This window comes from Miscanthus floridulus, chromosome 14 (genome assembly GCF_019320115.1).
Source record: "Miscanthus floridulus cultivar M001 chromosome 14, ASM1932011v1, whole genome shotgun sequence".
Lineage (NCBI taxonomy): Eukaryota > Viridiplantae > Streptophyta > Magnoliopsida > Poales > Poaceae > Miscanthus > Miscanthus floridulus.
In genome coordinates, this window is record NC_089593.1 from 40,584,250 (window position 1) to 40,656,338 (window position 72,089).

Here is a 72,089-nt window from a genome sequence, read left to right on the forward strand (position 1 = left end):
ACGCAGGGGAACAGCGCAACAAGGACAACGATGATGAAGACGTAGATCCCCGTCACAAGTAAGTCAAGCCAACCAATCGCGTCCACACCATCATTGGAGGCAAAGTGTCCATTGAGACCAAACGGGAACGCAAGTTGCTCGCCCGCGCCTGCTTGAATGTGGCCAACACCGACAACCTCATCGCCGATCCACGGCTCCCTCCTTGGTCTCACCGCGAGATCTCCTTCAGCAGAAAAGACCAATGGGCCACAATACCTAAACCGGGACATTTTCCCCTAGTCCTCGATCCTTGTATCAACAAAGTTCAATTCGATAGAGTGCTGATTGATGGTGGCAGCTCCATCGATATACTATTCAAGAATAGTCTGCCAGCCCTGAAGATAACCCAAGTGGATCTCAAGCCATACGAGGCATAGTTCTGGGGTGTTCTCCCTGGACAGAGCTCTACACCTCTTGGGCAGATCACGCTACCTGTGTAGTTTGGGACCCCGGACCACTTCCGCACTGACTACGTCAACTTTGTGGTCGCTGACTTCGACGGCACCTACCATGCTATCCTGGGTCGACCATCGCTCACCAAGTTCATGGCCATACCTCATTATAGGTATCTGGTGCTGAAGATGCCTACCGAGAAAGGAGTTCTAACCCTCAGGGGCAACGTATATGTAGCTTATACCTGCGAGGACGACAGCTTCAAAATAGCAGAGGCTCATGACCTCTCTATTCGCATGGCCGAGACCATGCTCGACGCCAAGAAGACCTCGGCCGACCACCTGGAGATCCCAGAGCTCGAGGCTCCACGCAAGAACACCAAGTCCAAGGAGCACAAGGTGATCCAGCTGGTTGACGGCGATCCTAGCAAAATGGCCCTTATCGGGCCAACCTAGATCCCAAATAGGAAGACGCGCTCGTCAGGTTCTTGAGGAGCAACGTGGATGTGTTCGCATGGAAACCTACTGACATGCTCGGTATACCTTGGAACTTGATCGAGCACTCCTTGAATGTCAACGGCAAGGCCAAACCTATCAAGCAGAAGCTACGACGGTTTGCTCACGACAAGGAGGCAATTAGGGTAGAAGTTACACGGCTTTTGGCAGCTGGATTTATCAAAGAAGTGTATCATCCGGAGTGGTTAGCCAACCCGATTCTTGTACACAAAAAGAATAATGAATGGAGAATGTGCGTTGATTACACTGATCTCAATAAACACTGCCCTAAGGACCCCTTCGACTTACCTCGCATAGACGAGGTGGTAGATTCAACCGCTGGTTGTGAGCTGCTTTCCTTTCTCGATTGCTACTCTAGTTATCACCAGATCGCTCTTAAAAAGGACGACCAGATCAAGACATCTTTTATCACGCCTTTCGGCGCCTACTGCTACACGACCATGTCGTTTGGGCTCAAGAACGCCGGGGCTACCTACCAACACGCTATATAGGCCTGCCTCAAAGACGAAATAAAAGACGACCTCGTCGAGGCTTATGTTGATGATGTAGTTGTCAAAACCAAGGAAGCACATACCCTTGTTGACAACCTAGAACACACCTTTGCAGCCCTTAACACATTCCAATGGAAATTAAACCCAAAGAAGTGCATCTTTGGTGTTCCTTCTAGCATACTACTTGGCAACATCATCAGTCATGACAGCATATGCCCTAACCTAGAGAAAGTCAAAGCTTTCTTTGACATGAAACCGCCCAAAAAGGTGAAGGATGTTCAGAAGCTTACCGGATGCATGGCCGCTCTCAGCCATTTCATATCAAGATTAGGCAAAAAAGGATTACCGTTCTTTAAACTACTCAAAGCATCCGAGAAGTTTGAGTGGTCGGAGGAAGCAGACGCTGCCTTCACACAGCTGAAACAATACCTTACGTCACCTCCGGTCCTCACTGCTCCCAGAGAAGATGAAACACTCCTGCTTTACATTACGGCGACTAATCGAGTGGTCTCCACTGCCATGGTGGTCGAGCGCGATGAGCCCGGCCACGTCCACAAGGTACAACGACCAATCTATTTCATTAGTGAGGTACTCAATGAATCCAAGACCAGGTACCCACAGATTCAAAAATTGATCTACGCCATACTGATAACATCCCGAAAGTTGAAACATTACTTCGATGGATATCGTGTGGTGGTCATGACTGAGTACCCTCTACAAGACATCATTAGCAACAAGGATGCAAATGGACGCATCGTCAAATGGGCAATGGAGCTATGCCCCTTCTCCTTGGAATTTGCAAGCCGTACTACAATCAAGTCTCAGGCACTCGTCGATTTCATCGTCGAGTGGACAGACTTAAGCACGCCTGCCTCTCAGGGGTCCAACGAGTATTGGAAGATGTACTTCGACGGCTCTCTCAACATCGACAGCATAGGAGTAGGAGTCCTTTTTGTGTCACCATCCAAGGAGCAGCTCCAATACGTCCTCAGGATTTATTTCCCAGCATCTAATAACGCCGCCGAGTATGAAGCATGCCTACATGGTTTGCGCATTGCGGTCGAGCTTGGTGTTAAACATCTCTATGTCTACAGAGACTCAGCTCTGGTCATCAACCAACTCAACAAGGATTGGGGCACGACCAGTGAAAAGATGGATGCATACTGCAAATCGATCAGAAAGCTAGAAGGCAAGTTCTATGGCATCGAGTACACACACGTGGTCTAGGACAAAAATCAAGCAGCAGATGCGCTGTCAAAGTTAGGATCATCCCAAGCCAAAGTCCCACATGGCGTATTCGTCCTAGACCTGCTCACGCCTTCCATCGAAGAGGAAGATCCCACGGTCGACAAGCCTCTAGACCAGCAATTGGTGGCTACGGTTCCAGCGTCGAGCACCACCGAGCCACCTCCGACCACTCATGAGCCCGACTGGAGAGTACCTTTCATCAAGTACCAGACAGATGGTAGCGGTTACACTAATCGGACAAAAAACGAACGCCTGATGCATCGCAGTAAGCAGTATCTGCTCGTCGATGGCAAGTTATGGCGCAAGAATGCAAAGGAGGAAATCTTGATGAAGTGTATAACCTAGGACGATGGCGCACACCTCCTGGACCAAATCTACTCTAGCTCCTGCGGCAACCATGTGGCCTCGAGAACACTGGTCGGCAAGGCTTTCCGAGCAGGGTTCTATTGGCCGTCAGCGGTAGCCGATGCAGAGAAGCTAGTCCGCCACTGTGAGGGTTATCAGTTCTTCACCAAGAGAATCCACGTACCAGCACATGAGATCCAGACAATACCAGCCTCTTGGCCCTTTGCATGCTGGGGACTGGATATGATCGGACCCTTCAAGCCAGCTCCTGGGAAATTTACATGTGTCTTTGTGCTGATTGACAAATTTTCTAAGTGGATAGAGTACATGCCTCTGGTACAGGCATCCTCAGAAAAGGTTGTCACATTCCTCGACTAGGTCATCCACCGCTTCGGCATACCCAACAGCATCATCACCGATCTGGGTACTCAGTTCACTGGGAACGCTTTTTGGGACTTCTGCGATGAAAGGAGCATAGTAGTAAAATACGTCTCGGTGGCGCACCCTAGAGCTAATGGACAGGTCGAGCGGGCAAACGGTATGATTTTGGACGCATTAAAGAAGAGGATGTACAGAGAAAATGACAAAGCTCCCGGAAGATGGCTCAAAGAGTTACCAGCCGTGGTCTGGGGCCTCAGAACTCAGCCCAGTCGTAACATCGGCGTCTCACCATACTTTATGGTTTATGGCGCTGAGGCAGTCCTCCCAGCAGATATAGCTTTCAGATCAGCACGGGTAGAGAACTTTGACGAAGGCAAGGTCAATGAAGTATGGGAGCTAGAAGTGAATAGTGCAGAAGAGAAGCGGCTTGATTCTTGCGTATGTACAGCTAAATACCTTGCTGTTTTGCGCAGGTACTACAACAAGAACGTTAAAGAGTGGTTCTTCATGGTTAGAGACCTGGTCCTGAAGTGGAAGATGAATTAGGCTGGTGTCCATAAACTCGCAACTCCATGGGAAGGGCCCTTCATGATCAAGGAAGTCACACAACCAACGTCTTACAGGTTAGCTCACCTAGATGGTACGGACGTACCCAATTCATGGCACATCGACAAGCTTAGGCATTTCTATGCTTAACTACTAAGATATGTACTCCTCTTGTATTTTTGAATTAATTCAATAAAGTTATTATGATTTCTTCGACCACTCTGATGTGTCACTCTGAATTTTACGGTTATTCTAACTTAGCCAGTCAAAGCCGACCACCATTCCTTCTCGGGTTTTCAGAGCAGGCCCTGACTCTGGTTCCTCCCAACGCGTGCATGGGATCCACTCTCTACGCTACGGGTGATCGGTAGGTCCCCCTGGTTCGACTTGTCTGCGTCTACGTGTGCACAGGTCACGCACCTCGCACTCTGACCACATGGCAAACCAGGGCCGTACAAACTTTTCAGGATGACATGTCGACTAAACAGAACGCTAACATGTTCTCACTTAGTTACAACAACACGCATTTCAAGCTTAAATACATTTTATACAAAACAAACAAGCTTATGATGATATACAGTTACGTTATTACAAGCTTGCCTGAAAAGGTACAAGTTTACAATAACACAACTACATCTTCTTCTATAGCTATAGCCTATCCTATTGGCTGGTCGGGGCAAGTGGCACCTACTGCTCGCTGCTCCTGACATCTTGCTTGAGTCTCGGAGACTCTTGTACTGGTCGAGCTGAAGAAGATGGCCCCGCCGATGCCTGGCTGGTCGAGACCACAGGCTTCGTCGGTTAGCTTAAACTAATGGCGTTTCCAGCTGACTCGTTGATGGCGCACCCTATACAGGTGATGTCCCACCTCCACACAGGTTAATATCGCCAATTATTTTTGCCGACAAGTCCAGTTGGGTCATCCAAAGCTCCTCAGCCTTGTCTGGATCTACCTCCTTCGGGTACCCAGCCTCCAAGCACTTGAGATCGATCAGGGGGTAGTGGGCACGCACCATGCTTAGCACATGTGCGCCTGTGTACTCACCCGCCTCCTTCACGAACTCTTGGAACCATCCCCATGCCTTTTGACATCTCTCGACTAGTCCGAGCCGCGGTGTCCTTGGCACTTCCTCTATAAGCGCTGGGTTGATAAGGTTGAGGACGGGCAAAATGCCAGTTGCCACTTCCTGGCACTGGTTCTTCCATGTGTCCCGATCCTCGGTGATCTCTAGGCATCGCGCCTTCCAGCCGTCACGATCTTTCATCACGGTTTCCAGATGCTTCTTGGCATTGACTTTTAAAACTGCAAACCGCACAAGACATTAAAATGTCACGCCATGACAAGATAAGGTGGGCAACAGAGTGAGCAAGGTGGTCTGGAACACTTACTTTTCAGTTCCTCCTTCATCTTGGTTGTGCGGTCTCGGAGTTGCGACTGGTCGTGCGCCAGTTTCTTGTTGTCCTCCTTTAGGCGACCACACTCTACGGCGACACGGCTATTCTCCTCTTGGAGACGGATTACTTCAGCTTCTAAGCCTGCACTACAGCTGTTATTACCAACAATGCAACAACACGTGTCATGCACTCGTTGTGATAAAGTGACAACTTACTTGTTTTTTCCTGCTCTTTGTTACTGAGCTGGACGACCAGGTTCTGGTTCTGCGCCTCTTGCTTTGTCCTCTCCTGGTGGGCGGCTTCAAGTTGGTGGCACAAGTGTTCCACCTCGGCCGCCAGTTCTTTATTGCTTGTTGTGATTCCCTCAATCTGGTCGAAGCACTTCTTTCGGTACCTAGCGGTCTTCATTAAGTCCTGCATGTAAAAAACTAAGTCAGACAGTTTGACTGGGTAGCAGGATCAGGTGGTCAAGCAAAACATAGCTGGACTTCCATCACCAGACGTTTCACCGCTCGTTCAACTTTCATGGTCTCTTCGACCTCTGGGATTTCTTCATGAACAACCCATTGGTTGTTCCACCAGCACGACACATATACATGTTGTCGTTTGTCCTAGGGATGGCCCAGGACCTCCTCTACTTCGTCCTCTTCGGCCTCTTGTTTGGGTAGCAGCGCTGGTCCGGAGTTTGCAGCCTCTGCGATCACTATGGCCTTCCCACGGGCCGTAGCATCCGTAGACGTGCTCTGTGCCACCTTCGATTGCTGCTCTTCGGTTTGGTCTGTTACCCTTGGCGCTGACGTGTCCCCCTTAGAAGGGTTAGTGCTTGGAGCACCTGTACTTGGCTCGGCTCTACCCTCGACCACTTGCTCGGGGACTGTTGTCTGGCCGCTCGCCTGCTGAGGCTCTGGCGGACTAACTACTATAGATTCCTCCATGGCCGGCTGCTGGGCAGTTTTCTCTGACATTGCTGGCGGAGCCATGCCACACCTGGCTAGTTGGTCGGGATTTTCGGTGGACGCCGACCTAATATATCCGAGATAAGTTCAGAAGATAACATTATTCAATTCAAATTGTAAGCTTACATCAAGGTTACAAATACTTACAGCTTGGAAGCGCGGAATGATGTGGCGAAGGTGTGTCTCTTCGGCCGTGCTTGCTCCACGTGCTCTGCGGGTGCCACCTAGTTTCCCTCTATGACCAACACCGGCGCCGGGGCTTGATGCTCGACCCCTTTGCCGCTTGTCCTCTACACTGCAGTGGTCGGCGATGTGGGTCCCACTAGCACAGAGGAGCCACCTTGATCCATCGGCTCCAGTTGCCTCCTCCTCTTTCAAGGGACGAGTTGGAAGATGTCTGCATCCTCTGTTTCATCGTTTGACAATGTGAAGATCGCCTAACGACGCTTGCTGGCTGCCAGCCGCTTAACAGCAGCTCTAGCCGCTGCCTCCTCCCCAACTCCGAGCATAGCCTAGTCGACGTCTTCGATGCCGGCATTGGTCTGGGCGGTTGGGCCGACAACTTGCGGCCAATCTACACTAGGGGGTGGAGACACGAACATTGTTGCTCTATCTCTTCCATTAATCTGGGAAACAGAAAGGAGATAACACAGTAAGTTTCTGTTACAACATAAGACACCGGGTACAAGGCAGAATGATTTACCTTTGGGGGAGGTCGGACGAGCTTGAAAGCGTGCTCAATGTCGCTTAATCTCACATAATTTGGATCACATAATTTGGATCAGCTAAGTTAAATAGCTCTCCAATTCTAGCTTTGACTTTGATCTTGTCAAGTGCCTCTTGCCTGGTCCTCGTTGGGTCTACGCTACCCTGGTACTCATAGCCAGGATGTACCCTCCTCTAGCAGGGCTGGATCCTTCGGCTGATGAAGTTTCCGACCATGCTCGGACCGTCCAGTTTCCTCCACGGGATCATCCCAAGTAGTTCTTGGATCTATTCCAGGTGCTCGGGCTTTTCCGACCGGCTATTCTTCTTCTCCGGAATGAATCCCACGTCGCACAGTGTGATCGTGTTCGGCTCTTCGTGGATGTAGAACCACTTCTTGTACCAGTCATCCAGCGATGTGTTCCAAGGGCAGTGCAAGTACTAGGACTTCATCCCGTCACGTAGATTGAGGTACACACCTCCGGCTATCTTCGAGCCGCCGCTCCCTTTCTTTCGTAGACAGAAAAGATGGCAAAAGAAGTCGAAATGGGGCTGGAAGCCACCATATGCTTCGCAAAGATGAATGAAGGTGGAGACAAGAAGAATCGAGTTGGGATGCAGATTGCAAATCCCAATCTCGTAATACAAACAGAGCCCCTGAAGGAAAGGGTGCACTGGAACCCCAAAACCCCGCTTGAAGAAATCTTCGAAAACCACAATCTCACCTGGTTGTGGATTGGGGTACCCTTCTCCTTCCGGCACGTGCCATCCTGCGAGAGCCTTGTTGTGGAGTACTCCCATGATGACGAGGTCTTCGATGGTCTGCTCATTGCTTCTTGACTTCCACCACTCCTTCGCCATGACTCCGGCTTTCTTCTAGGCGTCACTCTTCGCCATGAATCCGCCCTTGCTGATGGAGGTGGATATGGTGGAGGGGTGATTGGTGATGATTTTGGAGGTATTAGGGTTGGCAAGAGGAAGAAGAAGGCTGCGGTGGCGAATGGTAATGGGGATCGGTAAAAAGTAACTTACCAGTTCTATATTATAAATAACCAAGAGTTCTGCCATTTCATCTGCCCGAGATTCTTGGGAGACGCGCGCACGCGCCGCAGACGGTTGTTTTCACAACCTCGAGATCTATGCCAATATATGCACCCCTTCGTTACCAGTGTACGCGCCTCTTCGTTGCTAGTGTGAGAGGGCCCACACTGACGCACCTCCTTATAGGTGCCAAGCGACTGTTTGCTTGAAAGGACAAGAAGGCAGTATGACGTGCTATACTCATCTACTTTTTTGACCAGACATGTCAGATTGGACTTGACAGAGTAAGAAGATAAATAAATATACCAAATAATAGTACAAGCGGCATTCGTTTCTTCGCTGCATGTCTCGTGCTCAGGGATGGTCCAGACCACTACCGTGCTTGGGGACTACTCCGACCACTATCGTTCTCGGGGACTGCTCCGAGCACTACCGTGCTCGGGGACTGCCTAGACCACTATCGTGCTTGGGGACTGCTCCGACCACTACCATGCTCGGGGACTGCCCAGACCACTACCGTGCTCGGGGACTACCCCGACCACTACCATGCTCGGGGACTATTTAGAAGAATGCTCGGTGATTGCTCTCCTCGACTACATGTGATTTGTACTCACATACAGTTGAGACACATTTATTTAGACCTTGCTACAAGGCTTATACTTCGTCTTCCAGCAAGCTCGGGGACTACATCGGTACGATGCACCTGCCGGTGCATCTCGTATTGATTGTACGACGATTGGATTCTTAACTTCAGTAGAAATTCTTTTTAGACCCTAGCACCACGTGCCTGCGTCACCTACTTCCAGGCTCGAGGACTAAGTGGGCACACTTCACCTTGCGGTGAATGTGTTTATTTAATCGACCCCTACGCTTTGACTGATTGTCAGGATTTCTATCGTGCTCGGGAACTGTCCTGACCACTGCTCGGAGACCGCTCTCCTCGGCTACATGTGATTTGTACTCACATACAGTTGAGAGACATTTATTTAGACCTTGCTACAAGGCTTATACTTTGCCTTCCAGCAAGCTCGGGGACTACATCGGTATGATGCACCTGCCGGTGCATCTCGTATCGCTTGTATTATGATTGGATTTTCAACTTGAATGGGAATTCTTTTTAGACCCTGGCACCACGTGCCTGCGTCACCTACTACCAGGCTCGAGGACTAAGTGGGCACACTTCACCTTGCGGTGAATGTGTTTATTTTATCGACCCCTACGCTTTGACTATTGGCCATAACAACTACTGTACAAGGGTCACTTACATTTCTTTTCAGAAATACAAGTGGGCACACTTGATCAGGAAAGAAATCTTTTTCTTTTTTTCTTTAAGAGCACCATGCATTCTTCGGACAACCAGAATCTTCGGCCATAATCGTGGTCTACTGCTCTCTGTACTGATCAGAATGCTGGCGCATTTGATTGGTCAATGTTTCAATCAGTTGAAAATGACATGAAGACGGATTGCATTAGTCGAAGGAGATCAAACGGCGCATCGTAGCATAATACATGGTGCTCGGGGACTAGCTGTGGGGGTATTAACCCCTATACCCTTATGGCTAGGCTTGGGTCGGCCCGGAACAGAGGGTTCGGTCCACTAAAAGACAACGCATGGCCCAGCCAACCTGTTCGGAGTCCCGCGCAAGGAGTCAAGACAGATTTGGCGATCAAGCAAGATCCTGGTCGGTTAGAATAGGAATCCTTATCCAGCCACCTATGGCGATTGTAACTGGCTAGGATTAGTTTCTAGATCTGTAACCCTGTCCCCCGGACTATATAAGGCGGGCAGGGGACCCCTCTAAAAATATCTCTCATTGACATACAGCAATACAATCAGACGCAGAACATAGGTATTACGCCTTCTTGGCGGCCGAACCTAGATAAAACCTCATGTCTGTCTTGCGTCACCGTCTTGTTTGTGGCTTGCGCATCTGTCTGTCGATAATCTAATACCTTGGGCATACCCCTAGGTAGACTCCCGACCATATTTCGTCGATAGTAATATGGGTAAGTTTAAAAGTCAGATTGGTTTATTCCATTCCAGAGGAGAATTCTTGTTTGAACGCATGTGTACTCTTGATGAGTGAAAGCATTGACACAACTCTTGATCCATTTACTAAGTTTAGTTTTGCTAAGGGACTAGCAAAGGTTAAGCTTGGGGGAGTTTGTTGATGATAGTTAACAACCATTATAAACCGTCAATATAACATGCATAAGGGCATAAATATAATCACCAATGAAGGACTAGGGGTTTAAACTAACAAATTCCATGAGTTTTGGTGAATCTATATTTTCTATAGGGTTTATCTAGAAAATAGTCAAGGTGGACCTACATGTCAAATTTAATCGCATTTATCCGTAGTGAAACAGATACTAGAAGGTTCAAGAAGACTCGAGAGGACTCCACACTGAAGCGGAGGGTGAGACGTTGCCAGGTGGGGCTGGTCGGCCCCACCTATAGGCCAGTCGGTCCCTAGGGCCTACCTGTCCGCCTCCTTGTTATGTCGGTTCTCCATTGCCTCCTAGGTTGCATCTACGCCATCCTTTAAGTTGGTTTGATCCAAGGGCTCATGTTGGACGCTCCGGCCTATATTTACCATCCCCTGCCACCCTCCTGAGGCATATTGCATAAGTCATTTGAAAAGATAGAAACCCTAATCATCCATAGAGCTCCACCATATTATAGGGCATAGCTAGTTAGGCTAGGTCTAGAGGGAGATAAGTAGGCTTCGCTTGGATTCCCAATCATGTCAAGAGCGTGGTTTGGTATAATCTTTGTACCTCCTCTCTTTTGTACCTCCATTATTTTTATATGCTAGTTACAATTGTTATGACAATATTAGTATTCATCTTATTCATGTTCTTCGTTATAATGTTCAACGTCTACTTTGATTATATACTTAGTATAGCTAGTTTATCATTATGTTTATGCATAAGTTCGTATAGCGCTCACTCTTAAGTACACGGGGTGGGTGGTCGACATTGTGTAAGCATGGTGCTTATACATTGTTTACCTGCGGATACACCCTATATTCTGGGTCAGTGGTAGATCGTGGATGTGACACTCCCATTGAGTCCTTTGTAGTCCACTCCCCGAATATAGGTGCAAGTAGGGTCCGGTTATGAAGGAAGAACAAGCTCCGTTCATTATCTTCCTTCATAATATCCCTTATGTGTAGATATAAAGATAACCTTAGCCATGACTACTAGGTGTAATTGCACTAAATAATGTATGCTTTGACTTGTAATTAAGAATGACTTAGGAATTATTCCTCTAATATTCTATCTGACCATGCTAATGCCATAGAAAGGAGTACTCTAAATGATTTATCATTATTGATGATCAATACTTATTTTGTATATATATATATATATTATCCTATGACTTACCCCTATTATGAGTAGAATATTGGTTATGGTTTACTTCTCCACCAATAGTATACGTTATCAATACATGTCCATGCTAGACCTTCCCTATGGTAAAAATATAAATAACGATACCTAGAATACTCCCGGGTGAAGTGCTATAATGGTATAATTATTTGTGCGCTTACAGATTCCTTTTCATTCATATATTTATATATTCTTCCTAGTCACCTAAATTAATAAAGAACTACTTAGTATTATTCTAGTAGTAATGTTTTGTAGTACCAACAAGCATCTCTGGCATAATCACTAGGGATGACAACCTAGTAAAGTAATGTTAGGAGATATTGATTTATAAAAAGTGGCTACTAAACAAGTGACAAGTTAGTAAATACCAACATGGCCCTTTTGGTTCATCCTTCTTTTTGTCATTGGTTTGGACCATACCATCCATGCACCCTTTTCTATTGATCCCATTGAGCCTAGCAATCTCCTTTCTCATAGCCTCCATATAACATTTTCCACAACCTTGGCTAGTAGAGGGAGTAGAGGTTTCCTTTGCCTTAGAGGGATGTGAGTTGCTATCTGTTGGCGATGCTTAAACTCGTAATCCTACCGCCAACATATAAACAAAATGAACAAATGTAAACACCAAAACTTAGAATTAGGGATTTTAACTTACACTTTCGACAAGTTTTGGTATAAGCATGTTTTGTAGGTCACAAACATTAATGCATGGAAAAATTCACTGAAAGGCACTTTCCAACTCCGATTCACGCAAAGGAACAACAAAGGCTCCCATCAACTCAACTCAACCAGGGCAAAGCACCACCGGGGAGCAATCTAGGACCATCCCAAGGCCTACCATGCAAAGGCAGTGGCCAACGGTGGTGGTCACGGGGTAGCTAATCCTAGGGGGCGGGCGACCCCTTGTGGGTGCCCCTTTGCCTCTCCTTGCTCTGGCGATGGCATGCCGCCAGGCTGAGGTAGTGCAGCCCCGACTTCACGCCAATAATAGCTTAAAGCACTGTCATCCTCCCTGTATAAATAGAGGGGTAGAGCTTCCCTCTAGAGGAGGACATCAAGAGAACAAGAAAGAAAAGGAGAGCTACATTTCTACTTATCATTCAGCTAGAATAAGAGTGGAGTGAGTGAGGAAAGAGTTGGAGAAGTGTTGGGGCTATCAACAACCTCCCTTAGTGTGCAAGCTACACTAGCGGAAGAGTGTTGGAGCTAGGAACTCCTCCACTTGTACCTCTACGAGCGTCTTACTACTTGGAGTAAGAAGTTCGTGTTTAACTTTGGAATTGATTACTTAAGAAAGTTACCTTTGATCATTATAAACATATGGGATCATCGTCCATCCTTGTGATGGGTGCTCTAGTAGAAGGATGTAGGGTCTAGATGGTGGACTAGAGGGGGGTGAATAGTCCTTTCTAAAACTTAATCACACCGGCTAACCAATACAAGTGCAGAATTAAAACTATTGGTCTAGCCAAAACTACACCCCTCTATCTAAGTTATTAAGCACCTTGAAAAGATCCTAAACAAGCTACTAAGGTGCTAGGCTAGCTAGAGCTCACCTAACAAATTCTAGGAGTAAGGTCACAGAAACCTATGCCACTAGTACTTCAAGCATCGGTGAGCTCCTACACATGCTAGTAGCAAAAGCACAAAGCTCCTAAGCTCACTAGCAATGCTCAATAACAAGGCAATTAATGCCAAATTAGAGAGCACAAATTGCTTAGCTACATAAACTAAGCAATGTGACTAACAAGGTTACTCAAACCGAATTAGTCACGCAAGGAACCTCATCCACACATTGGACACCGCAAGAAGCTCACAAGCGAAGTGCCCCCCAACGGTCGAATCCAATGGCTAGTTTGAATAGCCATGGTCACCAGACTGGCAGCGATGGCACCGGACAGGGGGTGGCGGTGACCACCTAGGCCAACCTCTGAAACACCCCCTCTCTCGATAAAAGGGGTGGTGCACCGGACATGGCATGGCGGTGCCCATGGCGATGCCCCCCTTTCCTTTTCCTGCTCTTAAGAAAAACATGGTGGTGGCATCTGACAGCACCCAGTAGTGCACCATCATGCATAGGGCGGTGCACACCGCCACTGACGGTGCTAGCACCCAACACCCACTCCTCAGCCTTGTCTAGCCGGGCACCGCCACAGGGGTGGCGGTGCACCGGACAGGGGGTGGCGGTGCCACCTAGGCAGCACCCCGAGCCTAGTTTTGCCTCCTTTTCTTCACCTTTGCCAACACCTTTGCAAATGTGCCAACACCACCAAGTGTTCACCAACTCGTGCACATGTGTTAGCTTTTCACAAACATTTCCCCAAGGATTAGCATTCTTTTCACCATGCCACTTGATCCTAACACGTATGCAAAGTTAGATCGCTCAAGTGGCACTAGATGACCGATATGCAAACAAGTTTGCTCCTCTTAATAGTATGGCCATCTATCCTAAACCCGGCCATGCACTTCTCTACACAACCTTTGATCGATGAAATGAAATGCCCTACAAATATACCTTTGCCTTGCGCATTCCATTCCATCTCCTCCATCGTTGATGCAACACATGCACAAACCGATCACCAAATGATATGATCCACTTCACATCATCATGTGACCGTATTGTTTCACTGATCTGGACTTCACTTGCTTTTCTACGTTGCTTCAGTCCATCGGCGCCAAGTCATCACTCAACTTGCCCTTCACACTTGCAACTGGTCCATCGAGCCAAGTCATGTCTCGATCTTCTCCACCTTGATCACATGACTCAATGTCATGTCTCATGTGCAATGAGCTCCTTCATCACAAGTGTGAGCCTTTGCAACATCTCTGAGCCACTTCACTTCATGGCATGAGTTGCTCACACAAGTACCTATGGACTAATTACCTATGTGTCTCACTCAATCACATATTAGTCCACCTAAGATTATCACTCAATTACCAAAACCAAACAAGGACCTTTCAATCTTCCTCTTTATTTAATTGATGACAACTCTATAAAGATATGGAAATTAAGCTCATTTCAAGCTAGCACTTCACACAAGCGTAAATTGCTAACTTGATTTGAATTTTATGCTACTTATCCAACATTTAAGCTCTATGTTAAGATTTGGATAAGCATCATAAAACCTGACTTGGTAGTGATAACTCCCCCTACATGTGTGCTCAAATGGTTTAGTTTCAAGTTTGCACACATGCATAATATATGAAATTTGTGGGAGTGTTACCACTACTAAGTGATGCTAAGGTGTATAGAATAACCTTTGAAGAGTGATACCAATCATAGTTGCACTTTTAACACCATCCTTAGCATCATGAGTAGCTAGACAACAAAAACACTAGAAACCCCATGAGATCAACATTATAAGCAAGGTTATAGTACCACGTGTAAAACACAAGTCTAGCTACCATCCTATGTATGCTAGTTATCAAATCATAATTCAAGCTCTACAATTAGCATACACCACATAAGCATGCATATCAAATTTAAAAACTTATGCAATGCAAGCAAGCACATGAATATGCACATATCAAATGCAATCAAACAAGTTCATGAGCTTGCTCCCCCTACTTGTGTGCTTCTCTTGTCCAAGAATTTTGATCCTTCTCAATTTCTCAATGTTGCTCCCTCTTTGTCCATGTCCATGTCCAACCTCCACATCTTTGTCTCAATCTCTCCCAAAGCTTTTATATCTTTGTACAATCTCTCCCCCTTTGTCATCAATTTCCATAAAAGGTGTGCTTCTCATTGATGCTAGGGCTCGCATTGGGGTAGATGGTTGAGGCTTGAATCTTGCATTTTCTATGGACACTTCCAAATATTGGAATGACACCACTTGTATAGCTCTTGAGATACCACATATAGGATCTTTGACCTTAATACCAATTGGTGGGGCACCTCCCCCTATGTCATAGCATGGGTCATCCACTTGGTAAGTTTGAGCTCTTGTATGAGGGATGCATTCTTCACTTGATGATCACTTAAAGTTGAGGATCACTTATGGAACCACCATCTTGTATGAATGATACCATGTGTAGATATGTGATACCATGTGTATGATTGATTTCTCAATAAAAACCATTTCTTGAACATTTACTATCTTTATGAGTACCACTTGTAGGATATCACTTGTAAGTTGATCTAGACACCACTTGTGAATTCTTGATAAAATACTTGAGTCTAGATGCCACTTGAAACAATCCAAACTAGATATCCATTTGCATTATTGTCTTATGCTTGTACTCTTGTTACTTATCATGAGCTTCTAAGTTGACTTGAGCTAAATTGATTTGCCTAAGCTTCCAAGTCTGGTTTGAACCAATGATAAGCTTCTTCACACCTCTTATAAGGGTTATCTTGCCAATGTTGTACTTGACACTTGTTAGCAATCCAAATTAAATCAAGTACCTGTGTTCACTAGCTCATGAACAAACTCATATACTACCACTAGATCAATCAACCATTCAAGCAATACTGGTAGGCTTATGAATTTAAAATTTCATTTGTAATGCATGATCCTATAAGCATGTACTATATGCACTAACCGCATACTAGTAAGGGATGAAATGATCATGCACATTACAATGATACCTTTGCTATCTTGGATAGAGGATAGTCACATAGATTCCAATTCATTACTCCAATAGCAATGTGAAGTCCAATTTATAACTTGGTGAAGACCAATTATCATAAATAGAGTCCATTCTTCACCCATATGAAATGAACACCGCTAATATGATCAAGTGCACTTTCTTGTTATGGTTGACTTGCTTTATCCTTTGATAAACGCTTGCATGAGAGAGACTATTTGGAATACCACTTGAATTGACATGACTAGCTCTCTTTTGGGTTTTGCTTGCTTTTCTTGATTAACCCTTTTGATTGTTTCAACTAAGCATATCAAATGTCCCTCGAATCACTACTTCCATGTTAGCCTTCCAAGCACCACACTTGGTTTACCTACACATAAGTGGCAAGCCCCTACACTAGGGAGAAGTGACCTCTCTCCAAGAACCATTCTTGATACACACTTGAAATAAATTTGTTGATTGATCCAAGTGATGGACTTATCTTGATGAATAATCTTGAATTCTTCTTTAAGTCATTTTCTTTCTACCAAATGATTTCCAACAAGCACTAGAATTTTAACTTCATCTTCATCTTGAGTTTGATCTTGATCTTCAACTTGAGTACCAAATATGTGCCAAGTACACTCCACAATCAAATGGCCTTGTACTCTTTGCTTGTCATGCTTTTAGCTCATCTAAAAACCAAACTTAGGTACCTCAATCACTTATGAACATGTTTCCAACTTGAGGACCTTTCAATCAAAGTGACTCTTGATCAATCCAATAATTATAATTTTTCTGGCAGATTCTGTACCCTTCAATGAAAAATCCATATCTCCCAATGTACAGATTCAATTACCACGAAATTTGGTGGAGATGTGCTTCACTAAGTCATCTAGCAGCTGTAAAAATTTGGGATTCATTTAACTTCTAGATTGTTACGAGATTTTAATTCTTCCACCACTGCTATATGCTGAAAACTGCTTCACTATGGCTAACAAGATCCACTCCAAAACTGAAGCATCTCTTATCTAATTATCATAAAATTTCTATAGCATCTCTTACTATAAGTATAGAGCATGCATATCAAATTTCAAGCTAATCCAAATAGATTTGTCACTCAAACTGAGACTTGATCTCAGCTAGCTTAGATTTTCAATTTAGGACAGATTTCAATCACTTGAGCTATACTTAATCAAATGTGAATCAAACTTGAAACTACCTTGTTTGAATACTTTCATAAGACATATATCCATTGACTCCACTTACTAAAAGCCATCTCATGAATTTATCCAACACAAATCAATCCAAACTTGATTACTAAGCATTTATTCATTCAAACATCTTATAGCAAGCAACATTGCATATTTATCCAATTCAATCAACTCATATGCACCCAAATGAAATGATCAACAAGAGATATACCTTGGTTAGCTCATGATCATCCAATTAGCAAGCTTCAACTCATATCTTTGTAAGACATCAAATATATCAATAAATCATCCACAATATGAATGTTGCACTTGTATGTTGTAGCACTTGGACTTCACTCAATTTTCACTTGACATTGGATTTGGATGTGCACTAAGCTTCATAACTTGACTCAACATATGATGAACAATATGAGATCAATTGAATCAAGCCTCGAATTCCATGGTACCTACATACATTCATCCACTTTTTGATGGTACCCAAACAAGTTTGAGTCCTCTCAACTTAGGAGCAACATACTTAGGCATTGCCTTAGTATGAGTAGCGGGATGTTTTGCAATTGCAACCAATGAGGTACTATTGCCATCATTTCTAAGCAAATCACCATCAATTGAAATAGGCTTAGGAGTGTTACCTAGGGGGCATGAATGTGCCATGTGTCCCCTTTCCCATCATGAGTAGCACTTTCTCTTTGATTGAGCCTTTTCTTCATTGCTCATATGGTGCTTCTCATTGCCTTGCCTCTTATGGGTTGCTTGAGCCTTCTTCTCAAGGTTCGTAGGACACCCTGAGACAAAGTGTCCTATGTCTCCACACTTGAAGCACTTGATGTGAGCCAAACCTCTTTTCTTGTCTTGATTCTTGATCATCATCTTGGCATCTTGGATTTGCATAGGATGCCTTGCTCTTCCACCCCTTCTTGTTCTCTTCTTCATCATCAAGTCACCACCATCATTGTTGATCTTGACTTTGTCTTGGGGTGTCTTCTCTTGCTCAACTTGTGTCTTTGGTTGAGACTCTACTTGTTGCTTCACCAATTTCTTGGTTGGGCACATTGAGGTGAGGTGACCCCAAGTGCGGCACTTGAAGCACTTGACATGCTTGAGCCTCTCTTCTTCCTTCATCTTCTTGAGCTTCTCAATGTTAGGGCATTGATCATGAAGATGACCCACTTCATGGCATCGATAGCACATGAAATGAGAAAGCTTCTCATGTGCTTCCTTCATCTTCTTTTCTCTTTTTCTTTCACCCTTTTTCATCTTCTTCTTGAAGCCAAGGCCGCTCTTGTCACCGAAGTTTCTTTGAGTCTTCATCAAATGCTCAAAGGTGACTTTTTAGTCGTAGCACCTCTCTAGCTTGTTGCTCAAATTCTTCACTTCCTTTTTGAGCTCATTGTTCTCCTTCAAAAGGTTAGTCTCCCAAGACATAGAAGAAGAACAAGCATCTATATGTAAAGAACATAGCATATCTAATAAATCATCACAAGAGGTGGATACATACTTCTTGCCTATATCACATGGGTTAGCAACATTATGTGATTTATCATTTGACCCAAGTGATGAGCTCTCACTACTTTTAGTCTTTTCATTGGAAAGTTCCTTAGTGAGAAAAGCATGGTCTTGTACCATGTTATCATGAGAAACACTAAGTTCCTCATGAGCCAATTTTAGCTCCTCATGTGAACAAGTAGTAACATAAAGTAGATGATTTTGTTGTTCACATGTGTTCTTTAGAAATGAGTTTTCATTTTCTACTTTACTTGTTCTTGCCATCTCATTTCTTAAAGCCTTAGTGAGTTTGCATACAAGCTCAAAATTTGGATCATCACAATCAACAATCACACCACCAATAGATACCATTGCGTCACCATGTGACATGAAGCAATGTGGTGATGTTGGAGAGCTTGTAGAAGCATCACTCTCATATTCGGAGCATGAACCATCATCATCACCATCAAGTGTGCATGGAGTATCATCATTAGTTGCATCACTTGTGGCATCATCATCAACCTTATCAAGTGATCTTGTGCAATGATCATCATCATCATCACTTGACCATGAGGTGGAGCAATCTTCCACAATCACCGAATTGTGGCAATGATCAACATGCTCATGTTCCTCCTCCTTGTGATCATCATCATCATCATCGGAGACCGCCCCATATTTCTTATTGAGATAAATCCAATTCTCATGGGCGGACTTCATATCCATGATCTCACCAAATATGTTATCTTTCATAGATTGATAAAAAATGTTAGTAGCTTTACAATCGAGATGTAGGCATTTCTTTTGCGCTTGAGTTGCATCCTTTCTATCAATCGCATGAGAAAAGCCCACATCAATCATCCACCACATTTGAGGAGAAATAAACTTAAAATTACAAGTCATCCAATTTCTCCAACGTGCAAAGTGTGTGCCATCAAATATGTGTGGACACTCAACATCTAGCCCATAGTTCACCATCCTCTCGGATCAGTGAAGACCACAAATGAGAGGCCAAACTCTGATACCATGTGTAGGGTCAAGATGGCAGACTAGAGGGGAGTGAATATTCCTTTCTAAAACTTAATCACGCTGGCTAACCGATACAAGTGTAGAATTAAAACTATCGGTCTAGCCAAGACTACACCCCTCTATCTAAGTTATCAAGCACCTTGAAAAGATCCTAAACAAGCAACTAAGGTGCCAGGCTAGATAGATCTCACCTAACCAATTCTAGGACCAAGGTCACACAAACCTATGCCACTAGTACTTCAAGCACCGGGGAGTTCCTACACATGCTAGTAGCAAAAGCACAAAGCTCCTAAGCTCACTAGCAATGCTCAATAACAAGGCAACTAATGCCAAATTATAGAGCGTAAATTACTTAGCTACACAAACTAAGCAATGTGACTAACAAGGTTACTCAAACTGAATTAGTCACGTAAGGGAGCTACTTCTATGCTACACAAGCAAGAAGGTAACTAGCAAGCTACACAAGCCAACTAATTACAAGAGCAACTACACAAGCACAATGTATGTGAAAGTAAATACAAGCTTGTGTAACAGGGATGCAAACCAACAGGAAGACAAGGTTGACACGATGATTTTCTCCTAAGGTTCACTTGGTTGCCACCAAGCTATGTCCCCATTATATCGACCGCTCACTTGGTGGTTTGGTGGCTAAAAGGTGTTTCATGAACCTCATCCACACGTTGGACACCGCAAGAACCTCACAAGCATAGTGAGGGTAGCTCAATGACATGCTTGACTAGAGTTGCTCTTCGCGATCCCCATAGGGTGAGCACAATCTCCCTCACAAATCCTCCTCTAGAGCATCGCACAATCTTCTTGCGTGCTTCAATGGAGTCACAAGCCACAAAGCTATCTAGGAGGTGGCAACCTCCAAGAGTAACAAGCACCACTGGCTTGCAACTCAATTACCTAGTGCCACTCGATGCAACCTCATGATGCAATGCACTAGAATCACACTCACTCACAATCGGATCACACTCTTGCAAGCACAAGTGAGTTAGAGGGCTCCCAAGCACACCTACACAAGCCACCAAGGCTTAAGGGTGCTCAGCAACAAGCCCAAGCCCGAGCTCCACCTCTATTTATAGCCTCCAAGCCAAATAGAGGCATTGGAGAAAAGGTGCTAGTTTTTGCGAGGGTACCAGACACGGCGATGCGGTCATCGGACATGGTGGTGCGGTCATCGGACAAGGGGTGGTTTCTGCGAGGGCACCAAACACAGCAGTGCGATCATCAGATAGGCGGTTGTGGCATCGGACAGGGGGTGGTGGTAACCACCCAGGCCAACCCCCAAAACACCCCCTCTCTAGGTAAAAGGGGTGGTGCACTAGACATGGCACGGTAGTGCCCAAGGTGCTGCTCCCTTTCCTTTCCCTGCTGTTGGGAAAAACACGGCGGTGGCACCAGACAACACTCGGTGGTGCACCATTGTGCATAGGGCGGTGCACACTGCCACTGACAGTGCCAACGCCAAACACCCACTCCTCGACCATGTCTAGCTAGGCACCGCCATAGGGGTGGCGGTGCACCAGATAGGGGGTGGTGGTGCCACCTAGGCAGCACCCCGAGCCCGGTTTCGCCTCATTTTCTTCACCTTTGCAAATGTGCGAACACCACCAAGTGTTCACCAACTTGTGCACATGTGTTAGCTATCCACAAACATTTCCCAAAGGATTAGCACTCTTTTCACCATGCCACTCGATCCTAACACGTATGCAAAGTTAGATCACTCAAGTGGCACTAGATGACCGATATGCAAACAAGTTTACTCCTCTTAATAGTACGGCCATCTATCCTAAACCTGGCCATGCACTTCTCTACACAAACCTTTGACCAGTGAAATGAAATACTCTACAAATATACCTTTGCCTTGCGCATTCCATTCCATCTCTTCCATCGTTGATGCAACACATGCACTAACCAATCACCAAATGATATGATCCACTTCATATCATTAGGTGACCATATTGGTTCATTGATCTTGACTTCACTTGCCCTTCTCCATTGCTTTGGTCCATCGGCGCCAAGTCATCACTCAACTTGCCCTTCACACTTGCAACCGGTCCATCGAGCCAAGTCATGTCTCGATCTTCTCCTCCTTGATCACATGACTCAATGTCATGTCTCATGTGCAATGAGCTCCTTCATCACAACTGTGAGCCTTTGCAACATCTCCGAGCCACTTCACTTCATGGCATGAGTTGCTCACACAAGTACTTGTGGACTAATTACCAGTGTGTCTCATTCAACCATATATTAGTCCACCTAAGGTTGTCATTCAATTACCAAAACCAAACAAGGACCTTTCAAAGGGTCCTAATAGAGACGGATAACCCTTGCATGCACGCTAGAGTAATAGTTGATAGCGTAGACGTGGTGTTTAGGCTATAAGCTATCTTTGTTTGCTTCGTTCCCCATGGTTGAGGGGTAGGTGGCAGGTGGTGACAGCCTTGTCTGTCCTTTCTACTCCACCACATCTAGGTTCAACGTAGAGTGAAGGCCGGTATCACTTAGTAGACCAGGTGTAAGCCAGCGCCCGAAGCAGGTCTATAGTGTCAAAGTTATCTCTGCTTAAGATATCTATCCTTAGAAAAACCTCACTACCCAAGCTACCTTTTTCTTGTTTTCTTTAGGTGAACTAGCTAAGAGACTTGCACACTCATTCCTTTGGGAAAATACGATACCCTGAATATCTCTAGGTGAAGTGCTACAACGATGTATCCGTGCGCTTGCGAATCCCTCTGCTTATTCTAGGAAAAAACCAACAAGCATTTCTAGAGCCGTTGTTAGGGAGCGGTAGTTTTTTTAGTCTCCAAACCTAGTCACCTGTGTATCTTTTATTTTACCTTTCTTTTCTTTTTATTCTTTTCCAATGGAGCACAAAACAATTCACCAACTTTCTACTCCCAAGGCCGAGTTCTTAGAGCCACCACAATCCCCAAAGCCGATCATAGCTTCTAGCTATGAACTCTGCCCTGGCTTTATATGCTTCTGGAACAGACCTTCTCAGGGTTCGATTATGAAAACCCTTACTGTTGGAATTTCTTAATGCAAATAGAAATAATCTGCAAGCGCACAGAATTACCATTGTAGCACTTTACCTGGAAGTATTCAAGGTATCATATTTTCCACAAGGAACGGAGGTACTCTTCTAGCTAATTCGTTCAAGGACAACACAAGGGTAGAGTTGGAAAGGGTAGAGAAGGATTCGTATGGTATTGGGTCTAAAGACAGATAAACTTTACTTCTACTTGTTTATTTCGGGCACCGAATCACACTTGGTCTGCCAAGCGAGGCCACCCTATAGCCTATGTTGAACCTAAACATGGGGGATATGAGGGACGGATAGGGCTATCACCACCTGCTGCCTACCCCTCAACTGTGGGGAACAAGGTAAATGAAGATAGCTTCTAGCCTAGACACCATGTCTACGCTATCGACTACTACTCGAGCGTGCATGCAAAGGTTATTCGTCTCTATCAGGGCCCTTCTACTAGAGCATCCGCCATGGGGACGGACGATGAACCCACAAAAAAGTAAGAGTATAGCTTAACTGATCAAAGACTTTATAACCAAAAGAACCACGAACACTCACTTAGCGGGAGAACCTATTGAAGTAAAGATACTCGTCGAGGTACAGGTTGGGGAGACACCGACAAGCCCGACGCTTCCCCAAGCTCTCCCTCACATCTCTCCCTTACTACTCTACTAGCTATCTAGGGCCTAAGCCGTTGGAGTGATGCTCAAAATAGGAGAAGCTCTTTGCCTTGTAGTGTTGTTTAGAATGGGAGCTCTACCCCTCCTTTTATATCACCCATAGGATGGGTTGGAGAGCTATATTTAGACGAATCCCAGCATGCACCTCCTATGCATGCCTCCATGCCACCGCCAGATGAAGGAGATGCCAAGCGATGCTAGGTGCGGGGTGGCTGACCCTAAGGGTCGGCCAACCCTTGACTGAAGCCTCTCACCACTACCTTCATGTGGTGGACTGCTGAGTGGATGTGGGCTGCTCCTTGGGTGGTCTTTCACAAAGATGACTTGAGTTGATGGGCCTTTCCATTTATTCTTTGCGCATGTCTACTTTACGCTTCATCGAAAAGCGCCTTCTTGGTATATTTTCCATGTATTTGTGTTAGTGTTTGTTTTGTTGTATTTCTTGTCCACTTTAGGTACATTTCTTGTGCTATTCCGATATGTCCTGCAATTGGTCAAACACCAAAACTTGTGGAAATTGTTAGTTCTAAAGCCCTATGTCTAAGTTTGGTGTTTATTTGAGCATATTTTATATGAAAGTTGGTGGTTAGAAATAGGGGTTAAGGACCACCAACAGGCTTCCCCACTCTTAGTCCTTTTCTCATCTTTGAGGAATGCTTAGTGTTAAAGGTAATCATGAGGATAACATCCTAAAATATATGGCTTACATAAGAGTTATTCCAACACATTCCTTACACAAGTGGGATATGTGGTGTTAGCTAACATGTTGCCTTGGGTTGTTGGAAAGCAGAATAGTTCTTGAAACAAAATCATCTTCCCAATTTCACATCTTAGTAACCTGGAGTTTTGAAAGTTTTTCTTAAGAAAAGCATAGTTCACTTTATACTCCTTGAAAGGCACTCTCAAATCACTCAATGGTGTGTAAATCCTTACCAAGGCATAGTAATGTTTTGCCTTTTTTTGTTTTCTCCTATCTCTAAAAAGGTTTATGTGGTGTTTTAGGTAGGGATAAACAATATAGCATACTTGTATTGCATATGTTGTAAAGTCAAATCGAGGATCCAATGAGAGAAGTGTCATACTCTTAGATCAAGATGTGCATGTGTGTGGAAAAAGGTAAACAAAAACTATACTCCTTTTGTAGATATGATCTCTCTCTCTCTCTATAACTTATTATTTGGAAACATGGCTATCTTTCTTCCTTCCCCATTTTTCAATACATGAGCCTTCAAGTGCTCATCATTTTTTTCTTTTTGTACGTTGGACCTTCATGTGTGTGGAAAAAGGTAAACAAAAACTATACTCCTTTTGTAGATATGATCTCTCTCTCTCTCTCTCTCTATAACTTATTATTTGGAAACATGGCTATCTTTCTTCCTTCCCCATTTTTCAATACATGAGCCTTCAAGTGCTCATCATTTTTTTCTTTTTGTACGTTGGACCTTCATGTGTCCATATATATATATACATATATATATATATATATATATATATATATATATATATATATATATATAGCATAGCCCATGTCTCTTCTTCTAAACCACAAATAATTTAGAGAGAGATGTTTATCTTTTTAGAACATGGAGTCTTTGCCTAATAAACATTTTGTCTACTCCCAGTGTAGGAGCAGAGTTTTTAGTGGATCTAGGTGGAAGCATGTTTTTGTGTACTCCTAGTGTAGGAGCAGCGTGTGTATGTGGAGTGTACGTGATCTTGATCTTGGGAGGATGATAAATCTCTCAACAGGGGTCAACAAGACTTGACCAAACTCAACATAATAACAAGCAGCATATGTGGAAGGCTTGAAACTTTGCAAGATGTCAAATTTGGCTTTGGTAGGAATTGCTCACCAATTGAGGAGTATGTGATACTATGGTTTTATATTTTTATTAAAAAATTTCTCTAAGTACTTTGAAGAGAAATGGTAGGATTTCTAAGTCAGAACTATATCACACTTCACAACAACTTAGTCAACATGATTGTCCTATTAGAATATTTTCCCACAAGCATAAGTGTATGTATATGGAAGAAACTTTATGCAAGCTTCTATCTTAAACATGTTATGAACATGTCACTTTTCAAAAAATTTAGATGAAGTGTAGTGCATAGGGGCATTGTTCATAAGGAGATAACAGGGATGAATTGAGTTTAATTTTAGTGATTAAGATTTATGTTTGTTCAAACTCAAAGTTGGAGGGAGTTGAGGATAGTGTTGCACAAACCATCTGTTTACACCAAAATTTGGAAAGAAGAACGTGGGAACTCGAAACTTCCAAGATTAAATCATCAAGAAATTGATTGCATAAGGATCGATATCAGCTAATTCAGATGTGGCACTAGGGATCGGCTCTCTTCGGATGACACCAGCAGATAACGTCAATGAGCTACGGTTGGCGTCGGGAAAGACATGTCAGACTCAACAAAAGGAAAAGATTAGGGTCTAAGTTATCTTAAGTTAGGAATGTTTTCTCTTATACCAAAGAATGAAATGAGTCGTACATGAATAGGATTCATGCTTAGGTTCCAGGTATAAATATTGGACCCTGGCTATTGTAAAAAGGAATCCAATCAATCAATACCAATTACTTTTCTCGGCTTCACACCAACCCTTAGGAGTTGGAGTAGTGTAGATATCGGTGAGTTCTTCAACAAGCAGGGCTACATTGGTCCAGCCGACCTTCGGCTTGTCTATAAGTACTGTTATGGCTTATACTTCTGTTTGTAAGGCTGCATCGGTTAAGTTTGACCTCCACTGCAAGCTCTAGCATAAGCTAGTTATCAATCCTTATCTAGTTCAAGTACGGCTGCATCGGTTAAGTTCGAGCTCCACTGCTTGAATTAGATTAAGGTCAAGTTGTCGGCTCTACCTAAGGGTGGCATCCTTCTAGTAGATTCATTAAGTTACCGATCTTGCTGATATTCTTATTGTCATTAGTTTTCAGCAATATCAACCTACCCGATCGAGATCGATCTAGATCGGCCTCACATCCTTTTAATCCATCGTTTATTTTGTTACATTGCGACGGTTCTTGCTTTAAACGATGGATTATGTTTCATCAGCCGTTCTGCTTCGATCTTGGTCATGCATAGTATGTGGTCAAGACATGTCTGATTTTGAGAAGGTTTACTAGCTAGTTGAATCATGTCCATAGCTCGCTATTATGGATGTATCGATCGTGTCGACCCCCACTATTAGTACTTTAGATTGGAGGACGCTAGCTAGTAGATTTGCTTTCGACCTGGCATGACCCTGGCTGTTTGCTATGCCCGCAATGGCTAAATAACCGATCATCTATGCTTTAACACCTATAGTGTGTCTCCATGATTCTGTTAAATGTGAATAGATCTATTTACTGTAAAGGGCTGATTTGTAGTCTTTATCATGGCTGCCATCGATCCAGTCAAACCCCACTGTTAAAGATAACAGGTTAGGTCCGATGAGTTCATAGATCTATCCATGTTAAATAGTCGATTGTTCACATATTGTAGTCCCTTTTCTACCTGAATTAGCTATTTCAGCCAATTCGCTTGTGCTTTCACACATATAGCATGTCTTTCAGAAAACCTATCAATGTATAGACGGTTTTATGGATTCTTCGATTTTAGTTTATTATTATCATCATAGCTGCCATCGATCCGGTCGAACCTCACTGTTGATAGCAACATATTAGATTCAGAGCATTTGTAGATCCATTTATACTAGATAGTCGATTTGTTCGCATGTTATATCCTTTATTGTTAGATTCATTGGCTCAATGCTTTACACTGTTAATATCCACCTAGCTAATGGTTTTACTTACATATACGTGCATTGTACTTGTAATCATAAAATCAATCGCAACCCATGAGCTTTATAGTCCTTAATAGCTAATTTCTTCGCGTATTGGCTGTTTAGTCGATTTTTTCCGTCTGGCTACTCCCGAAGCGGCACACTTGGAACTGTCTAGGCAAGACCGGCATGTTCCACCTTAAATTACTGATAAATTTTCTCTCCTTGTTAATTGTAGGTCAAATTGACTACATGCCTTTAGGAATTCATAGGGTCGACTGGTCCTACGTTGAAGCCAAGTGGATCTCCAGCCTTGCTCCATCAAGCAGATCCTTCTGGCTTACTGTGTGCCTAGGGCATCAACATGTTTTTTGTGCCGACACACATTCTAGCACGCTCGGTGGTACCCCACAATTGTCATGGTAACTCACAACAATAGTGACATCCTTATGGTGCCTTATGAAGACCTACCTGATGAGGATAAAGATGTCATCAGCAAAGGCATAGAAGAATTTCAGAACAAGTGTTTGTTGTCCTACACTAAGACACATGACAATAAAGTTGTTCAGAAATATCCACTTCCAAGAGTTTTGTTGCATGGGTAGTCAGATACGGACGAAGCTAAAGATAGGCGTTTCTTTGTAGATGCTATAAACAAATCTGTTTATGATGCCATGTTGCACCATAATACAACTTTCTTGAACACATTCCACAATACCATGAAAGAGGTGTTTCATGGATTTCCAATTAAACAGGTTGGGCCGGCTTATTACAACATTCCACCTTCGTCGACTCAAGGGACTAATCAAGCTAGTACTATCCATCAAGAAGCAGCACTAACTAGTAATGATGATGTCCAGGTAGTTCAGAGCTCATCTGAGCAAGTTCAAGGTACCACTACCAATCAAGTACAAAATAATCTTGAATCAGCAATGCAGTATGTGCAACAGCCGACAGGGCAAGTTCAGAACCAAATGGTTAATTTTGGCACATCAGGCCAAATACCATCATCGGCTCAAAAAATAGCGCCGTCAGTTCAAAGGATTCGTAGAGATATAGATCCTAACATTTATAACCAGAGACTCCAAGCAGCAAACTAGCAAAGGACCCAATAGATAGAAATTCCACAAGGGTATCATTATGGCATGGATTACAATACTCTTCGCATGATTCCAAATCCAAGGTATCAAGGTACCTAAAATTTTAATCCACAGATGGGTCAACAATTGCAGAGAAATCTAGAGTCAAGCGCTGATGAGTTGTTGCTTAGAGTGACTGAGATGATAAAGAATCAGTTCAGTTTGAAGCCAAAACGGCAGACCTTTTGAAGAGGCCCATCGAGTTTGTTTCTTCTCCTTGTCCCTATCAAGACCAGCATTCACTTGGTTTTCATCGTTGCTAGTTAATTACATTGCTAATTGGGCTGACCTAGAGAAGAAGTTTCATACATATTTTTATACTGGGACATGAGAAAAGAAAATTACCGATTTGACAACCATAAGGCAGAGGACTAATGAATCGGGCACCAAGTTTCTTCAGAGATTCTGAGAGACCAGAAATTTGTGCTTCTCATTGAACTTGACTGATGATCAGCTAGTTGCTTTGGCCATTCAAGGAATGTTGCCAACGTGGAGAGAGAAGCTGCTCGGGCAAGAGTTTGACAATTTAGGTCAGTTGGCTCAACGAGTGGTAGCGCTCAATAGCCAATTCCAAAATATGCGTAGAGATACCTAATTCTAGAAAAGTACCGCAATTGCCAAAGCCTATAATCCATATTCAGTTGATGATAGCTATGAAGATAAAGAAGAAGAGATTGTGGCCGCCGAATGGAATTGGGGTAAGAAGACAGTAATGGTGCCAAGTCCTTGGAGAAAAGGAGTTGAAGAAAGCTATGATTTCGACGTCACAAAATTGAACAAGCTCTTTGATTTCTTGCTTGAGAAGGGACAGATCAAGTTGCCCACCAATCATGTTATGTTGCATCCTGATCAGTTGAAGAATAAGAAGTTCTGCAAGTTTCATAACGCTACTTCTCATTCTACTAATGAGTGCAGAATTTTCCGGCAACAAATACAGAATGCTATTCAGCAAGGGAAGCTCAAATTTGATACACCTTGGAAGATAAAAGTCGATGATAATCCTTTCCCAAGAAACCAGAACATGGTTGATGCTAGGTTGCTCAAAGGGAATACTAAAGTCCTAACATCAACTAGGGCAAAAGAAACTAGAACCGTTGACCCGAAGATGCAAATATCGGCTAATGAATATAGAGAGATTAGAAGGCGTTATGACCAATAGAAGAGCCGATATGAGCAGAGAGAGATGTCAAGGGATGGGGCAATAAGGCCACGTGTCATATCTCGAATTTTGTTGAATAAATGGCAACGACAAAAGGAAAAGGACTATCAACGTTGGTTAGAAAAGAAAGAATACCAGCGTCAACAGGAGAAAGAGAGGTATGAAAGAAAGCAAGTTGAATCACATTGGAATTGTCCTTTCTTTAGACACTGTTGGGATGAAGGTTTGAAATTGCCTACCAGAAATAATTGCCTAGAGTGTAGTGAGCAATATTGGGAGTTTAGGCAATCTCAAGCCAACCGCTGGTCTATCCATGCTCAAGATGAGTATCATCTTAATAATATGGATCAACGCTTAAAAAATAGAAGTGTTCATGATCGGATTGGAAAACGAGTTGCTGATCAGAACTGGGCTGATTATGAAGAAGAAGATAATGAAGTAGAATATGTTTGGCAGGAAGGGCAATGGTGTAACAACCCGGGTTTTTGGAGAAGCCAAAAATACGAACTTTTTAAAATTTTTCCTGCAATGTGTGAATCATGTAGTTGCTAGGTCCAACACGAGTCCGAACCACTAACAAGTCATTGCATGCATTTAGATTTGTTTGTAGGAGAGCACTTGTGCTCCTATGTTAGTGTGGTGTTCGAGTCTTGTCGTGTTTGGAGAAGCACAAAAACCATAGCAAGATCCCTCATTTTATCCCTTGTAATTCCCCTTCAAGTTCCCATTCTCTTTATCTTCTCCAATTGGCCCACCCATTCCTAATTCTATTTGCTATTTATTCTAAGCATGCACGTGCAGCGGCACAATGCACAGAGTTGCATTGCATGCTCCTGTGCTTATTTGCTTGTACGAGAACCACGTACTTGGCCAGTCATGCATGCTCCTAATAATCCAACTAGGTGAACAAACATGCAGGCTAGTGTGCTTGTTCCTCTAATCACGTGAACTCCTTGCTTCCTCTGTATACACGGCCATGCAAGCACTCTATATGTGTATGTAGACGTATATACGAACTAGTGCCCAATCGCAAGGCCCATCTCGTGCAGCGCCGTGACCTAGCTAGCTCGCCAGCCGCGCGGCCCAGCCTTGCCCCCAGGCGCCCCTTGCCAACCCTAGATGTGGGTAGCTCCCAGGCCGCCGCCACCTCCCGATGGCAAGCCAAACCAGGCGAAGCCGCCCTGCATGCTCCTGAACGGTCTACCATCTGCACCAGGCCCCATCGGCTAGCCACAACAGACCGCTACCCAATCCTCTCTCACGTGCATGCTCCTGTACGTCACCCCGTGGGTCCCGCTCATTAGCCAGGGAAGAAAAGAAAGGCCGAAGATGCCGCTCCCCCGTCAGCCTCGCCCTCTCCACCTGCTTCCTCCGTTAGCCAGCCAGGCGACGCCGCACGGACCCCACGCCCAACCACTCGCCCTCGGATGCCTCTGCGTGCACGCCGCCAGGAGCCGCGACTCGCCTTGCGCACACGTCGCGACACCACTGGCCCCGCACCGCATCACGCCCTGACTGCCCCCGCGTCGCGACCACACCACACCGCGACCCGCTCCTCTTCTCGAACCTTCCTGAGCCGCGCACCTACCCCATGCCGTGGATGGACACCACGCGTCCGGCTGCCACACCCCGATGATCGCAGCCGCCCGTAGCTCCCTGCTCTCCATGAAACCCTAGCTTCGGCCGCTATAAAAGTCACGAGCGCCACCGCTCCTTCTCCATTCCCCATCCTCGCTGTCTTCTTCTTCCACTGCCCTGCCTCCGAGCCCCACAGCACTGCACCGTCGGAGCCTTCGAGCAGCCACGCCGTGCCCTCGCGCCCACGCCATCATCGTCGTGCCCACGCACGGGAACGCCGTCGCGAGCTCAGCGCCGAGCCCACTTCGCCTCGGAGCAGCGCGCCTGCGCTGTGACGACGCCACCATCAAGCCGGTGTCGCGTCACCATGTCTACAGCCGTGACCAGCGCCATGAGCCCCGCCGCCACCAAGCCGTCGCGGTCATCGGAGACGAAGTGGAAGCACGCCTTCTTCTCCACTGCAGTCCGGCATGGCACTGCGTCAACTCGACATGGCACCGAATCGCCACCGCACCACCAGCCTAACCTCACCAGCACCTCTGGTGAGCTTCCCCGGCCTTCTCCCATGTCCGCAGTAGGAGAGATGCGAGGCCAAGCCCTCGGTTCCACCACGTCCCACACACGCACGCACGCACAGACACAGCCCGAGCGACGCCTTACCGAGCCCAACGTGCTCGGGAATGCCTCAGTCCTGCACATGCACTGGGTGTGTTCGCTGTGGCCGAAGTACGGCCATGGCGGAACCGTTCCACCCGCTCCTCGACGGTAGAGACACGGAGACCCTTTATGCCAGCCTCGCCTCTCCATTGGACATATCCCGTGCTCGCCCCTTTGGTCGATGAGCCTCAGAGGCCGTCGTCTGCGTCCTCCTTGCAGGACCATTGCGCCCACATGCCGCCGCTGTGGCACGGCTGTTCCTACCATCTCTGGCCACCTCGCTCGTCGGGGTTGCGCCGTCGAGCATCACCGCGAGCCCTCGAACACCGGCGCCACCGCCCTATGCCCGCCACGCTCGCCATGGCCAAACCCCGCCATGGCGCTGCTCCGTTCCGGCCCTACCACGAAGACCTAGGCATTAGGATCGGCCTCTACGTCCTCGCCCTGATGTGGGACACACCCCGCTCTAGCCCCTGGCCGAAGAGAAAGCCCAAGAACCACGACTACCCTCCACCTTGCCGGCGCTGACGTGCTCCAAGGCACCGCCGTGCCGTGCACGTTCCGCTTGTCTCCGGCCGCCTCGCTCAACATGGTCGCACCGATGGACTCTAGCTTGGCCAACCGCACTTAGCCACCTAGCTGGTTGAGTCCTTAGCCTGTCCAAACCCCTTCGTCGCCGTCGACCAGACTGCACCGGAGCTCCGCCGCGTCTCCCATGCCGTAGTGGACTCCTCCGTGGAACTTGGTCACCGGAGCCGCCACCTATAGGCCCACCTTTAAACCCCACAGCATGCTCCATGTGGCCCTGCGACGTGCACCACCCAGCCACAAGACCCCACCGGAACCAATCCTGCACGCCCTGCCGCTGACGAGATACCAGAGTAGAAACAGGGGATCCAAGCGCCCTTTCTTCCCCGTTCTACATGCACAGGGTGCACGATGCACCGCGCTCGGCTGAACCCGCGTGGATTTGGTCCACAAAGAACCCTCCCAATGTTCCACTAGGCCACACCATGTCGTCCACCATGGATAGCCCCCAAATCGGCCCATATCCGGCCCTTGACCCGGCCCTCCGGTGCCCACTTGAGCCCGGTCAGTGTTGACCGTTGACCGGTCAGCGTTGACCATTGACAGGACCCACATGTCAGTGACCAGTGCCGTAGGCCCACCTATCAGCCGCAGTTTAGCCTTGACGACGCCATGCTGATGTCATGCTGAGGATGAGACCGCGCCAGCGCCGAGGACTTCAGCGATCCCCCCGACCACCTCGGCAACCCTTCCGACCACTTCGGCAATCTCTCCGACCACCTCGGCCAGCCTTCCGACCACGACGGTGATCTTTCCGACCACTTCAGTGATCTCTCCGACCACCACTGCAACCCTTCCGACCACTTCGGCAATCTCTCCGACCACCTCGGCCAGCCTTCCTACCACGACGGTGATCTCACCGACCACCACGGTGACATCTCCGACCACTGACAAAAGCCCCTTCCCGCTCATTCTTATACTCGTTCGTCCACTTACAATACATGATCTTGATCTATCTATATCTATCTACACCATGCCCTTGTGCAGGTCTGCCTATCCCCAACTATGGAATGTGCTACTCCTCAACCGTGTCGAGTTGTTGCGTCTTCGGTCGTGTTTGGTTCTTATCGCTGATTGTTGGTGTTGTTGCCTGTGTGCCGAGCCTTCAAGCCGGCTGAGAGATCGTACCCCGTTCGGATGTTATGATCGTGGGATCCGTCTCGCCATGATCGTGATGCCGAGTGTAACCCGACCCTCGCTTTTTAGTTGACTTTGGAGTACCATGAGTGTTAGCTCCTGCCTTCGGCCCTAGAACATAGTCATGATGGATTCGATGTCGATACTAACATCGATGCGGATATCACCCGCACGCCTTGAGCCTTCCATGACCAAGTTCTGTGGGAGATAACCTAGAAGTAAACAATCATGGAACGATGGATGCCAACTCGTTGGCATAAGCTTGTGGCCACGAGTTCACCTCGCCATGACCATGGAGCTATGCCTCTCTTTCACTTTTAGTTGCTTCTTCGTGCTCAAGCCCTTGTATGCTTGTACCCCGATTGACCATCATGTTTCTCTGATTCTCGCGGTGACAACCGCACCGCTTCGAATCCGAGAGAAATCTCAGTGCCAGTGCACCCAGGTCGGGTACCCTATGAGTGGCTTACGCACTTGGTGTTCTTGAGTGTCGCTCCTTCCGATGCCCCATCTTTGTCATGGCGTGTGCATTAGAAGTAGACCTTGCTCTTGGTTGTTCCTGCTCTTATTGCCCCGATAGCCGCTCTGTTCGATCCTGTCTTGCCCGTGACGATTGGATCAAAGACCGGACTAATCCCATTCGTTAGCAAAGCTAAGGTCTAAGTCGTACCTCGGACCTGTGCATGTCGACCCGATCGACCGTCTAAAACCATCTTTTCTGAAGATGTGTCTGAGAACATGACATGGATGTGCCTAGCTAACCCCCGCATCTCTTGTCGTGATTAAGCGACTCTCCTCTTGGCTCCCGATGTTATTGTGTCGTGTGGATCGAGGGGAACCATTGATGTATAATCTCTTTGCGCTACCGCTTCCTACCATAGAGGGCGAGCCGAAGTACGTTGGAGCCAAGTCACAATAGTGTTATTTGTTCTTGTTTGCATCTCGCGTCTAATTGCGACTTGCGGGAAAAGGCTACAAGAGCCGAATCCCATCGTCCTTCTTTCTTGAGGCCCGACTTCCAATCCCCGTCAATTCAATGACACCGGATCGAAAGATCGTGAGCCGTGGTGTTTGCTCTGGATAAGCTCTGGCTTAAACCGTTTATCGTAAAGCCATACTGGCTTGGCCATGACTTAAGCTTGTGCTTAGCAAACCACCACTTGTGATTCTTTGGTCCGAGGAAATCGGACAACCGCCAAGAGGGCTAAGCCGTGTATCTCTTATTACCTCGCTGGTGTTATTGGATTTTCCTGTGTCTCGTCGTCTATTCGAGTGTTGAGTGTTCTCTTGCCTTGCGTGTCGCTTCGCGGAGTAGCTGACGATCGGACCAAGAGAACGTGGACGATGACAAGGACTGCGGAATGGAGTCAACGCAGGAGGAGGTGACCCCGCTAATAGAACACCAACGAATGGAGAATTGTACCACTACTACCTCTACATCGCAGGTGTCATGGCAGCACCCTCTATTAGAGAATCCTATTAGACATTGCATAATATCTAGAACTGCTAGCGCTTTATAATTATTCCTTTGATAATACTTTGATGCATGCTACTACCTGAGCCATTATTACCCTGATGCAACCCACTCTACCACGTCACCCTGCTTTGCGCATTCGCTCGCTTATATATGCTTACTTGCCTGCTTGCTTGCATATTATACCACTATACTTATTATTAACTCCACTTCGCATTATATCAGGGATGTGATGCTGGTGGTGAACCCCCGGGGAATGGTTTGACTATGGGTGCCAGACTTGGTGGTATGTGAGCGTGCTGCGTGTGTCTTGGGTGCATGGAGAGTGAGGGTTGTGTCGACCGAGCTGGAATAACGATGAGCCTGGGGCGAGTCTTGCCATGTGGTGCTACCTAGGCACTTGGATATGGAATACCTGTGGCGGGTAAATGGTAATTGGAGGTGGCCTTGGGTGTGAACCTCGGAGAGGTGGAGCCCAGGGTGGAGGTGCTGTGGTGGCACGTAAAATGGAAACCCTGATGAAGACATTCTGGCTTGGTCAATCCCTAAGGACTTACTAGTACTCAGACTCACCGGGAATTCTTTACATCCCACTCGCCCTATATGGTGCGGGACGGTCGGACTACTTGGTAGAACAATGCCACTACTGCTAGGCGAACATGTGCAAGGAGGTACGGGGCGCGCGGTTTCCCCCACACCCTTCCGAGACTTTAGGAGGCCTTGTGGACATGGCTCTTGACATCCGGAGGGCCCCGGCTCTGTCTACGACTCACAGTATCAGCCATCCCAGACTAGACTTGGGATGTACCAGGGCTGAGAGGTAGGGTGGCATCGTTCTAGGCTAGCAAGCGGCCGGAATCTGCCTAGACGGGGCACCGTCGAGGATGGCTATCTTGTGGGTATGTAAAACCTCTGCAGAGTGTATGGTTGATCGATCGATACACATGCCGACTTGTCGGCTATGGACCTTTCCTGGGTTTCGCTTAAACTAGATAGGAGATGAGTCCTTCTTTCCTCCCTCCAGGGTTTGGGGTATTTTCCGGCCGTGAGCCAGGGGCTGCGGGCCGTTGAGACAAGTGCCGAGAGGGAGTCGGCCTGTCGACCTGAGTGTGTGAGATGAGATGTGGTGATGGTGGTGTGGTTATGGTTGAGATGGGATGGTGGATGGATATGGATGGATGTGGATGTGTGTGGCTGGGAATGTGTTAAAAACTGGATATTATTATTACATTACTACTGTTACTTGCTTCTCATGCGCTAAGGATGCAAACCACGGCCACATATTAGGATCGCCAGATCCTCTTGTTTTATCTTTTCCACTAAAGCTCATTGGTGCTGACCATGGCCTGCACACATCTGGCGGTGTGCAGATTTTCCTGCTTCTCAGAGATGCTGACGTTAGAAGGATTAGAAGGTCTCGTGCCTACGCTCAAGTTTGGTTCGGAGATGGAATCTACGCTGCACTACGCCAACTCTGATGATGACCTGTGAAGGAGGAGCCTTCACTCGATAGTCTTCCGCTAGATTAACTCTGTAATAGGAGTGTTCCCAGAGATGTAATATCTTGTATTCTTGTAATCTTACGATGTATGACTGTGATAACGACTGATATATGATAATATAATGGAATCAACTATTGGTTTCATCATATTATAATTCATTCTGTGGATTTTCCCTTCGCGGAAAATTGAGGATGTTTCAGTGATGTAACATCCCGACCTAGGGCTTAACAGGATTAATAGGATACTCATACCAATAAGTTGCAACTTCTTTTCCGGAAGCCCATCTGCAAATAACTCCGAGGTTAAGCGTGCTTGGCTAGGAGCGATGGGTGATCGACCGGGAAGTTCTTCCTGGGTGCGCACGAGTGAGGACAAAGTGCGTAGAAAAGACCTGTGTTGGTCTGTGAGGGCAGTCTATAACCTAGAGAAGCTGCCAGATGTAAGCGGCCCCGGCCTTGGAGAGGCGAGATGTTACAGAATGGTATTAGAGCTGACTCTCACGGTTTCACGGGCGCGTGTGTCGCAGTTGCGCAGGCATGGTGCGCTTGGCTGGTGTGGATCCGGCGTGGTCACACAGCATGGCACATGCGCTGGCTCTGGACACACGGACGTGGCCAAGAGAGGACGCTCCTGGCTTGGGATTGATCTACGAGGACGTCGATCTCTTAAGGGGGTGAGGATGTAATATCCCGACCTAGGGCTTAACAGGATTAATAGGATACTCATACCAATAAGTTGCAACTTCTTTTCCGGAAGCCCATCTGCAAATAACTCCGAGGTTAAGCGTGCTTGGCCAGGAGCGATGGGTGACCGACTGGGAAGTTCTTCCCGGGTGCGCACGAGTGAGGACAAAGTGCGTAGAAAAGACCTGTGTTGGTCTGTGAGGGCAGTCTATAACCTAGAGAAGCTGCCAGATGTAAGCGGCTCCGGCCTTGGAGAGGCGGGACGTTACAAATGGTGTCCAGGAGGTTTGACGAGAAGCCAGAAAAGAAGGGTGCAATGCCTAAGAAACAGAGAGCTAGAACAAACTCAGGCATCTAGTAGACCTCAAGTGTGGCATGCTAAACAAACAACTAATAGGGGTCAACCATCGACTAATATTCAAATGACTTTTCTATTGCCATCAGAATTCAGGGCTCCAACAGATCAAGAAGTCTATTCAGATTTTGATGAATTGGAGTATGAGGAGATATTTGCCAAGTTGACAGTAGTACAACAAGCTATATTTGATAAGCCAGTCAAACATCGGCACTTAAATGCTTTATATGTAAAAGGTTTTGTTGATGGGAAGCCGATGAGCAAGATGTTGGTAGATGGAGGTGCTTCTGTTAATCTTATGCCTTATAGTACTTTTCGCAAGCTTGGCAAGGGACCAGGAGATTTGATTGAGACCGACATGATGCTTAAAGATTTTGGGGGCAATGCATCTAAGACCAGGGGGCAATGAACGTTGAATTGACAATTGGAAGTAAGACTTTGCTCACCACATTCTTCATCATTGATGGAAAAGGTTCATACAATTTACTCCTTGGTCGTGATTGGATTCATGCAAACTATTATGTACCATCGACCATGCATCAGTGCTTGATTTAGTGTCATGGAGATGATGTCGAGCTGGTTCACACTGATGATTCTATAAGTATCGCAATAGCTGATCCAGTATATTGGGAACTAGAAGACTTCGTGTGTTTTTCTGGCAAGCTATGGGAAGGAGGCTTCATTAAGATCAATGATGAAAGCCAATAGCCAATCCAAGCAATCGGCTCTGAGAGTTTGTTTTAATGGATAATCCAATAGATGGTATAGGTGATAAGCTAGGGCATGGCTTCACGTCGGCCGATGAATTAAAGGAGATAGACATTGGTCCTAGAGATAGGCCTAGGCCAATGTATGTGCGCGCTAAGTCGAATCCTGAGTACAAGCCAGAGTCAATGGATTTATTAAGGGAAATTTAAAGATTGTTTTGCTTAATGAGATGCCTAGCCTAGAACGGTCAATTATTTAATCTTTGGTCTAAAGAGTTCTGGTGCAATCTATTAAGAAGCGATCAATGGAAAATGTTTGAAGGAATATTATCCTAGCGTTTGGATCAATACTTGATAGCCAATTTGTTTAGTCATCGGCTCCAATAGCCGGTACCAGAAGGGTATCGCCTTTAGCTCAAAATTAACCCAAAAAGGGGAAAACTGATACGAGATGTATCGCCTATAGAGCAAAAATAAACACGAAAACAATCATTATGTATACAAAGACATTGCAGAAGTACGCTAAGATATGATCATGGAAAAATAGAAGATTTTCTTCATTGGTTAGTTTGCCCTAAATACAAACTAATCAAACACATTGTTTATCACATCCTAAGCGGATGTGATGCCCACAATGACCTTCGCTGCATCGACGAATTCCTCGATCAACTCCTCGTGCTCCTTAGGGCCATCACCCATCGGGAAACCAGTCTCCATGGTATGGAGCTCATACCCGGTCTGGACCTACGCCATGGCCAACGCCACCGATGCGCCACGACGGACGCCATGAAGTGCAATCTCCTAAACATGGACTAGGACATCATGGAGGCGGGCATTGATAAGGGGGCACCGTGCGTTGACGGCCGCTATAGCCACATTCGTCGCCAGTCAGAGGGACTCCAACTGCACCGTCAGGGCCAGCGATCACAAAAACAAAGAAGATATCAAGGCCAAGATAGTGGAAATCAAAATAAAGGTGTTCTTGAAGTCTATCTTACCCACCACCATTGCGTCGGACTCGGTCAGCTATGCCCGAGCAGTGCTGGCCTCTTCCTCGGTGGCGTGAAGGTGGCTTGAGACCAACATTTCCTCGAGGAGTATCTGGCGTGATAAATGATCAGAGAAAGGTAGAAATTGAATAAGAATTAAGAATTTTTTAGGAGATACCTTGGCAACATCAGGGATTGAAGTGGAAGGGTTCTCATCTTCTGCAGTCTTAGAAGCATCGGTTGGTTCAACTAAAATCAGCTCCTCTTGAGGATCGGCCGATGAAGGTTTAGTTGATGCTGAATTAAATGTCGGGGACAATAGTTCTGCACCCAGAGTAGATTGGGATGCAATGGTTCATAACTGTGAAGAAAGGGGATTAGAAGTTGAATATAATTTTGAGGAAAGGATGAATTGTTTACCTGGGCACTTGATGGTCTCGTTCTGTGAAGTCTTTTCCTAGTAATAGTTTTCTAGGTTGTCCCTTGGGCTGCCTTGCGTTTTGAGGATTGATACGTTACAATGGTAGAGACAGCTTGAGTTTTCATCAGTTTCTTTAGTGTGGGTGCAGTTGATCCCATTCTTGAGGCTGGATATGGTGGATTATACTCTATAGGACGTCCCTTCCTGTCCAAGCATGGGGGATCGAATTTAGTATCCTGAAAAGATATGTTAGAACAGTTGGTAGGGGAATTAACCAAATAATTTTTTTGAAGAAAGGAATGGTAAGTTACCTAACTGGCAGAAGCAAAATCTCCTTCTAGAGCTATGCATCTAGGATGGACTGACCCACAGAAGAGATGGGAGTGCCATTGTTGCCACCAGGAGTCAAAAAGGCTGGAAAAGAAGTTGACTCTTGTCCAGTCATGTAAGCAAAAAGAAGGAAGATCTAATTCTAGTTGAAAGACTCTAGAGGCTTCCATCACTTCACTAATACCTTCTCTTGGCTTTAGTGTATTCTTGAAGAACAGCTGAGGAGACAGTTGACCAAGACCAAACTGATAAGCTATAAATAAAGGGTTGTAGAACTCATATGTTGGGAGGTTGCCTAGAAGGAAGGAACCTATAGACATTTTGCTGTGGCCATGATGAAATTCGGCTGAGAGGACATAGGGTTTAATGAAGGAATTGAAGATTGCAGCTGTCGTTTCGTCTGAGCAGCTGATTCAAATCGAAATTTGAATGGGAAGACAAACTCATTGTTCTCATCCTCATCATAGGGTAGCCAAGTCAAAATATCTACATCAAACCCTCTATAAAACTTCTTGAAGAGATGGCCAATATCGACAGTAATTGTTATAGCCGATGCAGCTTCACCATAGTTCATGCACTGATGGGTTCTTCCTTCTTCGTCTCTGTATTCCTCATCAAAGTTGGCGGAGGGAAAGCTCAAATTCTAGAGATTTGGCCTTACAATCTTATGCATATACAAATTTAACCACATTTGTATTAGCCACCAAGGGCCGCTGATGGTGTGCACTATTTCATTCTTCAGCAACTGAGCGGCCACTTGATGCATCAAATGGTAAGCCGATCCCAACAGATACCTTCCAATAGAAATTTCAACGCCTACTGCCAGATGCTCTGCCATAGAGTTATGATTGTAAGTCAGACCATAAGATGACCCATAGAAGATGAATCTTTCTAACCACATGTTTAGAAAAGCCACATATTCTCTTTCACTAACAGTTGATCCATCTCCAATATGGTTCAGAATGTAGCTTGCCCATCCTGTGTAGTCTAATATTTTGGCTAATTTCTTGGATCTGGCACTTAAGAAGTCATAAGGTTGCATTGATCCTGTTATTCTAAGGCCGATCAACATATAAACATCAGCCAAAGTGATGGTCATTGGGCCTATGACAAAAAACAAAAGCATTTAGGGCATTAGACTAGAAATAAGAGCAGAAATCAGGAGTGATCATTCCTCTCCATTCCAGACAACGAGAGTGTCAAGCATTGATTCAAGTCATAAATCTTCCAATCTCCAGCCTTTTTCCCCTATACCCTATGAAACCAATCTCTCCATCCCCTAGGCATTTTGGGCCAGTTTCTAAAAGGAGTTTTGGTGTTCTAGGAGGACAAATCCACTATAGATTGTTTGAAGGGGATTCGGCTGGTTTCTTGATGGAATAAAGTCAGATGGATCAGGGTCACCCATAGACCCAAGAAAATATACATTGGGAAGCAACAGCCGATGGAATCAAAATTTCGTTCCTCATTTCCTAGAAACTAGATGAAATAAATTTGAGAAGAAAGGAAATGTAGGGTAATGGCTGATACTTGGAAAACTGGGAGCTTGAAATCATACCTTAGGGACATGGTCGTTGATCGCCATTGTAGCCAAAATAGATCCGAATATGAGGAAGGTTGCTTGAATAATAGCTTGATAGAGCAGAGGATTTGCTAGGGTTGAGGCCTTGGCGATGGCGGCAGTCGGCTGTTTAGATTTGCTCGAGAAAGAAGGGGAAAGCAAATAGACCGAGTGAGTTTGGAAATGATACTGTTGGGATATTATATAAAACTCGAACTGAGAAGTTAGGAGTCACTGCATATGTCTTCGAAATAAATGGTTGTGACATGGTGAATAGGTAAATAGGAATTTTGGAATAAGATCATTTTTATCCCAAAATTGGGGGGCATGTGTTTACACCAAAATTTGGGAAGGAGAATGCGGGAACTCAAAACTTCCAAGATTAAGTCATCAAGGAATCGACTGCATAAGGATCGATATCAGCTAATTTAGATGTGGCACTAGGGATCGACTCTCTTCGGATGACATCAGTAGATAACATCAATGAGCTACAGTTGGCATCGGGAAAGACATGTCGGACTCTATAAAAAGGGAAAGATTAGGGTCCAAGTTATCTTAAGTTAGGAATGTTCTCTTATACCAAAGATTGTAATGAGTCGTACTTGAGTAGGATTCATGCTTAGGTTTCGAGTATAAATATTGGACCCTGGCTATTGTAAAAAGGAATCCAATCAATCAATACCAAATACTTTTTTTGGCTTCACACCAACCCTTAGGAGTAGGAGTAGTGTAGATCTCGATGAGTTCTTCAATAAGTAGGGCTACATCGGCTAGCCAAACTTTGGCTTGTCTGTAAGTACTGTCATGGCTTATACTTCTATTTGTAAGGCTGCATCGGTTAAGTTCGACCTCCACTATGAGCTCTAGCATAAGTTAGTTATCGATTCTTATCTACTTCAAGTACGACTACATCGGTTAAGTTTGACCTCCACCGCTCGAATTAAATTAAGGTCAAGTTATCGGCTCTACCTAAGGGTGGCATCCTTCTGGTAGATTCATTAAGTTACCGATCTTGCTTATGTTCTTATTGTCATTAGTTTTTAGCAATATCAACCTACCCGATCGAGATCGATCTAGATTGGCCTCACATCATTTTAATCCATCATTTATTTTGTTACATTGCAACGGTTCTTGCTTTAAATGATAGATTATGTTTCATCACCATTCTGCTTCGATCTTGGTCGTGCATAGTACATGGTTAAGGCATGTCTAATCTTGAGAAGGTTTACTAGCTAGTTGAATCCTGTCCATAGCTCGCTATTATGGATGTATGAATCCGGTCGACCCCCACTGTTAGTACTTTAGATCGGAGGATGCTAGCTGGTAGATTTTCTTTCGACTAGGCATGACCCTAGCTGTTTGCTATGCCCTACATCAGGCTAAATAGCTGATCGCCTATGCTTTAACTGCCTATAGTGTGTCTCCATGATTCTGTTAAATGTGAATAGATCTGTTTACTTTAAAGGGCTGATTTGTTGTCTTTATCATGGCTGTCCATCGATCCGGTCGAACCCCACTGTTAAAGATAATAGGTTAGGTCTGATGAGTTCATAGATCTATCCATGTTAAATAGTCGATTATTCACTATGATGTAGTCCCTTTTCTACTTGAATTAGCTATTTCAGCCGATTCGCTTGTGCTTTCACACATATAGCATGTCTTTTCAGAAAACCTGTCAATGTATAGATGGTTTTATGGATTCTTCGATTTTAGTCTGTTATTATCATCATAGCTGTCATCGATCCTGGTCGAACCTCACTGTTGATAGTAGCAAATTAGATTCAAAGCGTTTGTAGATCTATTTGTACTAGACAGTCGATTTGTTCGCATGTTATATCCTTTCTTGTTAGATTCATTGGCTCAATGCTTTAGACTGGTAATATCCACCTAGCTGATGGTTTTACTTACATCTACGTGCACTGTACTTGTCATCATAAAATCAATCGCAACCCACGAGCTTTATAGTCCTTAATAGCTGATTTCTTTGCATATCGGTTGTTTAGTCAATTTTTCCTCGTCTGGCTCCTCCCGAAGTGGCACACTTGGAACTCATGTTTCACCTTAAATTAGTGATAAACTTTCTCTCCTTGTTAATTGCAGGTCAAATTGACCGGCATGCCTTGGAAATTCGTAGGGTCGACTGGTCCTGTGTTGAAGCCAAGCAGATCTCCGACCTTGCTCCATCAAGTAGATCCTTCCGGCTTGCTGTGTGCCAGGCGCATTGACATGTTTTTTATGCTGACACCATCGTTAAAGATGGGAGTTACTGTAGAGGTGGTTTTACTAAATCGAAAGTTCAACCAATCCTCCATTGAGCCATTTGTCCTGTCCTTCTGCATGTTAGATCAGACGATGTTTGTGCAAGCGTCTTGGTGGGAGATCTCAAATGTGTGTTCGTCATGCTTGAGAGACCGCCCCCACACTTATTGTTGTACCTACTTTTTATTTAACAAAGAAAAACAAACAGAAATAGATAAGGACTCTACTAGGTTGGAATACTAGGGAGTCTTAACTTTATTATAATTATTATTACTTTTATTTTGTTATTTATTATTACTAGTACTATTATTATTATTTATTTTATTTTATGGGTTCACCCAACTTTTTATCATTTAGCATAAACAAGGCTAAGGTAAAGTTTGCAAAAATAAACATAGCCTTGATTTATCTCCATAGTAGATTACTTCTATTGTTTATGAAAGTAGTACTCAAAGTTCATTAATCAAATTTCAACACCATGTCAAAGTTTGATTAAAGAAGGCTATTTTAACCTAAGCACCATGCTTAATTTAAAAAAAAGCCTATGGATATACTGTATACTGAGTACACCCAAACTAGAGCATCGGACATAAACAAGAGAGGAATGTATTTGTATGATCTCATGGAGACAAGTATGAGTTGAAGGAATTGGTGAACACCTTTTATTTATAATAATCATTTTTTTATAATTAAATATTTTTCATATATAGCAAGGTAGGGCTAACATCATCATTTCTCTATTTTTTTAAGCAAGATGATCATTGGTGTATATGGAACTTTCGGACTCTCACCATCCTCCCCCACACTTGGACTTTTGTGTAAAAGTTAAGTGTGCAATGTTTGGGAGTTTCCTTTCGAGTGTGTTCTTATTACCGAAAAACATCAAGGAGTACCATTGATGTTGCTCCCATGTTCTCAAGCATTGTATATCCCTAGTCCTTCTTGATCCTTAACCTAAAAGGGTTATCACACAAGAATACCCAGGAGGTGCATACTAACTTGAAAACATGTTCTTGCTTTTATTGCCAAGAAAGTTGTTGTTTTTTCATTATTATTATTATATTGTTTTTTATGATAATCCAGGGTATCTCCCGACAATGCTTAATTTATGGTCTTAAGCTTGACCATGGGAACTATATCTTGCAGCTATCATTGGTGGTGTAGTTCCCAACTTCACCACAAAGTACTGAGCATTTTCGTTCAAGCTGCAAGGTTGGTGCCACGATGCAACTACGGGATTTGCAATATTTATGATAAACATATGCATCCACAACTATCCTTCTAAAAAGTTTCACTGATGAGGATTAAGGGATGGTTGTAATCCTTTTAAGGGCACATGGTACTACGCAAGGTGCCCAAGACACAAAAGTTTTGATTTCCAAAACATATCATTGAAGGATCAATGTTGAATCTCGACCATTATCGAGAACAACGTCTGGATGGTCAGAGGGGCATGGCTTTGGTTTGAGCGAGGGTGCTGGTGGACAGTTCTGTTTCACTAGAAAACCTAGGTGAAATGAATAGGGAAATGAACTTTACCTCCTTGGATGAGTTATGGTTGGGATAATGCTCCGTCATGGGTTTTTGGGTGAGTGGCCGAAGCACTTTTCCCAAATTCTTCACTAAGTCTCCCATGGATAGGTTTTTCTTGAAAAAGTTTTCCCAGAGGGTAGCCTATGAGAAGATCAAATTTGAGAATGGCATAGATGTGGAAATCTAAGTGAACCTTGGTTTCGTTAATTTCAATTGGCACGTCCCAAACGATCCCATAACACTCGAAAATGAGTCTTGAGGGACTTTTAAAAAGTTTGTTGGTCAGGATTAGCGGCATGTTGCCGAAAAGATTTTTCACCAGAAGTTCTGACATGATGCTAGTCTCGACTATGGGGTTGTGCAGGGCTTCTATGTTCCCCTTAATGAACAAGGCATGGTCATGGAAGGTGAAAGAATCCGAATTGCTTTGAAAGAACATTTCACTTCAAACAACCATTCCTTCGATGGTTCTATTTTAGGGGAAACTTCCTTAGAAGGACATGAAAGCTTTTCATGCCCATAATATTTCGGTATTGCCAAAATCCCCGAATTCGATAGGGAACTCCAAAGGATAAATCACTCTTTCCTTCAGTGTTCGAGGTTCAGCTGAGGGCTCATTAGTCAAATCTAGGGATGGTAATAATTTTGATTCGACTGATGAGGACTCCTCAACGTTCGACATGACTTTTGCCTAGAGCATTCTATTTCTCATGATGGGGGAAGTATAACTTTCTAGGAAGTTTTCAAGGAATTTCACTTGTTCCATCATGGGTTTGTGTGTAAACCAGTCCTCCGATAGTCGCATCTAGGCATAGGGAAGCATGCATGTCGATACCCAAATAAAAGAGTCACAGCAATATGCTATCGAGTAAAGACAAGTCTAGGCCAGAGTGTATTAATGCTAAAAACCTAGCCTAGGCTGCACCTATAGACTCCTTCTCGCCCTGTTGAAAGTCAAGGATCACCCTGGTAGAGAGACAATATGGGACATGGGGAAAAATGCAAGACAAAACTTGTCCTTAAGTTCATCCCAATCCCCATTCGTACTTTCTACGGCCTGTGTGTACCATTGCTTCATCTTCCCCGTGAGAGAAAAGGGAAACAATGCCCACTTTAGAGTTTCTTGTGTCATGCCTGAGACGCTCAGGCATGAATACATTTCCTTGAACTCGTGTATGTGATGGCAGGGGTTTTCATTACAATGCCCTGAGAAGGGTTGTGCCCAAACCATGGCTATGAAGCTAGGGTGGATTTCACAGCCAGATGAAATCTTTGGTTTAGAAGGTGCCTCAGGGAACTCGCCCTTTGAAGCAGAAAGGGTTGGATTTGGTGTAGGCTTCATGGTAAAAATAATTTTGTGTTGTTTTTATAAAAAGGAAAGGATGCCACTATTCACCTAAACGGCCATTTAGCCCATTTACACACCATTTAAATGCTACACGGTGGTACACCATTTCCATTTAATTGGTTGTTTCGACCGTTTAAACGGCCATTTTTCCCATTTAAACACCCGTTTTGCCTGAATAATGGGCTAAACAGTAGGTGACCGACTGTTTACCGTTTAGCGTTTAGGATAACACTGAAGGATACAGATATGAGGACGTGCTAAGTTCAAAGAAAATACGGCAACCGTTCCCTAGCAACGGCATAAGAAATGCTTGTTGGTATTTCTGAACACAAACAGAAATAATCTACGAGCGCACGGAATTACCATTGTAGCACTTCACCCGGAAGTATTCAGGGTATCGTATTTTCCATAAGGAACGGAGGTACTCTTCTAGCTAATTCATCCAAGGACAACACAAGGGTAGAGTTGGAAAAGGGTAGAGAAGGATTCCTATGGTAATTGGGTCTAAAGACAGATAAACTTTACTTCTACTTGTTTAATTCGAGCATCGGATCACACCTGGTCTGTCAAGCGAGGCTAGACTATAACCTACGTTGAACCCAGACATGGGGGAATATGAGGGACGGATAGGGCTATCACCACCTGCCGCCTACCCCTCAACCATGGGGAACAAGGTAAACGAAGATAGCTTCTAACCTAGACACCGCGTCTACGCTATCGACTACTACTCTAGCATGCATGCAAGGGTTATCCATCTCTATCAGGGCCCTTCTACTAGAGCATCCACCATGTGGACGGATGACAAACCCACAAACAAGTAAGAATATAGCTTAACCGATCAAAGACTTTATAACCAAAAGAACCACGAACACTCACTTAGTGGGAGGACCCATTGAAGTAAAGATGCTCATCGAGGTACAAGTTGGGGAGACACCAACAAGCCTGGCGCTTCCCAAATCTCTCCCTCACATCTCTCCCTTACTACTCTACTAGCTATCTAGGGCCTAATCCCTTGGAGTGATGCTCAAAAGAGGAGAAGCTCTTTGCCTTGTAGTGTTGTTTAGAATGGGAGCTCTACCCCTCCTTTTGTATCACCCATAGGATGGTTTGGAGAGCTATATTTAGACTAATCCCAGCATGCACCTGCCTATGCATGCCTCTATGCCACCGCCAGATGAAGGAGACATCGAGTGGCGCCAAGTGGGGGTGGCCAACCCTATGGGTCGGCCGTACCCTTGACTGAAGCCTCTTGCCACCACCTTCGCGTGGTGGACTACTAAGTGGACTGTGGGCTGCTCCTTGGGTGGTCTTTCACCAAGATGACTTGAGTTGATGGGTCCTTTCCATTTATTCTTTGTGCATGTCTAGTTTCCGCTTCGTCAGGAAAGCGCCTTGTTGGTGTATTTTCCATGTATTTGTGTTAGTGTTTGTTTTGTTGCATTTCTTAGTCCACTTTAGGTAAATTTCTTGCGCATATTCCGATATGTCCTCCTATAGTTGGTCAAACACCAAAACTTGTGGAAATTCTTAGTTCTAAAGCCCTATGTCTAAGTCTGGTGTTTATTTGAGCATATTTTATATGAAAAGTTGGCGGTTAGAAATTGGGCTTAAGGACCACCAACACTTACCATCACCTGAGGGAATTTGAGTAGCTCTTGGTTGCCTAAGCATTTTAGGCTTGTCACAAGACACACTTTCGGTGGAAGTTATTTCCTTTCTCACTTCATGAGAGAGCAAAACAATGGTACGCCCATAATGTAGGGAAGGTAGTTGGTGATTGGGAAGAATTAAGGAACCAATTCTATCTTGCGTTCTTCCCTAAATCCTGAATCATTGCCCTAGGACAAGAAATCCTCAATTTCCAACAAACAAAGAAGGAAAGCATAGGTGCAACCTGGGACCGATTTTCAATCCTAACATGTTCTGGCCTAGACTTGTCTATACCCAACCATGTGTTACTACAACATTTTTGGTTAGGGCTTAGCAAGAAGTCTGCCCTACAACTTGACATAAGTGCTGAAGGTTCATTCACGCATAAAACCACTAAGGAAGGAGAAGCCCTCCTAGATTGTATTTTAGAGAACACTCCTCCCCTAGAACCCCTTTGTGTAGAACCTATGTTAAGTCATGAGGAAGTCTCATCGACCGAGGCCGAACCTACACTTTCCATTCAAGAGCCCTCACCCAAACCAGAAGATCTGGAGGAAGGGCTCCAACTTTCGGACTTTCCACCTTTCTAGGATGAACTTTTTGAAGTTTTAGGAAACACCTCGAAATACTCATGCCAAAAGAAACCACCGGTTCCTATCACTGCTTATGGCCAATTAGACGTAGAATTTCTTAGGGAATCCATTCAGGAGTTGACTGCTATCATGAGCAGTGAGTGGGTGGAAGAAGCAGAGCATTCTTCTGAAGAAATTTGGATTTACACCCCTCCTTCTATCATCCGCTACTAGGTCCTTGGAACAATGGTGGATGTGCTTTACTCACCCACTGTCGAAGCAAATATAATGGTTGTATCCTTTGCATCTGCCTATTTCAGTAATGAGCCCCTTGCTCCAACAAACAAATATCATAGAAACACTCCACGAACTATCCTGAAGGGACATGGAATTCTGCATGACACTATAATTCACTACAACAATGCCATAATGGCTCTTGACTTCCATGTCTTTGACGTTCAAGATTTTTACATCATGATAGGGCACCCCCTAGAAAAACTTTCCATAGAGCCACCATCATCAGGGGATCTAGACGTAAAAATAGGGAGAAACACATTTTCCATTCCTATCACTCGAGCTAAAAACTTGGTGTTAGGCACTCTTCCCTACCATGAGCTGCCCAAGGAAGTCTTGTTGGTCTCACCTTTCGAATCTCTTGAGTCATCCTTAGGCAAAGACACCAAACTCTTTATAGAAGAAGAGGACAATTTAGGTGAAACCATTGACCTTCCACAAGAGGAAGCGTCGACACGACCTCCCATTGAACTTAAACCCCTACCCGCTGGCTTGCATTATGCTTTCTTGAATGGTAACAAACAAGCTCCTGTAATCATGAGTGATAAGCTTATTGATGAGGAGACGTCCAAACTCATCGCTATCTTAGAGAAACATAGGTCAATTTTTGGGTATTCACTCCAAGATCTTAAGGGGATAAGTCCAACGTTTTGTACCCATCATATCCATATTGACCCTACAAGCACACCATCATGTGAACCCCAATGCAGGCACAATAACACAATGTGTGATGAGGACATCACTCCTTCGGATGTACTCGCTGATCCTCCAACCGTCATGCAAGGTCCAATGACCCGGGCTCGAATGCGTCAACTCAATTTAGAGGTGAGCTCGTTCTTAAGCGATCATTTTCATACTTTTGAGAATAGACTACTACCTAATGATGTTATCTTGCTTAGGAACATTGGAGAGGGTCATGACAGACTTAGAGGACGTGGTGGAGGTGATGATGAGCAGCAAGGACGTCCAATAGAAACCGGAGGCCCAATCCAACATGATTTCGAGTCTGTCTCGGCCTCCAGGACCAGTCTGCCTTCAACTGGTCACCCAGGACGCATTTGGACTCCGTTTTCAACAATCCACATATGGTTGGAAAGCTAATTTGATAAGGAATCTAATACAAGTGGTCTCACATCAAAATCCCTTCAGAATCAACAGGAATCATCGAAACAAGTCAGCGTCCAGAATCTGCCAGGGTGCAGCGACACCGTCTTTTGGTCCGTTGGACCGTGTATCGTGTTTGGGCCCATTAGGGGGCGCATCCAGGGTAGGCGATGACCCTAAGACCTTTATAATCATACGCCACCGCTGCTATTAGGTTTTGTGTTTTGCTTAGATTAATCTATCAAGAACAGTTTCGCCGTTCATCGGTTTGTGAGACCCCAACTTTGTGAGATTAATCATTCATCTGCAATTTGGTTGCTTTCTTTCTTGTTCTTGCTTGTGTTCTTCATTGCCTAGGCAGGGATTAGCCTTCTTGGCAAGGTCAACTAGATCCATGTCTTGGTTGATAACCAGAGGAGTTGTAGTGCTAAGATTGTAGGGTTCGATCTTTCGATCTGAAGCCGGATCAGTGTGTCATTCTCTGCCACAACGATAGTTACCTCTACCTGATGGAAGATCAGGATCCCCATTGCCATTAAGTGATAATCAGAGCTAAGGTATACTATCAGGTTCACATTTATCCCCTAGTTTTGAGTGTTTCACATTCGTCCTATAGTCTAGTGCCATACTTGTTTTTTTTTCTATCCTAGAACCTTCCACGCCATAGCATTCGCATATTTTAGTTTCAGAGTCTGTCGTGTTGAGTTTGTGTCTTGGTCGAGGTCTTGTTGCTGATTAGGTCATGTTAGAGTCCAGTTCGTGTGTTTTCCCCCCATCGTTTCCATCAAATCTTTGCTTCGGTGACCAATTTTGCGCACATTGTTCCCGTTTTGTCCTCTAATTCGGAGCCAATTCTTAAAACTGGTCTAGTTTTCGCATACAAACTCGGATTTCGACGTTCCATATATCAAAATCGATCAGAAAAAAATTTCGGATCCATCCATCCCCAAGTTTCCTGGGGTCAGAGATTTTTATTTTGGTCAAAAACTGGTCATAAAATCCTCTTTTCGTGATCACAAGCTTTATATCGTTTTTGAGCACATCTTCTGAAATTTCCACAGGCCACGTCTTTCACTTGTTTAGGCTCATATTTTCCATGGTTACTTCTTTTGTGCTCCTAAGTGAAGGAAAAATATCAAAAAAAAAGAAAAAGTCAAAATTTCCCAAAAAACAACGGCAGCCCAAAAAATAGAAAAAAGAGGGGCAAAAGAGGAACAATATCTAGAGGAGCACATAGAGAAGGCCAAAGTGAGCTGTGTTAGCGTGTGCTGTCTTGTTCCTTGTTTATGTTGCTGTTGCTACCCACCATACTTGTTTTTCACACACCTGTCACCTTGCTATCCATCATACCTATTTGTCACACACCTGGTACTTGAAACATTTTAGACCAGCAACGAGAATAAGTACTTTGGACTATAATTCAGCATTACTTTCTGTTACTGACTTATGTGCCAAATATACATATTATTCTTTGTGTGCCTTCCAAGCTCCACAAACTCTTCAGATCAGTACAGAAAAAGGGCCTTGCAATCTCAGTACCATTGCCTCATAGGTATCATGAACCAGCTGCCGGTTGTACCGCCCACTGCTTGTGTTGGTAAGAACTTTGTAAGAGCTTGGTAAGACGCTTCCACTTGCTGTGAAAAGTGACACCACTGCAACTGCAACCACGTAGTCATTTGGTAGGGATAACTTTCACCGTTTGTTCCTATTTTTGTGTTTACAATGGTAGGAGATGAATAGACTGGAGATAACAATCCTAAGGGTTTCAATGAGTGTGTCAGCTAAGAGCAACTACAAGCTATTGTAGAGGATGCCCAAAAAAAGGATGAATGAGACTGTCAGGAAGGCCGTCACTAATGCACTCATTGAACTCAACATTGGCAACAGCATGGAGAGATTGGACAAACGAATTTCCACGCTAACGAACAAAGTTACTGAGTTGGAAACCTTTGTGGCAGGCAATAACGACGTCTCTGGCAGCAACACCGATGGTCTCTTGCCAGAAGACACAGTGCATGATGCCAGTGGGAACATGGATCGAGCAGCCTTTCGACAAGCAAGATTACGATGATGTCTTCATCACAACACGATAGGTATGGGTGGTGTCCACCACCATCAAGGTAATAATCACTGTGTGCCCGATGATCCTTATGCTAAGATTAAGTTCACAATACCATCTTTTTTGGGTAATTATGATGCTGAGGCACATCTTGATTGGGAGATGATAGTAGAACAAAAGTTTAGCGCCCACCTTGTGCCTGAGCATCATAGAGTTCGACAAGCTACTAGTGAGTTTAAGGATTTTGCCATTATTTAGTGGAATGGGCTAGCTGCATAGGATGCTTTACCTGGTTCGTGGGAAGAACTTCAGGTAGCTATGCGTGATCGCTTTGTACCTCCTTCTTATCATAGAGACTTGCGTAAGAAATTCATGCATTTAGAACAAGGAGATAAATCTATACAGGATTACTATGGTGAGCTCCAAAAGGGATTGATGTGTTGTAGTGTTGTCGAGGAGAACGAAGATTCCATTTGTTGTTTTTATTTGGGTTTGAGGCACGAGATTCAGGACATTGTTGATTATAAAGAATTTAACACTGTCAACCAGTTGTTTCAGTTTGCTATGCTTGCAGAAAAGGAATTACAGGGGTGTGAACAACAGAGCAAGAGTAGGGTCAGCACCACATACACACCACGCTCAGCACCATCTTCGGGGCTGACCAAGCCAACCACTTTTCAGGCGCCTCCACCAGCGAGCAAGCGACCAACAGCCTCTGGAGTTACCGCTACACCTAAGGCACCTCCCGCATGACCTTCAGATTCAAGCAAAAAATTCTTTGCAGGTGCCTACCAAGAGTGCCTCATCCGTTGCATTGACGGGACGCACTTCGGGCATTCAGTGCCACCGCTGCCATGGCATTGGCCATGTGCAGAAGGACTGCCCAAGTCAGCGGGCATATATTGCTATAGAAGATAGTTACTTCATCACCTCCGACATTGATGATGAAGAAGACCAAGATGCAGATGAGGAGGACGGTGAAGTCCTTGGTGATGAGGCCATGGCGTCCTATAGGAGCATCATTGTATAGCGAGTGCTTAGCTCACAAGTAAAACAACCTGAGAAGCTACAACGCCATAACTTGTTCCAGATTTTCTTCATTATTAGCAACCATCGAGCATGTGTCATTATTGATGGAGGTAGCTGCAATAATTTGGTGAGTTCTGATTTGGTCAAGAAGCTTGGCTTGACCACACACCCGCACCCACGTCCATACCATATTCAGTGGCTAAATGATTCTGGAAAAGCAAAGGTAACACAAACTAGCAGAGTTTCATTTTCCATTGGTTCTTATGCTGATTCTGTTGATTGTGATATGGTACCTATGCAAGCCTGTTCACTCTTATTGGGTCATCCTTGGGAACATGATAATGATGCTACACACCATGGTAGAAGTAATAAATATACTTTTGTGCATAAAGGAAAGAAAATTACTTTGGTACCTTTGACCCCTGCTCAAATTGTACAAACTGATAGAGAACGCGCTGCTAGTTTGAATGATGTTCAATCTAAAAATCAGCAAGTTGCTAATTCTATTCTCCCACCTAAAAAGGATGAGTCTACATCTAATTCTAAGGCCGAGGGGATTAAATTAAAGGGTGGTTTTATGCTTGCAACAAAATGTGAATTTGCTGAAATTTCTGATGATGATATTTGCTATGCTTTGGTATGCAAACGAGCTATGTTTTTGCTTGATGATATTGTTAGCTTGGTGCCTCCTGCTGTCACTACCTTTTGCAGGAGTATGAGGATATTTTTCTAGCTGAGACACCCCCGGGGCTGCCACCTATGAGAGGGATAGAGCATCAAATCGATTTGATTTCGGGAGCAACCTTGCCAAACTGAGCTGCCTATTGAACCAATCCCGAAGAGACTAAGGAAATTCAGTGGCAAGTCCAAGACCTTTTGGACCACAGGTATGTACGTGAAAGCCTTAGCCCTTGTGTTTTCTTGTACTTTTGGTTCCTAAGAAAGATGGAACTTGGTGTATGTGTGTTGATTGTAGAGCCATCAATAATATTACTATTCGGTATCGTCATCCTATTCCTAGGCTAGACGACATGCTTGATGAGTTGTGTGGTTCTATAATTTTCACCAAGATTGACTTGCGAAGTGGCTACCACCAAATTAGAATGAAACTTGGAGATGAATGGAAAACCACGTTTAAAACCAAATTTGGGTTGTATGAGTGGTTAGTAATGCCTTTTGGTTTGACCAATGCACCTAGCACTTTCATGGGCTTAATGAATGAGGCTTTTAGAGCTTTTATTGGTCGTTTTGTGGTAGTTTACTTTGATGATATATTGATTTATAGCAAGTCTTTCGATGAACATATGGATCACTTATGTGTTGTTTTTAATGCTTTACGTGATGCACGTTTATTTGGTAACCTTAAGAAGTGCATCTTTTGCACGGATTGAGTTTCTTTTCTTGGCTATGTTGTAACTCCATAGGGAATTGAGGTAGACGAGATGAAAATTGAAGCCATAAAGAGCTGGCCAGTTCCCCAAACCGTCACACAGGTGAGGAGTTTTCTTGGTCTTGCAGGATTCTACCGCCGCTTCGTCAAAGATTTTAGCACCTTTGCTTCCTTGTTGCATGAGTTGACGAAGAAAGGGGTGGTATTTCATTGGGAAAAGGCACATGAGGAGTCCTTTGACACTTTGAAGGACAAGCTCACACATGCACCATTGCTGCAACTTCCAAATTTTGGTAAGACTTTTGAGCTAGAATGTGATGCTAGTGGAGTTGGCATTGGGGTGTTTTGATGCAAGATGGTAAACCCATTGCTTGCTTTAGTGAAAAATTGCATGGTCCTGTTCTGAATTATTCCACATATGATAAGGAATTTGAAAGCTCTAGTTTGGTTTTGGTTAATTGATGAAACCCTAAGTGCTAACCTAGTTTATCAAAGTGATTATGAGATAGGTAGCACTACTCCAAGTGATGAAGCAATGGCGAAGATCATGACGATGGTGATGGCATGGTGATGATCAAATGCTTGAACTTGGAAAAGAAGAAAGAGAAAAAAGGGCTCAAGGCAAAGGTATAAATAGTAGGAGCCATTTTGTTTCGGTGATCAAGACACTTAGCGAGTGTGATCACATTTAGGTTAGATAGCCGTACTATTAAGAGGGGTGAAACTCATATTGAAATGCGGTTATCAAAGTGCCACTAGATGCTCTAACTCATTGCATATGCATTTAGGATCTAGTGGAGTGCTAACACCCTTGAAAATGCTTTGTGAAAATATGCTAACACATGTGCACAAGGTGATACACTTGGTGGTTGGCACATTTGTGCAAGGGTTAGAAACCTCACCGGTGGAGTGTCCGCCCGTACCTCCTCCAGAAGGGCAATTTAGCATCCTATGTATTGAGATCAAGTTAGCAAACAAGAGAAAAATAGTCCTCCATGTTAGGATCTACTCTTTGTAAATAGAAGATAGAGAGATAGAGAGTGAGGGAAGAGTTTGGAGGACGTACTAGCCTATTGGTGCTCTCTCTATGGCTTGTACCTTGGTGGAGGTATGCTCTACTCGAGTCTACTTCTAAGACATCTATGGTAATCGACTTCTGATCAAGTGCGGACAGTCCGACGGTGCCACCGGCGCCCTAGACAGAAAAGATAGGGGTTCACAGAGTCACCAGACGCCGGTGGTGTAGTGACCGGACGCTGGGTTCAGAGTCCGATCAGTATCAGCAATGAGCATGTGTCTCGGTCTTATGACCGGACGCTGGCACGAAGAGTGACCGGACGCTGGCAGGGTGCGTCTGGTCAATACTGACGTACGCTGACGTGTGGTGCAAAGTGCTCAGCGTTCGGTCAATCTGACCGGAGCGTCCGGTCAGCCCGTGTTCAGTGCAGTGAGTAGCCCAACGGCTCTATTTCATGGAGGGCTTCTATTTAAGCCCCATGGCCAGCTCAAGGTCACCCTCTTGGCCATTTGTATTGACATAGCAACCTTGTGAGCTTAGCCAAAGCCCTCTCACTCATCTCCATCATTGTTTCATCATCATTGTGAGATTGGGAGAGAATCCAAGTGCATTGCTTGAGTGATTGCATCTAGTGGCACTTGGCATTCATGTTTCGCTGCGGGATTCACTTGTTACTCTTGGTGGTTGCTGCCACCTAGATGGCTTGGAGCAGCGAGGATCGTTGAGTGGAGGTTGGTGATTGTCTCCGGCTCTGATCATCCTGATTGTGAGGGGTCTTGTGCCTTCCCCAGCGAAGAGCCGAAAGGTAACTCTAGTGGATTACTCGTGTCATTGAGTTACCTCACTTGTGGGTAGGTTCTTGTGGTGTCCAATTGTGTGGACGAGGTTCATGCAACACCTCTTAGCCGCCGAACCACCAAGTGTTGGTCGACACAACAGGGACTAGCGTGCCGGCAAGCACGTGAACCTCGGGAGAAAAATTGGTTGTCTCATATTCTCCTGGTGATTGATTTAGTATTTATCTTGTGATTGGTTCACTCCTCTACACGGTGGTATCATCACCCTACTCACTCATTTATATTCTTGCAAACTAGTTGTGGCAAGCTCTTTAGTGTATTTAGAATTGAGAGCTTGCTTTGTTATTTTAAGTTCATCTAGTGGAGCTCTTTAGAGTAGCAAGATTGAGAGCTCTTAGTGAGTAGTAACATTGCAAGTTGTGTGCCTAGTAATCATTGCAACTAGAATTGTTGGATAGGTGGCTTGCAACCCTTATAGAGCTAGAGCAAGTTTGCATTTCGCTATTTGTCATACTAATCAAATTGCTCTAGTTGATTTGTAGATTTTTAAATAGGCTATTCACCCCCTCTAGCCATATTAGGACCTTTCAGAATTGTATGCCCTTGTCCGTTCTTTAGAGACGTGGCATCATTATTTGTGGCCTAAAGAATTTGTTATTCATTCTGATCATGAATCACTTAAGTATCTTCGCTCTCAACATAATCTGAATCATAGGCATGCTAAATGGGTTGAATTTATTGAATCTTTTCCTTATATTATCAAACATAAGAAACAGAAGGATAATGTGATTGATGATGCTTTGTCTACACGATATACATTGCTGTTCCAACTTGATTGTCGGATTTTTGGGCTTGAATCAGTAAAAGAACAATATGCGCTTGATCCTGATTTTAAGGACGTGTTGCTAAATTGTAGAGAGGGACGTACATGGAATAAATTTATGATCAATGATGGGTTTTTGTTTAGAGCTAACCACCTATGTATTCCAGTTGGCTCCGTTCATCTTTTGTTGTTGTAGGAGGCACATGGAGATGGATTGATGGGACATTTTGGAGCTAAGAAGACAGAGGAGGTGCTGTCCACACATTTCTTTTGGCCTAGGATGAGGCGAGATGTTGAACGGTACGTGGCTCGGTGCACCACATGTCAAAAAGCTAAGTCATGGTTGAACCCACATGGTTTGTATATGCCTCTTCCTATTCCTTCTACTCCTTGGGCTGATATATCTATGGATTTTGTGTTGGGTTTGCCAAGGACTAAGAGGGGGAGGGATAGTATTTTTGTGGTGGTTGATCGTTTTTCTAAGATGGCACATTTTATTCCTTGTCATAAGAGCGACGATGCTGTTCATATTGCTGACCTTTTCTTTCAAGAAATCATTTGCTTGCATGGTATGCCTTCTACTATTGTTTCAGATCGTGATGCAAAATTCTTGAGTCATTTTTGGCGCACTTTGTGGAATAAATTGGGGACCAAGCTGCTGTTTTCTACAACATGTCATCCCCAAACTGATGGGCAAACTAAGGTGGTGAATCGAACATTGTCCACCATGTTGAGAGCAATTTTGAAGCGCAATTTGAAGATGTGGGAAGAGTGTTTGCCGCATGTTGAGTTTGCATATAACAGGGCGGAACATTCCACCACCAAGGTAAGTCCTTTTCAGGTAGTGTATGGTTTTAACCCTCATGCTCCTATTGATCTTTTCCCTTTACCTACCACTAAGAGAATACATAGTGATGCTAGAGAGCATGCTGAATTCATTCATAAGTTGCACGATACAACTAAAGCAAATATTGAAAGAATGAATGAAAAGTATATAATTGCTGGTAGTAAAGGTAGAAAAGAAATTAAACTTGAACCGGGTGATTTGGTTTGGTTATATTTGAGAAAAGATAGATTTCCTGAGCTACGTAAGTCTAAATTAATGCCAAGAGCAGCGTGTCCTTATAAGATAATTGAGAAAATAAATGATAATGCCTATAAACTTGAGTTGCCACCCGAGTTTGGGGTTAGTCCCACCTTTAACATTGCAGATCTGAAGCCTTATTTGGGAGAAGAAGATGAGCTTGAGTCGAGGATGACTCAAATTCAAGAGGGGAAGGATGATGAGGACATCACTCCTTCAGATGTACCTGCTGATCCTCCAACCATCATGCAAGGTCCAATGACCCGGGCTCGAATGCGTCAACTCAATTTAGAGGTGAGCTCGTTCTTAAGCGATCATTTTCATACTTTTGAGAATAGACTACTACCTAATGATGTTATCTTGCTTAGGAACATTGGAGAGAGTCATGGGAGACTTAGAGGACGTGGTGGAGGCAATGATGACCAGCAAGGACGTCCAACAGAAATCGGAGGCCCGATCCAACATGATTTCGAGTCTGTCTCGGCCTCCAGGACCAGTCTGCCTTAAACTGGTCACCCAGGACACATCCGGATTCTGTTTTCGACGATCCACATATGGTTGGAAAGATAATTTGATAAGGAAGCTAATCCAAGTGGTCTCATGTCAAAAGCCCTTCAGAATCAACAGGAATCGTCAAAACAATTCAGCATCCAGAATCTGCCAGGGTGCAGCGATACCGTCTTTTGGTCCGTTGGACCGTGTATCGTGTTTGGGCCCATTAGGGGGCACGTCCAGGGTAGGTGACGACCCTAACACCTTTATAATCATAGACTGCCATTGCTATTAGGTTGTGGGTTTTGCTTAGATTAAACTATCAAGAATAGTTTCACCGTTCATCGGTTTGTGAGACCCCAACTTCGTGAGATTAATCATTCATCTACAATTTGGTTGCTTTCTTTCTTGTTCTTGCTTGTGTTCTTCATTGCGCAAGCAGGGATTAGCCTTCTTGGCGAGGTCAACCAGATCCGTGTCTTGGTTGATAACCAAAGGAGTTGTGGTGCTAAGATTGCAGGGTTTGATCTTTTGATCTGAAGCTAGATCGGTGTGTCATTCTCCGCCACAACGATAGTTACCTCTACCTGACGGAAGATCAGGATCCCTGTTCCTATTATTGTGGGAAGTCATGAAGAAGGAAGTCCTAAACCTTCTTCATGCCAGGATTATGTATCCCATGCCACATAGCGACTGGGTCAGCCCCATCCAAGTGGTGCCCAAGAATGAGGGCATGACAGACGTAGAAAATAATAAGAACGAACTAATCCCAAAACGAACTGTCACAGGGTGGAGGATGTGTATAGATTATCAAAAACACGACGTGGCCACAAAGAAAGATCACTTCCCACTGTCCTTCATCGATGAGATGTTAGAGCAGTTGGTGAAGCACTCTTTCTTTTGTTTTCTCGATGGGTATTCGGGGTATCTTCAAATTCCTATCCACCCCAATGACCAAAGCAGGACTACCTTCACATGCCCATACGGAACATATGCATATAGATGAATGTCTTTTGGGCTATGTAATGCACCCACCTCTTTTCAAAGGTGCATGATGTCAATTTTTTCAGACATGATAGAAGAAATTATGGAGGTTTTTATGGATGATTTTTTAGTCTATGGCAAAACCTTTGACCATTGTCTAGAGAATTTAGACAAAGTCTTGCAATGATGTCAGGAAAAAGATTTAGTACTAAATTGGAAAAAAATGCCATTTCATGGTTAGAGAGGGCATTGTTCTTGGACACTTAGTGTATGAGAGGGGGATTGAAGTTGACAAGGCTAAAATTGAAGTTATAGAACAATTACCACCCCCTGTGAACATAAAAGGAATCCGCAGCTTTTTAGGACATGCAGGTTTTTACAAATGTTTCATTAGGGACTTTTTGCAAATCTCTAGACAATTGACAAACCTGCTAGCTAAGGATGTACCTTTTGAGTTCACTGATGAGTGCTTAAATGCTTTCCATACACTCAAGAAGGCACTCATCTCAGCACCAATCATCCAACCACCCGATTGGTCGCTGCCATTTGAAATAATGTGTGAAGCTAGTGATTATGCCGTTGGTGCAGTCATTGGCCAAACTAAAGATAAAAAGCATCATGCAATTGCCTATGCTAGCAAAACACTGATAGGAGCACAACTTAATTATGCCACCACTGAAAAAGAGCTTCTTGTAGTTGTTTTTGCTATTGATAAATTTAGATCTTACTTACTAGGAGCAAAAATAATTGTTTACACCGATCATGCTACACTTGAAATACCCACTAAGAAAGACGTAAAACCACTCCTCATAAGATGGATTCTTCTACTCCAAGAATTTGACCTAGAAATAAAAGATAAAAAGGGAGTAGAGAATACTATTGCAGATCATCTGTCGCGTATGCCAGCCACTAACATGTAGGAACTTCCAATTAATGACTTTCTACACGATGACATGCTACTATGGGTGACGGATTCAAACCCATGGTATGTGAACATTGTGAATTTCATGGTTTCAGGGTACGTACCACCGAGCGAGAACAAGAAGAAGCTACAAGCTAAAAGAAGACATCACCTCTAGGATGACCCGTACCTCTACAGGATCTGTTCTGATGGCTTGCCGAGAAGGTGTGTGCCCACGGTAGAGGGTATACAAATCACCAAAAAATGCCATGCAGCCCTATACGGAGGCCATTATAGAGCATTCTGCACTCAAGCCAAAATCTGGTAGTGCATATTCTTTTGGCCGACGATGTATGAAGACACCAAAGAATTCATTTGAAGGTGTCGGAAATGCCAGCTACAAGGTGGCATCACTTCTTCTAATGCAATGCCCCTCCATTACAACCTTCAAATAGAAATATTTGATGTATGGGGCATTGACTTCATGGGGCCATTCCAAAAGTCCCAAGTTTGCGAGTATATCCTCATCGTCATTGACTATGTGTCAAAGTGGGTGGAAGCATTACCATGCAGAGCTGCAAATGCCAAGCATGCTCGAAGGATGTTCCATGAAGTGATCTTCCCTCGCTTTGGAACACTGAGAATGGTGATAAGCGATGGGGGATCTCAATTCATTGACAAAACCTTCAGAGCCTTCCTAAGGGAGCTTGGGGCCAAGCATAATGTCACCACCCCATATCATCCACAAACCAACGGCCAGGCAGAAACCTCAAACATGCAAATCAAAAAAATCCTGCAAAAGACGGTCAATGAAATGGGGAAGGGTTGGAAGAACAAGCTTCCTGATGCACTTTGGGCATACATGATAGCTTACAAAACCCCCATTGGCATGTCGTTGTTCTAGCTCGTCTATGAAGAAAGCTGCCACTTACCAGTTGAGCTTGAGCACCAAGCTTACTGGGCAATCAAGAACTGGAACATGGATGTAAGACTAGCCCAGTAAAACCGACAGAGGCAAATCTCTGAGCTAGAAGAATGACATGAGAAAGCTTACCACCGTGCTAGACTTTACAAAGAAAGGACCAAGAGATGGCACGACCACTGAATCCAACAAAAAGAATTCAAGGAGGGAGACAAAGTCCTACTATTCAACTCCCGAGTCAAGCTCTTCGGTAAAGGTAAGCTACATAGCAAATGGGAAGGAACATTCACCATCGTCAACTCATGGTGCGATCACCATCCAGGACAATGATGGTAACACATTTAAAGTTAATGGTCAATGATTGAAATTTTTCTTAGAACCATCTCATGATATAAATCAAGAAATTGATGAAATAAACCTAATCTCTTTTGATGAATTCATTGCAAATCTATGAAAAATCAAATATTTCTAACATGTTCTTGCATTTAAACATGTACTCACATATATTTATCATCATAAGGCTATGTGCAACTTATACTTTACTTATGTCTTATTTAAGTAACACATAAAATTGTGAAATATGTTTAAAAAGTTGAAGATAAAAATAGAGAACCGCGGGGATCAGATATTAGTGCATGGAGGAACGTCTAGAAGAAAGCATGGTCAGGGCAGCAACCCTCAGGGGGCGGGTGACCCATGGGATCAGCCGCCCCCCTCCTTGCTCCTCCCGTGCCTTGTCTGCTGAGATAGCTTCGTATGACTAAGTACATCATGATCATCTAGGGTTTTGCACTGAGATATCTTCCCTTGTGCAGTTAGCCTATATAAAGCACCCTAAATCCTTCTTCCATACCAAAGCATCCTTCTCCCCCTCTACACATAGCATTGATCCCTAGCATCCCTAGTGAGCCATGGCCAACCAAGCACTTGCTTTGTACACCAGCTCCAACTCTACCTTCAACTTATAGGAGATCCTACAACACATCAACCAAACACCCAAAAACAAATTTGTCAGAGAGGAAGCGTGCGCTGTCAAGATGGCTCTGCTTGCCATCATGCCTCTGCTCCTTAGTGGAGGAAGCGGAGGCACGAGCGTGTAGTCCATGGCTAGGACCAAGGCACCATAGGCTGACGCCCAGCCTAGGCGGGCACCCCTGATGAGGACATCACTACTTCATCGCATACAAGCCAAGTAGAGGAGGAGGTCCAGCATGGGCGTCCAATTCATCTTTTTCATGGTGGAAGCCCAGTCCAACTCAAGTTCGAGTCCGGTTCGGGCTCTAGGACTAGTCTGCCTTAAACTAGTCACCCAGGACGGATCCGGACTCCGTTTTCGACGATCCATATATGGTTGGAAAGCTAATTTGATAAGGAAGCCAATCCAAGTGGTTTCATGTCAAAAGACCTTCGGAATCAACAGGAATTGTCGAAACAAGTCAGCGTTCAGAATCTGCCAGGGTGCTGCGACACCGTCTTTTGGTCCGTTGGACCGTGTATCGTGTTTGGGCCCATTAGGGGGCGCGTCCAGGGGGGTGACGCCCAAGACTCTATAAATAGCAGCCGTCGCTCTCCTTAGGGTTTGGGTTTTGTTTAGTTCTTGATTTCCTCGTGAAACAGACATCATTTTGCTACAACTGTCGTCGCCAAGGCCGCTTACTGTGAACCAGGGCCCCAGTTCTTGATCTTGTTCGCCTATGGCGATTAGTCCTTTCGAATAAAGACTTGAACTCCTTCTTGATTTCATAAGCATCATATTTATTTGCAATTTCAGATTGTGTTCATCCCGTTCTTGCTTGTGTTCTCGATTCGCTTGCAGGAAAGCCTTCTCGGCGTGGTCAATCGCGTTCGCGTGGTTGATAACCAACGGAGCAGTGGTGTAGCAGTTGCGGGGGTCCGAATCAATCTTGGTTCGAAGCCTAGATTGTGAACGTCGAGTCTCCACCAATCGACGCTATCATACCTTTCGAAAGATCGGGCCTAGTCTACATCAACCACCATCAAAGTTAGGTTCAGGGTCCGACAAGCGCAATACTCTAAAAAGTGCTACAAAAAGTGTCTGTGTAACGCCTTCGGGCAACACCGTTTATAGCTGTAGCTACACTTTAGTTGGGGCTCAAAAGCCCAATGAAGGGTGTGGAAAGGGGCTGATGCGCAAACTAGGGAAAGGAAAGGGGCCGACAATCCCCATCCAATAAGCTGCCTACCTTAAAATCATGCGCTATATTTGAGGAAGATAAAGAACATGCACCTCCTGAACACCCCCAAATCACCTCGCTAAAAAACAAGATTAAAAACCTACGCGAGGATGTTGGATTTCTCAGGGGCCAGTTAGACAATAGCAAGATCAAAGTTAAAGGCCTTGAGCACCGGTTAGACGTCTGCATCTTTAGTTTTGGGCGTAGACTAGGAAAGGTGGCCAGAGCTACAGGGATAGAGCACGCTCTTGATTAGACACATGTTCTATTTTCTTTCCTTAGGTGCATGCTCTATTTCCTTTCTTAGGCGCATATTTCATTAGTTATTTCATTCAGAGCATTTTCTTTCCAATCATGTATTGTGCCTCTTATTCTTATGATTGAATAAAGATTTATTTTTAAAATTATTTGTCTACACTTGTCTCTTGGATTCTTTGTTGTCAAATGAAAAATAAAGACAGGTACAAGTGTGGGGGAGGCACCTCCATTTTGCACAGATAAAACAGCACACACAAAAATCATGGTCTGTGAAATTCTCTCCGGCTCTATTTCAATAATAAGAATCCTAAGAACTAAACTTAAACATAATAAAGTGATGCTCCATCTCTATATCTTCCTGTGATTAAGAGTTTGTATACTTTTTATTCCTTGCTAATATTCCTAAAAACTTGTGAACACTCATCATAGGGAACCCATTTTATCTAAGTAATTGATGAATGAGATATAGTAGTATGATATGATACTTACTCATTCCTGCAAAGTGCTTGGGATTTATTTTACAAATCAAAATTCAAAATAGCATGTTCCTTGAATGACATACAAATACCTACCAAGGCCATATATGTTCATACATAATTGAAACCTTCCACATGTGCCTCTTACTTTGTGCTGAGTTCGGTCAAATTTTGTGACCCCTATTGAGAGATGTTTCATGCTCTCAAGATCAAAACTCACATACACGCCACATATAACAGCTATTCCTACACTTAGGAATACGCTAAAACATGTTTTCATCACCATCACATAAATACTCCATGATCTAGAGATGTGATCCCCCTAGCATAGTAAAAGAGACAGAAAGGGCTATGCAAAGCATTGAAAAAAATGATGAGACACATGAAGGTCTCCAAAAAAATAGGGACACATGAAGGCCCCAAAGTATAGAAAAAAATGATGAGACACATGAAGGTCTCCAAAAAAATAGGGACACATGAAGGCCCCAAAGTATAGAAAAAAATGATGGGCACATGTAGGCTCATAGAAAAATATATATGCTAGCCATATCTCCAAACAAAAAGCTAGAGAGATCATATCAAAAGGAGGAGTGCAGTTCCACCAAAAATTCCACACACTTGCATTGTTTTGATCTAAGGGTATGACACTTCCCTCCAGTGAGGTCCAAGATTTGACTTTACAACATATGCAAGGTAAGTGTGCCTCACAATATTCATCCCTACCTAAAGCTCCATAAAAGCTTTTTAGAAGTAGGATGATCAAAAGAGAAGGCATAAACTTTCAAATATGCCTTGGAAAGGAACCACTTACAGATTTGAGTGACTTGAGCGAATCATTCAAGGAACAAAAGCTATCCTTATGTTTTCAAAATCATACAAAACCCAAGTTTCTTAGCATGAATAGAGTAAGGAGATTTGAATCCAAGCTATTCCATTTTTCAATCACCTAAGATATTTTGGTAGACACTTGGAAGTTCACAAGTTATGGTGAAGCTTGGAATAACATGTATATAGATTTTGAATCAAGGAAATGAACCCGCTTAGTCCTTAAACTTTACTCAAGGACGAGTAAAGGGCTAAGTGTGGGGGAGCTTGTTGGCGATGCTTAAACTCATAATCCTACCGCCAACATATAAACAAAATGAACAAATGTAAACACCAAAACTTAGAATTAGGGATTTTAACTTACACTTTCTACAAGTTTTGGAACAAGCATCTTTTGTATGTCACAAACATTAATGCATGGAAAAATTCACTGAAAGGCACTTTCCAACGCTGCTTCGTGCAAAGGAACAACAAAGGCGCCCATCAACTCAACTCAACCAGGGCAAAGCACCATCGGGGAGCGATCCAGGACCAGCATAGGGCCTACCACATGAAGGCGGTGGCCAACGGCGGTGGTCAAGGGGCAGCTGACCCTAGGGGGCTGGTGACCCCCTGTGGGCGCCTCCCTGCCTCTCCTCGCTCTGGCGGTGGCATGCCGCCATGCTGAGGCGGTGCAGCCCCGACTTTGCGCCAATAATAGCTTGAAGCATTGTTATCCTCCCTGTATAAATAGAGGGGTAGAGCTTCCCTCTAGAGGAGGACATCAAGAGAACAAGAAAGAAAAGGAGAGCTACATTTGTACTTAGCATTTAGCTAGAATAAGAGTGGAGTGAGTGAGGAAAGAGTTGGAGAAGTGCCGGGGCTATTGGCAACCTCCCTTAGTGTGCAAGCTACACTAGCGGAAGAGTGTCAGAGCTAGGAACTCCTCCACTTGTACCTCTATAAGCGTCTTACTACTTGGAGTAAGAAGTTCGTGTTTAACTTTGAAATTAATTACTTAAGAAAGTTACCTTTGATCATTATAAACCTATGGGATCGTCATCCATCCTTGTGATGGGTGCTCTAGTAGAAGGGCCCTGATAGAGATGGATAACCCTTGCATGCATGCTAGAGTATTAGTTGATAGCATTGATGTGGTGTTTAGGCTATAAGCTATCTTTGTTTTCTTCATTCCCCACGGTTGAGGGGTAGGCAGTAGGTGGTGACAGCCCTATCCATCCTTCGTACTCCCCCATGTTCGGGTTCAATGTAGAGTGAAGGCCGGTATCGCTTGGTAGACCATGTGTAAGCCGGCGCCCAAAGCAGGTCTATAGTGTCAAAGTTATCTCCGCTTAAGATATCTATCCTTAGAAAAAAACTCACTACTCAAGCTACCTTTTCTTGTTTTCTTTAGGTGAACTAGCTAAGAGACTTGCACACCCATTTCTTTGGGAAAATATGATACCCTAAATATCTCCGGGTGAAGTGATACAACGGTGTATCCATGCACTTGCAGATCCCTCTGCTTATGCTAAGAAAACCCAAAACTATCCCAAAGAATGTCATATTGCAGCTCAATTTCTTTGTGTTTTTCATTCAAGTCACAATACTTTTTCTTGAGAGCATTATTTGCTTTCTTTGTGATAGCATGGTCCTCTTGCTCTTTGGCCAAAGCCTTGTGCAAGGATTCTACCTCACTTCTCTCTAATGCAAGAGCCTCCTTGCTAGCAATGTAGAGATCCTCTTATTGAATAAGAATCTCCTCTCTAGAGTCTAGCTTGGCTTGGACACTCTCTAAATCCTCCATTAAGTTAGTGATGAATAATTTGGTCTTTCCATCTAAGTTTTTAGTTATTTGATCAATTTTTTCATCACTAGATCTATCATCACTAGAGCTATCACTAATATCACTACTAGAGATATCACTAGGAGGTGGAGGATATTTGGCTTTTGATTTTACCTTCTCACCCTTTGCCATGAGACAAATGTGAGGGGAGTAGTAGTCATCATTGGACATGTTGTTGAAGAGCCTTGGTGTAGAGGATGTCTTGTGGATTGATACGGTTGCAATCTTCTCATCCTCTTCACTTGAGCTCTCTCTAGTTGAATCCCATTCATGCCCAATGTGAGCTTCTCCCATGTACTTCTTGCTCTTTCTACGGTCGGTCTTGTCTTCTTTCTTGACCTTCTTGTACTTGTTGTCCTTGATCTCATATGGACACTTGGCAATGAAGTGCTCGGTGCTACCACAATTGTAGCATGTCCTCTTCTTCTTGTTTGGAAACTTTCTCTTCACTACCTTGTACCCTTTTGAAATCTCTTCATAAAGAGAGCAACATCACCTACTTTCTCATATTGATCATCATCATTTTCTTCTTCGCTTGATGACGATGTAGTCTCTACTTGCTCTTGGACTTGCTTGCTTGCTTTAGGCTTGCTTGTTGAAGCTTGCTTGCTGATCTTGATCTTGCTAGCAGAGCCTTGCTTGCTTGATTTGTTGGCCTTGAGAGCTATATCCTTGATCTTCATGCCATTTAACTTTGCTTGCAACTCACCAAGCTTCTTTCTTTCATTTGCTTCTTCTCTTTGCATGTCAAAGGTCAAGATTCTCCCAAGTACATCATTTGGTGTGAAGTACTTAAACCTCTTCTTGTGTCTAATTAGAGTAACCACGGTCTCATTTCTTGGTGAATAGGCCTCCAACATAATCTTCACTACCTTGTGATCATCTAGCTCATCACCACCATAGCCTCTAATCTTTCCAACAATCACCATCAACCTATCAAACATCTCTTGTGGTCCTTCTCCTTCCAAGATTACGAACCGATTGAGCTTGGCCATCAACAACTCAATTTTAGCCTTCCTCACTTTGTCAACCCCTTCATGTGCAAGGTGCAAGGTGTCCCATATTTGCTTGGCAACATCAACACCCATCACCCTATTGTACTCATCACCATCCAAAGCACTAAGCAACACACTTGTGGCTTGACCATTGAGATGAATAATTCTCATTTCATCTAGAGTTGGATTCTTAGGATCAACCGGTGGCTCAAATCCATTGCAAACAACCTCTCAAATGACGGGGTGAAGACCTATAAGATAGGCTCTCATCAAGTTCTTCCACTTGGCAAAATTAGTCCCATCAAAATGAGGTAACTTGCCCGCAGGCACATTGATGAAGGACCTCCGATCATGGTTGGTCATAGGCATAGAGGAATAGTTAAAGGATATGATGGCATATTTATTGTTGGAGTCAGTCTTGCCCTTTCATTTCTTCTCCTTCTTGCCCCCCTTAGTAACTTGGTAGGACTCATCATCATCTTCATCTTCGAAACTACTTGATATGTCACTTAATGATGCATTGGTTGCCTTCTCTTCTTCCTTCTTCTTCCTAGCTTCTCTTCTTTTTCTTCTTGCTTCTCTCTTGAGCTTTCTTTCTTTTTTTCTTTGCTTCTTGTCTTCAAGCCTTTGTTGCTGCTTCTTCTTCTTTTCTCTTGCTTCTCTTTTTGCCTTTCTAGCTACCTTCCTTTTTCTTCTTTATTCATCATTTAGAGCTTTCTCAGCATCGGTAGCCTCAAGCTATGGGAGTGTGGTATTGCTTGTTGTAGAACCACTTAACTCGCTGCTGTCAGTGTCATGCAAGCTCACATCCTCTAGATCGACGTCTATGGGCTTCACGCCACTAGATCCTCCTCCGGGCTCCATACCTCACGCGGTGAAGCGTATATGAGGTAACCTGCTTTTATACCACTTGTAGGATCTCTGGTTAGACAAGAGGGGATGAATAGGCCTGTTAAAACAAACTTAAGCAAATGTTAAATTCCACCCCACGGCACTGCCGCTCTGTGGCACTATCGCACTTATAGACAACTTTGAGGCATAATTCAAAATCTGTGTATGGAAACTTAGATAAAAGAAATCACTGAGGTTCCTATAGGTATGTAGTTCACAGATCGACAGCTAGTAGTGGTAGGAACATTGTTGGTATTTATTAACATGTCACTTGTTTTAAGTAGTCACCCTATGTTGTTTACACTCCTTAGCATCTTTTACTAAGTTGTCATCCCTAGTTTTGGTGCCAGAAATGCTTGTTGGTACTACCTAGTGCCACTTCTAGAATGACACTAAGAAGAGTTTTAATATTTCATGTGACTCGGAAGAATATATATATATATAAATGAAAGGAATCTACAAGAGCACAAATAATTATACCATTGTAGCACTTTACCCGAGAGTATTCTAGGTATCATTATTTATATTTTACCATAGGGAAGGTCTGGCACGGACATGTATTGATAACTTATGCTATTGATGGAGAAGTAAACCATAACCAATATTCTACTCACAACAGGGGTAAGTCATAGGATAAATTATGTATATGATAAGTATGGATTAATGATAAATCACTCAGAGTACTCCCTTCTATAGCATTAGCATGGTTAAGTAGAATATTAGAGGAATAATTCCTAAGTCATTCTTAATTACAAGTCAAAGCATACATTGATTAGTACAATTACACCTACTAGTCATGGCTAAAGTCATCTTTATATCTACACATAAGGGGTATTACTAAGGAAGATTAAGAATAGAGCTTGTCTTTCTTTGTAACCGTCTCCTACTTACAAACCTATATTCGAGGAGTGGACTACAAAGGACTCAACGAGTGTCACATCCGTGATCTACCACATGACCCGGAATATAGGGTGTAACCGCAGGTAAACAACGTATAAGCACCATGCTTACACAATGTCGACCACTCACCCCGTGTACTTTAGAGTGAGCACTATACGAACTTATGCTTAAGCATAACAATAATCTAGCTATACTAAGTATATAATCAAAGTAGACAATGAACATTATAACAAAGAGCATGAATGAGAAGAATAATAATGTTATCATAACAATTGTAGCAAGCATATAAAAGTAATGGAGATACAAAAGAGAGGGGGGTACAAAGAATATACCAAACCACGCTCTTGACACGATCGGGAATCCAAGCAAAGCTTGCTTGCCTCCCTCTAGACCTAGCGTAACTAGCTATCCCCTAGAATATGGTGGAGCTCTAAGGATGATTAGGGTTTCTATCTTCTCAAATGACTTATGCAATGCTTGAGGGAGCGGGGTAGGGGCTGGTATATATAGGCTGGAGCATCCATCATGAGCCCTAGAATCAAACTGACTTAAAGCACGGCATAGATGCAACCTAGGAGGTGGTGGAGAACCGACATTCGATGAAGGGGCTGACATGTGGGCTAGGGGGTTGGGTGGCCTACAGGCAGCCACTCAAGCTCTGCCTCGGTGTGGAGTCCTCTTGAGACTTCTAGAGTCTTCTAGTATCCGTTTCACTACGGATAAGCACGATTAATTCCAACATGTAGGTCCACCTTGATGGTTTTCTAGATAAACCCTGCAAAAAATACAGATTCACCAAAACTCATGAAATTTGTTAGTTTGAACCCCTAGACCATCGTTGGTGATTATATTATGCCCTTGTACATGTTATATTGACAATTTATAATGGTTGTTAACTGCCATCAACAAACTCCCCCAAACTTTACCTTTGCTAGTCCCTTAGCAAAGCTAAACTCGGTAAATGGATTAGGAGTTGCTTCAATGTTTTCACTCCTCAAAAGTACACATGCGATCAAATGAGAACTCTCCTCCAAATTAGAATGAATCGATAGGACTTTCAAACTTACCCATATTACCTTCAACCATGGGGCTTCTCAGCATTCACTTGAGTCTTGAGCAATTGAAAGACAGAACGATCAAGTCAAGCACTATGTCTCAAGTTCTTTGTTCAACCATTATTCTAGAGTTTTTATAGATCTTCAAAATAAAACTCAGAGCTACCTTTGTATGACACTCTCAAGTCTCTCAATATATGTGGTATTTGTGGATTCTCACCAAGGCAATAGTGATGTTATGCCTTTCTTTCTTCCTACAACTAAAGCTTACGTGGAGCTCATAGGAGTGGAGAAAGCATAAAAGAGCATACTTGCAATACATATATTGTAAAGTCAAACCTCGAATCCAAAGAGACTTGAGTCATACAATCAAATCAAAATGTGCATGTGTGTGGATATATATGGTGGCTAACCTATTTCTACTTTGCTCCTTGAAAACACCTCTCTTTTAGAATTTAGAATTTAGAAACATGGGCTATCTTATTCATCTTTTCTTCTCTTTTTTTAGTCGGGCATCTGAGTACCCATTGTTTTCAATATCTCGGACACTTGTCCATTTTTTCTCATCTCTTCTTTCTTTTTCTCTTTTTTTATGAATAACTTTTGCATAGCCCCATGTCTCTTTTCTGCAACAAAACTTTTAAGAGATAGCAACAAGAACTTAGAGCATTTATTTGGTGGATATCCTATCAAGAATATTTTGGTGTTTTCTCCTAGTGTAGGAGTAAAACATTTTTGGGTGAATCTAGATGGAATGGCATGTTGTTGCGCCTATCCTCCCAATGTAGGAGTAGTGCATATTTGGGTGGTGTGTATGTGATCTTAATTTTAAGAGCATGACAAACCTCTCATAAGGGTCAACAAAGCTTGTCTAAACTCAATGCAAAACAAGCAGCATA